This window comes from Tamandua tetradactyla, chromosome 14 (assembly GCF_023851605.1).
Source record: "Tamandua tetradactyla isolate mTamTet1 chromosome 14, mTamTet1.pri, whole genome shotgun sequence".
Lineage (NCBI taxonomy): Eukaryota > Metazoa > Chordata > Mammalia > Pilosa > Myrmecophagidae > Tamandua > Tamandua tetradactyla.
Genome location: NC_135340.1, coordinates 38,554,423 through 38,626,511, shown reverse-complemented (window position 1 = coordinate 38,626,511; position 72,089 = coordinate 38,554,423). Strand labels below are relative to the sequence as shown.

The window sequence follows — 72,089 nt, the reverse complement described above, 5'->3', positions numbered from 1 at the left end:
CCACCAGGGCTCGGAGTTGCTGCCCAGAGGAGTAGGGAGGCATGAGTACGCAGCAGCTGTGAGAAGCAGCTCACCTGATAAAACTCCTGCAGCCGGTTCTTCTGCAGGCTTGCGCATGGCCTGGTCCTCTGCTCCCCGGAGTCTCACAAGCAGGAATCGGGGCTGCAGAGCAGTTCGCCGGCCTCCAGCGCCAGCCGCACACGTCCCCTCTAAGGGCGTCTCTTCGCCGTGTCTCTATTTCTAATTTTTTGAGTGCTGTTACCATGAATGGATATTACATCTTGTTGAATGTTTGGCTTTTCCTATTGTTTTGATCTTTTGACTTGTATGGATAAGGCTCATGTAAGCAGTATGTGTAAAAATATTTCTTTGAGTGCCTGTATTCAAATATTCTGAGTTTAAACCCTGGCATGGAATTGCTGTATTAGGTGGTAATTCTCTGTTTAATTTTTTGAGGAACCGTAAAACTCTTCTCCACAGTGGCTGCACCATTTTATATTCCTACCAGCAATGTTTGAAGGTGCCAGTTTCTTCACATCCTTGACAGCGTTGTTATTTTCTATAGTTTTCAATTTCTCATTGGTAGCAGTCATAGTAGGTGAAAAGTAGTATTTCATCAAGATTTACATTTTCTTAATGACTGATGATGCGAAGCATATTTTCATGTGTTTTTGACCATCTATTGATCTTATTTGTAGAAATATTTATTCAAGTCCTTTGCACATTTTTAAATTGAGTTGTTTGGTTTCTGTGTTGAGTTATAGCAGTTCTTAATAGATTCAGGATACTATACTTTTGTCAGATACATGATTTGCAATGATTTTCTCCCATTCTAGGTATCACCTATTCACTTAACCAAGGACTAGAAAGGAACTCCCTCAATGTGGAATCAACTACAGCTGAAATTATCCTCCATAATGAAAGACTGATCTTCCCTCTAAAATGAGGACCCAGACAATGATATGTGCTTTTGCCACTGTAGTTCATTTATCACTGGGAATTACAGTCAGAGCAAATCAGTAAAAAATAAAATTAAAGGCATCCAAACTGGAAAGGAAGATGTAAAACTGTCCTTACTCAAAGATGACATAATGTTAAGTATAAAAAATTCTTATGAAGCACCCACAAAAAATCTGTTAGAGTTGATAAACGAATTTAGCAAAGTTACAGGACATAAGAACAATGTATAAAATCAGTTGCATTTTTTATCCAATAGCAATATGCAACCAAAAGGAAGTTAAGAAATTTCTATTTGCTCTAGCATCTACAAGAACAAAATGTTTAGGAATAAATTTAACCAACTGTATGAAAGATGAACACTGAAAAACACAACATATTGTCAAAGAAATTAAAGATCTGAATAAACAGAAAGGTATTTCATGCTCATAGATAATAAAATTATATTATTGAAAAGACAGTATTACCCTAGCAATCTATGGATTGCATGTAAATTGGACCAATTTTTGCTAAAATAGAAAAACCAATTCTCAAGAGTTAATTACTATAAAAAAGAACAACAGAATTGGAAGAGTAACTGCTTTTCATTTCAGAACTTACTATAAAACTACAGTTATCAAAAAAGCATAGGTTCAAATGGGTTTAACAAATGATGCTGGGAAAACTGGATATCCATCTGTAAAAGAATGGAGTTGGACCCCTATGCCACAGCATATCTAAAATAAACTCAAAATGGATCAAGCACCTAAACATAGGAGCTAAAGCCACAAAAGTCTTAGATGAGAGCATCAAGGTAAATTTCATAACCTTAGATTTGGCAATGAATTCTTAGATATGACAAAAACTACTTCTCACCTATACAATTGTTTCAATGAAAAATACAGAAAATAACAACGCTGTCAAGGATGTTGAGAAACTGGCAGCCTCCCCATTGCTGGTAGGAATGTAAAATGGTGCAACCACTGTGGAAAATAGTTTTACAGTTCCTCAAAAAGTTAAACAGAGAATTACCACCCAATACAGCAATTCTGCACACCTGGGTTTATACCCAGAGTATTTGAATACAGGCACTCAAAGAAATATTTTTACACATACTGTTCTCATAAGCTTTATCCATAGTAGTCAAAAGAGCAAAGCAATTAGAAAGGCCAAACATTCAAGAAAATTTAATGTCTGTCCATGATAACAACACTCAAAAAATTAGAAATAGAGGGTAACTTTCTCAGACTCTAAGGTGTCTGCAGCAATCCATAACTATTATCATACTTAATAGTGAAGACCTGAATGCTGTAACCCTAAGATCAGGAGCACAGTATAGTTGACTGATAATAAAGAGCATAGATTCATGAATGGAAAATTAAAAAAAGAAAAAAGTGTCTCTATTTGCAGTTTTATAATTGCTTATGTAGAAAATCCACCCATGTCTACAAAAATCCCTCCTAGATCTTTAGAGTTAACGAAGGTCACAGAATACAAAATGAACATACAAAAATCAATTGTGTTTCTATTTACTTGCAAGGTGAATACTGATATTAAAACACAATTTATTAATAATTGCTCAAAAATGAAACAGTTGCATATAAATCTAACAATTCATGTACAGGATTTGTGTGCTGTTAACTTCAAAAGCCTAATAAATGAAATAAAAGAAGATAAATAGAGAGACATTCCATGTCCATGGATTGGAAGCACCAACATAGTAATTTTGTTAAATATCAACAAATAGTAGTCAATTCTTATCAAAATGAGAAGTATATTAATGTAAACCTCATCCAAATAACAACAGCACTTTTGTATATACAGCAAAGATAATTCATATTTTTTGTGGAAACTAATACCTGGAATATATAAAGAATCTCAAAACTAAAGAGAAAAAATAAAAATCCAATTGCAAAATAGGCAAAAAAGATGAAAGACATTTCATCAAGGAGCATACAATAATCAGAGGAAAAATAAGTGTTTGACAGCACTACCCATTAGAGAAATGCAAATTAAACCCAAATACATTTTTACTACATATGTTTCAGAATGACTAAAATTAAAAGTAATGTCAACAAATTAAGTAGCTCTGTGTTAAGGGTTTGGTTTTGGACTTCAAAGATTCATTGTAAGAGGCAAAGGTGATTCTTTCAATGTAGGGCAGGGCTAGGAAGAGCAATTCATGAATAACACTACTTCCTAATATATGTTTTATAAAGTTACAAATTCCTTAAAAAATGAGACCTGTCATAATTTCCCAGCAAATGAAAGTAGTTTTGTGTCTTTAATTACAATTATGTACAAATACAATGGTCATTAAAGGGCTAATAAAAAATCTAGTATCAATCAATACAGAATCATCAAAGAAGTTCAGCCTTTCTTGTATTCCAATTTGATTTTTTCTTGTTTCTCACCATTTTTTAACAAAATTTTTAATACATCTTTTTCAACTTCTAAGATAAGAAATATCTAGCTTCTTTCACTGAGCATAATGTGTTCAAGATTCATCCATATTTAACATGTATCAGTATGCCATTCTCTTTTATGGTTGAAAAATATTCCATTTATGTGGCTATACAAAATTTTGTTTATCCATTCTTCCATTCAAGGGACATTTGTTTAATTTCCTCCTTTTTGTCATTGCAAATAGTACTGCTACAAATGTACATGTACACATTTTTGACAAATGGCCACATACTGTGTAATGCCATCTATGGGAAATATCCAGGAAAGGTAAACCCATAGAGATAGAAATTTTTGTTTCAGAAATTGGTTGTTTCCAGGAGTTTGGGGAAGGGTTACAGACAGCAACTGAGGAATGGATAAAGGATTTTATTTTGGGGTGTTGAAAACATTCTGGAAGTAGAGGTGCTGGATGCACAACACTGGGAATATACTAAATGACACCGATGGTAAATTTTGTGTTGTATGCAGTTGACTACAATAAGAAAATAAATGAAAAAATGTCCAGATACATATAAAGAAGAAAATTAATCACCTCACCCTCCTCTGTTCACACATCCATGGTAAAACCAAAGCTTTACAGTCTTGTTTGTTACCTCTCATGTTTTATATAGAATGATTTATCATACAACTTTACATAATTAAGAACATATAATATGCAGTGTTTTTTCAATTAGCTTTTCATTTGATGATACATTATGGATGAATTTTTCATTAGTCTAGTCAGATAAAACTAATGTTTTTTGTGACAGTTGCATTTTTTTTACTATTATTATTACTTTTATTTCTTTCCTCTATATTAACAGTTGCATATTTTTTATGGCATGGATGTTGGATACCTTTTTAAGTGTGCTCTACTGTGGAAAAAATTACCAGCAATATAATTCACCAATTTTAAGTATATAACTGAATTAGTTTTGATAAATGCATACAGTAGTGTAACTGTCACCACAATCATGATCTACAATATTTCCATCATCCCAAAACGTTTCTTTGTACTCCTGTTCCATACATCCCCTCACATCCAACTCTGAACCCTGGAAACTATCATCTGATTTCTGTTAGTAGACTTTTCTCCTTTTCAGGAATACACACAACTTGATTCATACAGTATGTAATCTTTTGTGTCTGGTCACTTTCATTTACCCTGATAGTTCTCAATCTAGGGTTATTTTGCACCCATGGAACCCTTGGCAATGCTTGGAGACATTTTTGATTTTCATGACTCAAGCAATGAGGGTTGGCTTGTAGTGGGTAGAGGCCAAGGACACTGCACAACATTCACAATGTGCAAGAAAACCCTACAACAAACCCTACAACCCTACAAAAATCTGGTGCAAAATATCAATAATGCTGAGAATGAGAAACCTTACTTAGCATGAAGCTTTGAGATTCAATTTTGTTATTTAAATATCAGTACATAGCTCCTTGTAATAGCTGATTAGTAATTCATTACATGGATATGCAACAATTTATTAATTCACCAGTGTATGGAAATATGTTTTTGTTTTTATTTTCTTTACTTTTTAAGTATCATGAGTAAGGCTGCCATGAACTTTCATGCATAGTCCTTTGTATGGACCTATGCTTTCATTTACTTTAGATAAATACCTAAGAATATTAATATTGGACTGTATAATGATCATATATTTCACTTTGTATGAAATTGCCAAGCTGCTATCCAAAATACGTTCCCACCAGCCAAGTACAAGATTTCTTGTTGAAGTCTGTTGTATTCTAGATACAAATATTTTCTTCTAGTCAATGGTGCACATTTTCTTTTAATTAGTTTTGGTAAATGAAAACTGTCAGTATTCTTTCAAACAGCAGAAATTTTAATTTTTTATTTGTTTCAAGTTATCAACTTTTTTGTTTTTTCTTTGCTTATCTTTTCTTAGAAAATGTTGCCTAACTCTAGGTTTTAAAGACTTTCTCCTCTGTTTTAGGCTATGACTTCAATAGTTTTGGCTATATATTTAAGTTTACATGAATTTGAAATTAATTTTTGTATAAGGTGTAAGGCAAGAATTAAGGTTATTTTTATCCATATGTCTATGTATGTAAATATGTATGTATTACTATGTGTTTATATATTAGTATGTATCTATGTATGTATGTATCTAATTTATCTATTTCTATGCAGGGATGGCATATGTATACTCAACTGTTCCTACACCATTTATATAAAAGTCTATTCTTTTCCATTGAACCATTTTAGCAGCTTTATTGAAAAGCAGTTACTATTTTTATGTGGACCTTCCATTCATTACAATAATTCATTTTTCTACCCTTAGACAAACACAACACTATACTGATTACTAGAGTTTCATACTAAGTGTTGAAAACAAATAGTATGAGGCTTATAAATTTGTTCTTCTTTAATCAAATTGTTTTAACAATTTTAGGTCATTTGCAAGTCCATGCAGATTTTATATTAATTTATTTCTAAAAGAAATGTCTAATGGTATATCAATTACCATGATGTTCAGTGTATAGACAGTTAAGAGATAAATGACAGCCAACAATATTGTGTTTTCCTAGCACGGTCTCTCTCTCTCTCTCTCTCTCTCTCTCTCTCTCTCTCTCTCTCTCTCTCTCTCTCTCTCTCTCTCTCTCTCTCTTTCTCTCTCTCACTCTCTCTCTCTCTTTACTTTACTCATCCTGGGACCCAGGCAGATGGAAAAGTTCAATGGTGGAATCACATTACATTGACCAAAGCAAGTCACATATTTGTGGTTATGGTAAATAAACTGGGAGTTATACTCCTCCCACAGCAGGAGAGGATCCCTGAAGTTTGGGTCAGGTCGAAAAAGGCAGCAACTTTTCACCAAAGAAAAGCAGTCTAACACTCAGACTTCTACTGGACAATAATGTTATTATTCAATAAATACAAGGATTTGTAAAGATAGTTACTTAGAATCCCAGTTTTATTGCTCACAACCACATTCAAATTGCTAGAATTTTATTCAAGATCGTCTTTTTACACCTATTTTATTTAATAATACCTTGCTATAATTTCCTTCCTCAAACCATTTGGATATATCCTTTACAAATATTGCTGTCAAATTGCCATCACCCTATCTAGGGTCTTACAAAGGTTCCATGTCGTCTTTTACATTGAATTAAATATTTTAAAATGACAGTCCTGCTCTTCCAAACTGATAGCTGAATATATTCACTTCAAATAAGTTGATTTTTGGTAATCTGCAAAGTAGCACTTACATTCATTCAACAATATTTCTTAAGCCTCACCCCCTATATTTTTGCTGCTCTGCTGCTATACCACCCCACTCCCATGTATTTAGTTTTTCCCTATAGATCAAAATTTTAGTTTTCTTTCTAGGTGAGGTTCATGACTTATCTCCTGTGAGAAAACATCCTTGATTAACCTCAGTACATTATAGGTCTTCCTTTCTCTAAATCCATTCACTCATGATCACTGAAAATTGGCTAAGCAGTAGTATTTCTCACCAATTATTTATTAATGGATGTCTAATATCTCCAAAGAAACAATAAAGTTTTTGAAGTGCAACCACACAGCATGTTTATTGATTTTATTACCCACTGTACCTTGTACAGAATTCCATAATCAAGAAGGCTTAAAAATTTGTTGACTTGCTATTTCCAGCTGCTTATTGAAATGATTGCATTCTCAACTTCCATTCCCTCGATCTCTCAAGTCTAGGTGAAAATAATCATTTTAAATTCCCATCAGACTCTCAGTGAACTCAATAATACCATCTTTGATGTTCATCAAATCCCATTGCAAGATTATTTCTTGGTCTGTTCCCAAGTCCCGACGTCTATTTTATGCAAAGGTACTAAACAGCTAATGATGCAACTAAGTCACATATTTGTATTTAAGATAATTGCTTATATGTCCTGGCAGAAACCTATTCCACACTTTTAATTCTCTCAAGTCCTGATTCTGCTATAGACGGGGTAAGAGATGTCTTTTTCCAATGATTTTCACAGAAATGAATTTAAATGTCCTTCACACTCCCCTCCAACTTCTATTCCATGGAGGTGTGATCCATATGACTGTTTGCTTATATTGGTGTATATGAAGGGAGAATTCAAACAGGGGTGGAAACAAGAGATTGATCTTTGAGCTTAGTGCCTCTTTCCAATAAAACTGATGACATATATTCTTTAGGAGATTCTAAAATTGTAAGTATTTATAGGAAAATATTTATAGGAAGAACAGCCTTATATATAAAATATAAAAAAATTGAGATTAAAGGAAGTTAAATGCTTCTCCCCAAACTTAGTTCATAGTCAACTTTGATAGTAAGTCAGTCTTCTTCCACTGAGTAAGTGTCAGAAAACTGAATTTACCATGTATTTCTGATAGGTTTCAATCAGAGAACTTTTTATATGTACATAAATATCCAGTTCTGAAAATTTACAAAAGTTCTACCACTGCTCATTGACACCTCACTATTATGTTGCTTAAAAGCCCATGCTACTTACATGTAGTATAATTTATATATGAGGCCATTCTAGTTTGCTAGCTGCCAGAATGCAATATTCTAGAAACTGAATGGCTTTAAAAAGGGGGATTTCAGTTTCAAATTTACAGTTCTAAGGCCAAGAAAATGTCCCAATTAAAGGAAGTCTATATAAATGTCCAATCTAAGGCATCAAGGCAAAGATACCTTAGCTCAAGAAGGCCAATGAAGTTCACGGTTTCTTTCTCAAATGACAAGGCACATGGCAAACACAGTCAGGGTTTCTCTGCCATCTGGAAAGGCACATGGCAAGCACAGCATCATCTGCCAGCTTTCCTCTTTCATGACGCTCCCTGGGAAGTGTTTCCTTTTTCATCTCCAAAGGTCGCTGGTTGGTGGACGCTCTGCTTCTCATGGCTATGTCTTTCTTCTCTGCTCTCTCTGAATCGCTCACATTCTCCAAAATGTTTCCTCTTTCATAGGATTCCAGTAAACTAATCAAGATCCACCTGAATGGGTCGAAGCATCTTGACTTAATTCAGTTTAACAACCACTCTTGATTAAGTCACATCTCCAGGGAGATGATCCAATTACAGTTTCAAACATACAGTACTGAATAAGGATTAGAAGAAATGGCTGCCCTTACAAAATGGAATTAAGATTAAAACATGACTTTTCTAGGGTGCATACAACCTTTCAAACTGGAGCAGAGGCTTATTTGCTCTTTCAGTAAGGATATCCTTATGAGTACATTCTAAATGATTATACAGACACACACACTCACGGAAACACACACACATAGTCTTAATTGCATTATCCACACAAAGCCTTACTAAATGTTAGCCATTATCAACAGGGTCATATAGACAAATGAATGGAAAATTAGAAGGACATATAGATAGATCTGTTCTGGATGTTATAATCCAATCTGGTTGTCTTTTAGTACTATAGAGGGAGAGTATTTTCATATCTATTACTTACATGGTCTTTCCCTACAATCTCTAATATATAATTCCCTTCAAACAAATCATACCAAATGAGAAGGATGAAAAGAATAGGAAAGAAAAATTTGTATATAGGAAATTAAATCTACGAATGCATGTTGCTAGAGCACCTCAACAAGAAGTAAAATGTCGTGTGCGAGTAGATCTTATGGTAGTTGCCTGGGTTGTGGGAGTTACACATTCAATGAGTCAGGTCAAATTTGCCCTCACATTACTGTTCTGTGGTCCCAATGTCATAGATCATTTTTTCTGTGACATTCCTGTGGTGTTCCAGTTGGCTTGCGGGAATCCTTACATGTGGTCCTCTTTATGATTTCAATGAATGGCATAATTGCTTTGACCTGCTTTATTCTTTTATTCAATTCTTATGTTATTGTCCTGTTTACTATCAAACATTTTTCTTCGAAGGGCTCATCTAAGGCACTATCTATGTGCACTGCTCATTTCATTGTTGTCTTCATGTTCTTTGGGCCATGCATCTTCATCTACATGTGGCCACTCATGCAACTTTCTGGAAGACAAGATCTTGCCTGTGTTTTACACCATATCAACTCCCATTCTGACCACAACAATCTATAGTTTGAGGAAACAGAAAGTAAAAACAGCTATAAGGAAGCTGAAGGTTATTTTTTTTTATATTATAACAAGGTTTCCACTTCTCATTTTTTGAGTTTTAACATCAAACTATAGTGACCTTCTGGCTTTAATTTCCTAGTCATTAAATGCCACAGGTTTTCTTTACAAAGCAATGGTCATAATGCTGTGCTAAGTTCTTATTTTTGGACTTACCATATTTTAATTGCCAAGTATTTGTGATGTCAAAAGCTAAGTGCATTTAAAATAATTGTCATCTGTATTTTAAATATACTTTTTAAATTCCAGAAGATCAAGTTGATAGAAACAATTTCTTCCAGAAGCAAAGTATAGCTATAACAATGCCAGGAGTAACAATTACAGTTGGAAGATTCAATATTAATATCCTATTAATTAGAAAAAAGGAAAAATGAATTAGAAGAGGAAGTATAAATATCAGGAGAACTAAGAGGGAGCCACATTTACATAAACCTAGCAACTTAATGACTCAGAGCGTGACCCCTAAGTCATGACAAGTAAGTCACATTTCTACAGCCTTAGAGGCTCCAACCTGTTGCAAGAGGTCAGTCTCTGACAGGCAATGATTTTTCTACATGCATCCTTCAGCCACTCTTGCTGACCTTTAAACCTATTTGTGATCTCTTTTATTAAAGAAAGCCCTAGATTATGTTTCATTACAATTTTGATGGGGTCCAAAGAAATGATGCAAATGGAGGAGTCTCGGTAACCAACTCTTATCTAATAAGCAGAGCAATTCAGCCACATTAAATCCCAATAATGCAGAATGTGTATAGAGACTAGAGAATTCTGCAAATCAGGAAACATTATGAAATGAGGTGTAAATCAGCACCTTTTGTTTGGATGTGCACAATGGCAACTTACTGCTTGGGAAATTAAAACTAGAATTAATTCAGAAATATGTGGAGGCTCAACAACATACTCTTAAACAACAAGTGTGTCAAAGAAGAAATTGCAAGTAAATTAGTAAATACCTTGAGGCGAATGAAAATGAAAACACAACATATCAAAACTTATGGGACGCAACAAAGGCAGTGCTAAGAGGGAAATTTATTGCCCTAAATGCCTATATCAGAAAAGAAGAAAAGGCAAAAATGCAGGAATTAACTGTCCACTTGGAAGAACTGGAGAAAGAACAGCAAACTAATCCCAAAGCAAGCAAAAGGAAAGAAATAACAAAGATTAGAGCAGAAATAAATGAAATTGAAAACATGAAAACAATAGAGAAAATCAATAAGACCAGAAGTTGGTTCTATGAGAAAATCAATAAGATTGATGGGCCCTTACAAAGATTGACAAAAAGAAGAAGAGAGGGATGCAAATAAATAAGATCAGAAGTGGAAGAGGAGACATAACCACTGATCTCACAGAAATAAAGGAGGTAATAACAGGATATGATGAACAACTTTATGCTAATAAATACAACAATTTAGATGAAATGGACGGGTTCCTGGAAAGACATGAACAACCAACTTTGACTCAAGAAGAAATAGATGACCTCAACAAACCAATCACAAGTAAAGAAATTGAATTAGTCATTCCAAAGCTTCCTAAAAAGAAAAGTCCAGGACCAGACGGCTTCAAATGTGAATTCTAACAAACATTCCAGAAAGAATTAGTACCAACTCTCCTCAAACTCTTCAAAAAAATCGAAGTGGAGGGAAAACTACCTAATTCATTCTATGAAGCCAACATCACCCTCATACCAAAATCAGGCAAAGATATTACAAAAAAAAAAACCTACAGACCAATCTCTCTAATAAATATAGACACAAAAATCCTCAATAAAATTCTAGCAAATCGTATCCAACAACACATTAAAAGAATTATACATCATGACCAGGTAGGATTCATCCCAGGTATGCAAGGATGGTTCAACATAAGAAAATCAATTAATGTAATACACCATATCAACAAATCAAAGCAGAAAAATCACATGATCATCCCAATTGATGCAGAGAAGGCATTTGACAAGATTCAACATCCTTTCCTGTTGAAAACACTTCAAAAGATAGGAATACAAGGGAACTTCCTTAAAATGATAGAGGGAATATATGAAAAACCCACAGCTAATATCCTCAATGGGGAAAAATTGACAACTTTCCCCCTAAGATCAGGAACAAGACAAGGATGTCCACTATTACCACTATTATTCAACATTGTGTTGGAGGTTCTAGCCAAAGCAATTAGACAAGAAAAAGAAATACAAGGCATCAAAATTGGAAAGGAAAAAGTAAAACTATCACTGTTTGCAGATGATATGATACTATACATCAAAAACCTGGAAAATCCACAACAAAACTACTAGAGCTAATAAATGAGTACAGCAAAGTAGCAGGTTACAAGATCAATATTCAAAAATCTGTAGCATTTCTATACACTAGTAATGGACAAGCTGAGGGGGAAATCAAGAAACGAATCCCATTTACAATTGCACCTAAAAGAATAAAATACCTAGGAATAAATTTAACTAAAGAGACAAAAAACCTATATAAAGAAAACTACAAAAAACTGCTAAAAGAAATCACAGACGACCTAAATAGATGGAAGGGCATACCGTGTTCATGGATTGGAAGACTAAATATAGTTAAGATGTCAATCCTACCTAAATTGATCTACAGATTCAATGCAACACCAATCAAAATCCCAACAACTTATTTTTCAGAAATAGAAAAACCAATAAGCAAATTTACCTGGAAGGGCAGAGTGCCCCCAATTGCAAAAAACACTCTGAGGAAAAAAAAACGAAGCTGGACGTCTCGCGCTGCCAGACTTTAAAGCATATTATGAAGCCACAGTGGTCAAAACAGCATGGTATTGGCATAAAGATAGATATATCGACCAAGGGAATCGAATAGAGTGGTCAGATATAGACCCTCTCATCTATGGACATTCGATCTTTGATAAGGCAGTCAAGCCAACTCACCTGGGACAGAACAGTCTCTTCAATAAATGGTGCCTAGAGAACTGGACATTCATATGCAAAGGAATGAAAGAAGACCCATATCTCACACCTTATACAAAAGCTAATTCAAAATGGATCAAAGATCTAAACATTAGGTCTAAGACCATAAAACAGTTAGAGGAAAATGTTGGGAGATATCTTATGAAACTTACAATTGGAGGCAGTTTTATGGACCTTAAACCTAAAGCAAGAGCACTGAAGAAGGAAATAAATAAATGGGAACTCCTCAAAATTAAACACTTTTGTGCATCAAAGAACTTCATCAAGAAAGTAGAAAGACAGCCTACACAATGGGAGATAATATTTGGAAATGACCTATCAGATAAACGTCTAGTATCCAGAATTTATAAAGAGATTGTTCAACTCAACAACAAAAAGACAGCCAACCCAATTACAAAATGGGAAAAAGACTTGAACAGACACCTACCAGAAGAGGAAATAAAAATGGCCAAAAGGCGCATGAAGGGATGCTCAATGTCCCTGGCCATTAGAGAAATGCAAATCAAAACCACAATGAGATATCATCTCACACCCACCAGAATGGCCATTATCAACAAAACAGAAAATGACAAGTGCTGGAGAGGATGCGGAGAAAGAGGCACACTTATCCACTGTTGGTGGGAATGTCAAAGGGTGCAACCACTGTGGAAGGCAGTTTGGCGGTTCCTCAAAAAGCTGAATATAGAATTGCCATACGACCCAGCAATACCATTGCTAGGTATCTACTCAAAGGACTTAAGGGCAAAGACACAAACGGACATTTGCACACCAATGTTTATAGCAGCATTATTTACAATTGCAAAGAGATGGAAACAGCCAAAATGTCCATCAACAGACGAGTGGCTAAACAAACTGTGGTATATACATACGATGAAATATTATGCAGCTTTAAGACAGGATAAACTTATGAAGCCTGTAATAACATGGATGGACCTAGAGAACATTATGTTGAGTGAGTCCAGCCAAAAACTGAACTACAAATACTGTATGGCCCCACTGATATGAATGGACATTCGAGAATAAACTTGGAATATGTCGTTGGTAACAGAGTCCAGCAGGAGTTAGAAACAGGGTAAGATAATGGGTAATTGGAGCTGAAGGAATACAGACTGTGCAACAGGACTAGATACAAAAACTCAAAAATGGACAGGACAATAATACCTAATTGTAAAGTAATCATGTTAAAACACTGAATGAAGCTGCATCTGAGCTATAGGTTTTTTTGTTGTTGTTGTTTTGTTTGTTTTTTTTTACTATTATTATTACTTTTATTTCTTTTCTCTATATTAACATTCTATATCTTTTTCTGTTGTTTCTAGTTCTTCTAAACTGATGCAAATGTTCTAAGAAACGATGATCATGCATCTATGTGATGATGTTAAGAATTACTGATTGTATATGTAGAATGGTATGATTTCTAAATGTTGGGTTAATTTCTTTTTTCCGTTAATTAATAAAAAATAAAAAAAAAATTTAAAAAAAACTAGAATTAAATTAAAAGGGACCATTCATCATTTATAATATATTAATTTGTGGAGAACCAATGCTTTCTTTTTAAAGCATTATATTGCTTTAGATTTGGTAAAATTCATTTTGCTTTTAATATATAGATGAAAAAATTAAAAAGTGTACTTAATAAAACAATGTCAATTTAATGAGCATGTTTATGTATAGAAATATATATTTTTTGCTGTTTTAAAAACTTTTAGGTTTAATGTTACATTTGAAGTAGGCAATGTATTACTACTACCTGCTGGTATGTACTGGAAATACAAGAATTGTATGTCACGTTAAATAATTCTCTAGGGCACCATGTTTTTAAGTGAATCATCTTCCTTAAATGATGGAAAACATTAAGATTTAAGTGTTGCTTGCAATTTCCTAAATGATGCTTAAGAAATATGGTGCCTAGTACATGATAACAGCTTGTAATAACAAGAAAGACCTGTTGCAACCATGGTTTCAAATACCAAGACGTAGTCTTTTCTGTCATTGTGGAATCATATTACTTGATTAGATATGCTGTAAGTAATTATCATTAATGAGAGACAAATTAAGGAAAGGAAAATGCTGACTTTTATTTTAATCCGAATGAGAAAAAAATGTGTTTTTTTCTTCCAATATTTAAAAAATTTGTTAATGTATTCAACAAATAAGGGAACAATTTTATACCTTAGAAGTGTTGGGTGTTGTGTATGAAACCTTGGCAGGTTTGAAATTGCTAAATAACAGTGTTTACAGTATTAACATGAGAATGAAATATGTTTATATCAGCTAAATAACAGCACAACTGTATTTGATGAGCAGATACAAATTAACCAATTTAGGTTGTGTGTGTGAACTTTCTTTTATCCTGTCGCAGTTAAATATGCAAATACATACAGAATCAAGGATCTCATTTAAGTAGGAAATATTTTAACTGGTTTTAGAAATATCCAAAATAATTCTTTCTAATAGCATATTTAGTTGGCCAAGAAATAATATTTAAAAATCAACTTCTTTTCTGTATAAAAATGCAGTATTTTTAAAAAAGAATAGCATCAATTGTCAAAGACTTTCTGTAGAATTTGAAAACCCAATTTAATTTCCACCAAAAACTGAAAGTATAATTGATCTGCATGGATTCTGTAAGACAAGTCAATACTGAGATCAGTTAGTTGGATTGCTAACAAACTTTTGCATCTGAAGTTGAGAAGGATTGTGGACAGCCTCTGGAGGGATTCCATATATAAATGGAGCCACCAACTACCTTCTCTGGGGACTCAGTGTGAGTACTCATTGTCTGAGACATCTCTACATATTATAAAAACACTCAAATCTTAATTGGGCATTATTGATGGGTGGTGCTACCTCCATGTCCCCTCAACATGCTGCTGATGACCTTAGAACAAGGGCAAGTGGAGTGGCAGAGTCACTGGTTTAACCAGTGCCACATATGGTGCCACTCACTGCTACAGCATCCAAAGGCAGAAATGATGTTTTGCAAATGATCTGCCACTATTGCTAGTCAAATAGAAACCAGTTAATATAGATAAATACACCAGGTCAAAGATAGCTTTAAATAGTGTATAACCATTTCCAGCAACAAAAGCAAACATGTGTCGAGATGTGAAGAATTTGCAAGATCAGAGGGACAAGTATCTGAATCTTCCTCTAATTATTTGAGGAGTCATGAAGCTCAGCATTTCTACATTTATGAGCTTCTTAAAAGTGTACAAAGCATGGAGACTGAATTTTCTTGAAAAATTAAGCAAAACAATTGAATGCAGGTTAAATTAAAATCACGTCTAGATGAAAACATAAAATATACAATGTATTATGTGAAGGAATTGGGTATATGGAATGCATAGTAAACTTTAAATCAATAATGCTTCAGAAATATCAAGGAAAATTTTGGAATGATATATGGTATAATGATAGTGAATTTACCATGAAGCTAGTGAAATTTAAGTTTCAGAACCCCCCTCTATACAGATGTCTTCTAAAGCCCTGGAGTGGGTCTTAACGTTATTTTATCACAATTTCTACTAAATTGTCTTTAAAATGTCCTCACAGATTACAAGTGCTTTAGGCCTTACAGAATCCAGATGCAGCCTTGAATGTAGGGGTAAAGGTCATGGACTGTAGTATTTGATGACAGTTTCTTAGTAATGTAAACTCAGGCAATATACTTGATATTTCTTAGCCTCAGTTTGCACATCTGTGAAAGGAGATAATAAAGGTACCTACAACGTAGATGTGTTTGAGATATAAAGGAGGTAATTCTTATAAAGCATATAGTAATTGTTTAATAAAGATTCATCATTATAATATCATCCTGAGTGATCAATTCTGGATATCTTTGTTTAAGGGACTTGGTACTTTTCTTGATCTCACAATTTGAATAACAATTTCATAAATTTTAAATATTCATATTTGTATATGGGTGCATAAATTTAACATATATCAGGATTAATTTAGAAAATTGAATGAGATTTCTAACAGAAAATTACATTGGATCTCATGGTAACTGAAGATTCTGGAAACTTTTTTCTGAGGCAATAACTCTGTTCACAATTTTTGTGAATCAAAAGAAATTTCAAACTGCTATTTCACCAGGATGTGATTGTTTCTCTACAAGTAGTTATAATTAAATTGATTTTTTTATTTGAAGGTGGATTTTCACTACAATTTTGATCAGTATAAGAATTATGATATTTAACCCTCTATATTAAAAGGTGAGTATACAGCTAGATGGATAGATTGGTAGATATTTAGATAGATATGTAAAGGTTTGTGTTCTGTGAACTCTGTTATGTGAGGTATTTTTTATAATGATATGTGCTGGTATAATGTGATCACAGGACTCTGTTACCAAATAGAAGAAGCTCTTGGCAAATACTATCACTTGAGAATATTTGGACTCTGTAAAGAAGTGTTTCCAAGCAAACAAACAGAAATATCAGTGAATCCTACATTTCAAATGAGCTGTTAGACAAAACAGTTCATACAAAGTTTCTTCAGATTAAAACAAGGAGCTGGAGTAATTCTCTTTTGTATCTGCTTGTTTTTAAAAATCCTTGGTTGCTTAGCATTTTGCCAGATAAAAGAAAAGCATTAAATAACAGATTCAATTTCACTAAATTTGTTTTTAAAAGGATTAAAGATGAATCTTCATTCAAATATTTTTAAAATTAAATACTCAGGTTTGACATATTCAAATATGTAGGCATATCTGTCATCTGGACAAAATTATCAATTATTCAACCCTTTGCCAATACTGGCAGTTCCCATTGTAGGTAATGCTTTCACAAAAAAATAGCAAATATTTAACATGATGCTACTTTGTATGATGATATTTGGATGCAGGTATCCAGTTGGAAAAACGAGAGAAAAATGGACATAAAAAATATAATTCTTATGAATTCCCTGCAAGTACTCTTACACTTCAGTGGAATCCACTAAGAAATTTGACAATCTTTCAGTGTATAAGCTTCTCTCAAGATTGATTTTATAAAGATCATGCTACTTTTTTGTTGTGAATTATTTATATCACTATTGCTTATATCTGTGATTCAAATGTGCACAAATTATGTTGGTGTTAGGACTAGTACTGAAAGAAGATTGAAACTGTGACCACAGATTGATATCTTCTGTCTGTGTGGTTATCCCTATAACTCAGCTGATATTTTACCTTTTCACTCTTTCTGTTAAATAAGTAGAAAAATCTCAAGGCCTAGTATGTACTAAATATTACGTTTGTATTTTTATTTTTTTCACTCCAGTAATTTACAATGCCCATGAGGAGAGAACATGTACACCAATTTACAATTGCAACTGTCTTTTAAACTTTGCTCTTCTAAGGTGCAGGGCCCATCCTGTTCTAGTATGAAATTCTTTTGACTTTCCTAATTCCATTGCAAACATGTCTTTTGGGAGGACACATTCCAATTGCTAAGGATCCTAATGTAAAATCCTTTGTATATATTGTTGAATTGGGTTTACCAAATTTGTGGTGAATTTTCTGTCTATATTCATGATGGATATTGGACTATAGTTTTGTCTTGTTAGTGTTCTAGCATCAGGGAAATACTGCCTTCACATAAAAAATTTGGAGTAGTTCTATTTTTTCTATTTTCTGGATGAGTTTTTTAACAACTGATGTTTATTTTTCAAATGTTTTGTAGGATTTATCAGTGAAACTATCTGCCCTGGATTTATATTTGTAGGAAAAATTTTAATTACAAATACAATTTCTTTGCTTGTTGAAAGTCTATTTAAAGTTTCTATTTCTTTAGACTCTAATGTCTGCCTTTCATATATATATATATACATAAATTATTTCATAAAAATTGTCTCTTTGGTTGGCATAAAGTTCTTCATAGTATTATGATCATTGTATTTTATTCAGTGCTTGTATTGATTTTTTATTCTTGATTTTTATAATACATGTCTCCTCTTTTATTAGTCTAAGTAAAGGCTTATCAATTTTCTTGAACTTTTAAAATAACCAACCTTTGGTTTCATTCATTTTCTTTACTGTTTTTTTCTGTTCCATTTCACTGTTTTGCATTATAATATTTATTATATTTTTGTATTGTATTAGTTTTAGTTTGTTCTTCTGTTTTTGAGTTTTACATGGACAGGCATTGGGAATTGAAAGTGGGTCTCTGGCATGGCAGGTAAAACTCTGCCTGCTGAGCCACAGTGGCCTGCCCTGCCTTTGAGTTTTTTATATTGAAAGATACGATGACTATTTTTGAGAAATTTTTTATTTTTAATACAGGTATTTAGAGCTCTAGTATTTCCATTTAAGTTCTGATTTACCTGAATCCCAAGATTTTAATATGCTGTGTTTTCATTCAGTTAAAAATAATTTTCTAATCTTCCTTGTAAATTCTCCTTTCATATATGTTACTTAGAAGAGTGTTGCTTGGTTTTCTAAATTTCTTTCTGATGTTGAGCAACACTTTGCAGGGTTTCAGTGTTTTTAAATGTAGTAAGTTTTGCTTTATAGCCTGGAAATAGTCTATCCTTGAGAACTGTCTAATGTCTTAAGAAAAATGCATGTTTTGGGGAAGTGGTGTGCAATGTTTCAAGTTGTCAATTAGTCATATTGTTTGATAGTGTTGTTAAAGTCTCTTATACCCTTGCTGATTTCCTTTCTAATTGTTGTATCAGTTATTGAGAGTGGAGTATTGAAGTATCCAGATAATTGGCAAATTGTCTGGTTTTTATTTCAATTCTGTCAGTTCTCCTTTCTGGGCGTTTTCTGCTCATTGTATGTATGTCTACATTTTTACATACTCTTGGTCAATTCACTTATTTCAAAATGACTCTCTTAGTCTTTACTAACATTTTTAAGTGCATTTTCTCTGATAATACCATAGTTACTCTAATTCTTTTAAGGTCACTCTTAGCAAGGTGTCCCTTTGCCATTCTTTTACCCTCCTTTTACTATTTCTGTCTTTGAATCTAAAGTGTATGTTTTGTAGACAGCATATTGGTGAATATTTTATTTTTAACCAGTCTAATAATCTTTTTTTGTAGTGTTTTATTTATTTGCATGTGTTGTAATCATTAGTGTGGTTTTATTTACATCTACATGATTGCCATTTAATTCCCACATTTCTCATAATTTTTTGTTCCTTTGTGTCTCCTACATTATCTTTTTATTCTGTTAAGTGGATACTTCCTAGTGTATTATTCTAATTACTTTTTTGAGTTTTTAAATATATTTTTAGAATTGCTTTCTTTGTAATTGATCTAGGGAGTATAGCATGTATAGTAAACATACTTCAGGGTAATGTTAGCCCAATTTCAGTAAAATGTATAAACTTTTACTCTAGCATATTTCCATTTCCTCCCACTTCATTTGTGCTATTGCTGCCATGTTATCTTACATTTTCATATTTCTTTGTGTTAAATAAAGTCACTTTCCAGCATCTTTCTTCCAGCCTGAAGGACTTCCTGTAGTATTTCTTGTAGAGCAGAACTGCCAAAAATAAATTATCTGACTACATTTTATATCTGAGAAATCTTTATTTAACCCATATTTTTACAGAATACAGGCATGTTTTGTTTTCTTGCACTTCTCTTTATTGTGCTTTGGAGATAATTGTGTTTTTACAAATTGAAAGTTTATTGCAACCATAATTGAGGACATCTATTTTTGACATTTTTCCAACAGTGTGTGCTCATTTCATGTCTCCATGGCACATTTTGTAATTCTCACAACATTTCAAGCTTTTTCATTATTATTATATCTGTAAGTAGATCTTTGCTCTGTGAATTTTGATGGCACCATTGTGATTGTTTGGGAGCCACACAAACAATGCCTGTGATGGTAAGTCTGTTATCAACCTGACTAGTTCCATCTCTCTACCCCATATTATTGACAGCCCCTTCCAACATAAAATGTTAGAATGACCATAGCCCCAATACCACTAAAGAGTGGGATAGCAAGATCAGAGGTGACCGTGGAGTTCTACAGAGGACAGAGAAGCCAGGGTTTAACAAATGAATATGATTGCTAAATCATTAAATTGACCTTTTCTTTTAGCTTTCAGTATCTTAGAGCAGCTAGAAGTAATAACCTAAAATTTTGAAACTGTAACTCATACCAAACTCTGAAATCTATTCTATGACTAACTGTGGTGCTATGTTTTGAAATTTGGTGCTTTTTTGTATGTGTTATTTTTCAAAAAAAAATTAACTGCAATGATAAAATAATGTTTATTCCTTCTAGCTTCCTATGTTCTGGAGCAGTAAGAAGGAAAAATCTGAGATTATGGTATAATAGCCAATTGACAAATTCTGGGATCTGTCCTGTAACTATTTGTTGAATATTGCTTTGAAACTATTGCTTTCTTTCTTTCTTTGCTTTGTATATATGATATATTATGCAATAAAAAAATAAAATAAAGAATAGTAAAAAAGTCTAATTAAAGTTTCTATTTCTTCTGATTCATATTTGGTGTGTGTTCCCTTCAGGCATTTTTTTAATTTCATAAAAATTGTCTCATTTGTTGACATAAAGTTGCTCATGATATTACATTCAATTTATTTTATGCAGTGTCTATATTGATCCTTTTAACATTCTTAAATTTTGTAATATACATTTCTTTTCATCAGTCTAGTAGCTTTTCAATTTTTCAAATAACCAGATTTTGATTTCATTCATTTTCTCTATTGTTTTTCTGTTTTCCATTAGACACGCTGAATGTATAATCCAATGTGTAGTAACTGTTACATAGTTGCACATCAGACACACTGAATATATATTCCAGTGTGGTAACTGCTACATATGTTAGGCCTGGAGGACAGGACTCCTTCGTCATGATGGTCATTGGAAATTGGACTGTCCTGACAGATATTCTAAGCCCCCAGTGGGACTGTGCCTAGTAGTAACAATAGTGGTCACTGGAAGTCAAACTGTCCTGAAAACCGTGTTTGTAGGAAAGTTAGTCCAGCACACCCCACAGACCCAGAATCAGGATCTTCGTTTCTGGACCTCTGTAGAAGCCAAGAGCTTAAAGCAAGACCTACAGAATTTGTTGCAAGCTGCTGGCCTCAGGATGGCGGTGGTAAACTGTGGAGATTGTTATGTAGAGCAGTCTATATACAAATATGTATTAGAGATTCATATATACTTGTTAAAGTTCATATGCATATAAGAAATCAAACTTCTAATTGTGAAAATTATTCTCTATTCACTTGTCCCCAAGCATTTATATTGCAGGAAAATGAGACGATTATAGCAGCAAGGAGAAGAGGTGTTTGGCTGCTGGTGCAGATGTCAAGATCTTTGCAATCCTCTCCAGAAACACATATACTGATCCTTTTGGCAAAAAAATATCTAAAAAGGACTAATAGACTAATTGGATTCATTATTGCATCTGTCATTGGAATCATTGGAAGCATCACAGTGGCTGCAGTCACTGGAACAGCATTGCAACGAACTATAGAGATGCAGCATTGCTAGAAAAACACCAGTGAATTGTGGCATAGACAATCTCATTGATGAGTAAACTAATAAGAGACTAAATGATATAGAAATGATATTGGTTCATATTGGAGATCAAATGTATAATTTAAATTTTTTACAAAGTTTAAAGTGTAAAAGGAATGAGAGCAGTTTTTGTATTACCCTCTTTTAACATATGGCCTGTCTGAAATAGAATGGGAAAAGGGAAAAGGCATCTTTTAAGGCTTTCAGATAGTTTAAGTCCTGATATCTTAGAATTACAAAAAAAGGGGTATTAGAATGTAAATTAGAATAATCTACATGTAGCCTATGGAGGTAATGTTACACAATCACTTACCCAAGAGCTAAAAAATCTTAGGTTTGGGGCTGTTTATACTTTGCTTCCTCCTCAGCTGTGTTTAACAACAAATAAAAAGGTGATTCTTGCAAAAACTCTTGGCTCCCCCCTGAATCAAAGTCAGAGAGCTTGACTGGCAGCCAATGACTGGTAAGACCCTTCAGAGCCTAAGGGCAACCTAAGACAGGCGTGGTCACCTCTGCTTATAACAATGTGATTCTTGTGAATCAAAATCAGAGAGCTTGACTGGTATCCAATGAAGGGTAAGACCCTTCAGAGCCTAAGGGCAACCTAAGACAGGCACGGTCACCTCTGCTTATAGTCAACCTAAAAAGGTGATTCTTGTTTTCCTTGGCTAATCAAATAAAAAGGGGAAATGTAGAAGCCAAGAGCTTAAAGCAAGACCTACAGAATTTGTTGCAAGCTGCTGGCCTCAGGGCAGTGGTAATCTGTGGAGATTGTTATGTAGAGCAGTCTGGGAGGAAGAGAATGTTTACCCCAAACAGTTATGTTAAGTATGAAGAACGCTGTGAGATAAGAATCTTGCTCCCTCAGGAAATGCCTGCATATCTACTGACATCCTGTGGTATATAACTAAGATCTGGCTAAGAATAAAATTGTCTGAAGTCTGTCTGAAGTAAACTCAAGCTTCAGATCCCCTGAGCCCATCTGTGTCTTTCTTTCTTTCTTTCTTCCTTTCTTTTTTCTCATCATTTCTTAATATCCTTCGAGCTCTGTTTCAACAGGAAGCAACAGACCTCTTTGGATTGACAACAAAACTCTGATGGGTCCCTGGTTTGAAACAGTCCCACATCTCCATCAGTAAGCCTGAACCAAGGGTCATTATCAAGGTTGGAGGTAAGTTGATATCCTTTTTAATTAATATGGGAACCACATATTCAGTTCTCCTTGAGCATTCAAGACCTTTATAGACTTCCTCAATCTCTATTGTACAGGTTGACAGCACCCTCTCTTTCTCTTCAATTACTGAACCAATCATATGCTCAATAGAGGGTCTCACATTCTCCCAACAATTCCCTATAATCCTTACCTGACCCTCCCCACTCCTACACCATGACATTTTATCCAAACTACACTCTTCTGTTTCCTCATTTAAATCATGTCCCTACTTCCTCACCTTCCAGAGCCCTTAAAACAATTCCTAATATTCCTGCTAAACAAGTTCCTTGAAGGAACTATCCAGGGCATTCAGGGGCAGCAAATCCAGTCCTTATCTCTGCCTCTACCTAAACCATGAAACTAATCCCCTGTTATTCCTGCCAACTCTTCCTCTTACTATCTCACTCTTCCTCATGTTAAATGCCCTAAAAAACCTTTACCATCCTCTTAGAGAAACCACCCAGACTTATAAATGAACTGAACTGTTTGTTCTGGGAACCCAGTCAAGTTATTATTGTTTCTTCTCTTACCCTCATTACTCTCCTCTATGTATTAATTTAGTGTATGACAGAACCCATGCGTTTAACTCCTCTACCCATCTGCATTTATATTTTATCTCCTCTGGACCCTCAACAGCCCTGATGTTCACAGGTATTCATTTTTATTTCCTATGTAGGACCTCTGCATACTTAGTACTTCCTAAATATGTTCAGGAAACTTACCATAGTATCCATCATTCCTAACACACTACCTTAAAACCTCAAAGAAATGGCCTCTGCCTGGCAAATACCTAATCGAGGTTCCTTACTTAAAACCACACTCCAACCTCAAAAATTGGAAAAAAGCATTTCTTAAAAGTTCCAGAATCTGGATTTCATTTTCATGACAATCTTATTCTAGAAAAACCTGGCATAGGACACACCATCTTTCATAGCCTGTTTTGGTTTGTAGGAATTCTGCTATAAAATGGTCAATTTTAAATATCTTCTTCACATTACAATTATCTTGGAATGCAACTGTATGAGCTGTTAATAATCAACAACAAGAGACAGATAATCTAGCTTCAGTTCTATGAAACAGGAGAGCATTAGATGTTCTCACTGAGATCACAGGAGTTACATGTGCAATCATAAATAAGACCTGTTGTTTCTATGTAAATAAAACTAGGCAGATAGAAGAAAAATTTTAAATTTTAAAAGAAAACACAGAAATCATTTAAAAAGCCTGGGATGTTAATTATGGGACCGAATCATGGATATCCTCATTTCTCTCCTATTTCACTTCTCTGCTAAAATAATTTCTTGATCCCTAATAAAAATTTATAAAAAATTGTTTTTAGTTCTTCTCTTTGGCCCTTCTCTCTTATAGCTCCTCTCCCAATTCATACACTGAGTTGTCCAGTCAATAACTCAAGAATACACTAATGATGTCTCTCAATACCAGAAGGAGCAAAAACAGCATCTCCCGTCCTATGGCTTCTCCTCAAGAATACATGAACGATACCTCCCAATACAAAAGAGACAGAAAAAACTTTTTCTCCTCTCTCATGGCACCTCTGGTCACCTACCAGATTTTCACCTTTAGGACAACTGCACGCATTTTCAGCCAGATGCAGTTACAGCAAGGAGCACTGCACAATTCCCCCTATTACCAAAAAGAGTGGAATACTAGACCTGGGGGACAGGACCCCTTCCTCCATTATATCACCTACCCCTGGGAAAAATTTCAAGCCTCTCCCACTCCAGTCTACATACCAGCCTGCATCTCCTTCATCCTCCAGCAGTTGCTCTATTCAGATAACCTTGCATTACTCAACTTCCAGCCTCTGGTTGTGCATTTTTGCAGTAAACTCCCCTTACTTGAGCACCACCTTCTGACAATTGCAGCCCTGCTGTATTAGTTAGGGTTCGCTAGAGAAACAGAATCAACAGGGAACACTTGCAAATATAAAATTTATGAAAGTGCCTCACGTGACTGTAGGAACACAGAGTCCAAAATCCACAGGGCAGGCTGCGAAGCCGATGACTCCAATGGATGGCCTGGACGAACTCCACAGGAAAGGCTCACCAGCAAAAGCAGGAATGGAAACTGTCTCCTCTGAGTCCTCCTTAAAAGGCTTCCCATGATTGCATTTAGCATCACTAATTGCAGAAGACACTCCCCTTTGGCTGATTACAAATGGAATCAGCTGTGGATGCAACTGACGTGATCATGACCTAATCCTATGAAATGTCCTCATTGCAACAGGCAGGGCAGCGCTTGTCCAATCAGATGAACAGGTACCACAACTTGGCCAAGTTGACACCTGTCCCTAACCATGACAGTCCACCCCTTGTCAACTTGGCATATATATATATATATATCACCTTAGACCCATACTTAATTTCCAAATGAAAACAAATAAGCACACATTTTTTCTTTTACCTGACAATACTCAACTGTCCTGCATATAACTGGAAACACATTAAATCTCTCCAGAATAGCGTGCAAATCCTTGGGCAACATTCATTCTTAAACTTGATATCTTACAACTTAAATAGTATCACACGAACAAAACAGCATTACAGTCCTCGTTTCTGTAACTGATCATGTGGTCGAAGTTCATATTTATCACTACCTTCTTCCACTACCCATTCCATGTTCCCTTTCCCCTCAGCAAGCACTTCAGCTGGCCGTGGTTCTTTGCCTGGTGTGGTGACCCAAACCTTCATTCCTGAAGTCTCAGAGCCATTAGTGGTCCTGCCTGGAATGTGTTGTTGCAGTTTTCCATTGATTTTAATCATAGGGCATGGTAGTACTAATAGACACCCCAGGGGATCTCCTATATTCCAAGAAAACTCTTCTTTACCTCTATTATGTAGTTGCAGTCCTACTTCCTTCTGATAGTCAGGGTCAATTACCCCAGACAATAATGTAATCCCCTTCTTGGTGTGTTGATCCAGAGGCATAATTGCCCAAAGTGACCAGGTGGCAATCTTAACTTCCAGTTCAGTGGTATCACTGTTGTTTCTCCTGGAGAAAGCACACCCCGTTTTGGAACTAAAACCTGTAGGCCAACAGAACTCAGGGTAGCACGGACAGGAAGCAAAAATTTTCCTGGTGGATCACTAGGAGTAATAGTGAGCGGCACCACACCCATTTCAACCCCTTGGTTCCTGGACCCATGGATCTTGGCTATGGGAGAAACAGCACCATACAGCGGACGCTGATTCAGAGCATACACAGCTTCCTGGAGAACATTACCCCAGCCTTTCAAGTTTTTGCCACCTAGTTGGCACTGTCATTGAGTTTTCAAAAGGCCATTCCACTGTTCTATCAATCCAGTTGCTTCTGGATAATGGGGAACATGGCAAGACCAGGGAATTCCATGAGCATGTACCCATTCCCGCACTTCATTTGCTGTGAAGTGTGTTCCTTGATCCGAAGCAATGCTATGTGGAATACCATGACGATGGATAAGGCATTCTGTAAGCCCATGGATAGTAGTTTTGACAGAAGCATTGTGTGCAGGGAAAGCAAACCCATATCCAGAGTATGTGTCTATTTCAGTTAGAACAAATCACTGCCCCTTCCATGAAGGGAGGGGTCCAATGTAATCAACCTGCCACCATGTAGCTGGCTGGTCACCTCGAGGAATGGTGCCATATCGGGGGCTGAGTGTGGGTCTTGCTGCTGCCAGATTGGGCACTCAGCAGTGGCTGTAGCCAGGTCAGCCTTGGTGAGTGGAAGTCAATGTTGCTGAGCCCATGCATAACCTCCATTCCTACCACCATGACCACTTTGTTCATGAGCCCATTGGGCAATAACAGGAGTTGCTAGGGAAAGAGGCTGACTGGTATCCATAGAATGGTCATTTTATCCACTTGATTATTAAAATCTTCCTCTGCTGAAGTCACCCTCTGATGTGCATTCACATGGGACACAAATATCTTCATGTTTATAGCCCACTCAGAAAGGTCTATCCACATACTTCTTCCCCAGACCTCTTTGTCACCAATTTTCCAATTATGGTCTTTCCAAGTCCCTGGCCATCCAGCCAAACCATTAGCAACAGCCCATGAGTCAGTATACAAATGCACCTCTGGCCAGTTTTCCTTCCAAGCAAAATGAACAACCAGGTGCACTGCTCGAAGTTCTGCCCACTGGGAGGATTTCCCCTCACCACTGTCCTTCAAGGACACCCCAGAAAGGGGTTGTAATGCTGCAGCTGCCCACTGTCGGGTGGTACCTGCATATCGTGCTGAACCATCTGTAAACCAGGCCCGAGTTTTCTTTTCCTCAGTCAATTCACTGTAACGAACTCCCCAAGAGGCCATAGGTCTGGTCTGGGAAAGAGAAGGTAATGTGGCAGCAGGAGTGGAAACCATGGGCATTTGTGCCACTTCTTCATGCAACTTACTTGTGCCTTCAGGACCAGCTCTGGCTCTATCTTGTATATACCATTTCCACTTTACAATAGAGTGCTGCTGTGCACGCCCAACTTTATGGCTTGGTGGGTCAGACAACACCCAACTCATGATAGGCAACTCAGGTCTCATGGTAACTTGGTGGCCCATGGTTAAGCGTTCAGTCTCTACTAAGGCCCAGTAGCAGGCCAAAAGCTGTTTCTCAAAAGGAGAGTAGTTATCTGCAGCAGATGGTAAGGCTTTGCTGCAAAATGCTAAGGGTCTGCCTTGTGATTTTCCTATAGCGGCCTGCCAAGGGCTCCAGACAGCATCTCTATTTGCCACTGACACTTCCAACACCATTGGATCTACTGGATCATACGGCCCAAGTAGCAGAGCAGCTTGCACAGCAGCCTGGACCTGTCACAGAGCCTCCTCTTGTTCAGGTCCCCACTCTAAATTAGGAGGTTTTCTGGTCACTTGATAAATGGGCCGGAGTAGCACACCCAAATGAGGAATATGTTGTCACCAAAATCCAAAAAGACCAACTAGGCATTGTGTCTCTTTTTTGGTTGTGGGAGGGGCCAGATGCAGCAATTTATCCTTCACCTTAGAAGGGATATCTCGACATGGCCCACACCACTGGACACCTAGAAATTTTACTGAGGTGGAAGGCCCCTGTATTTTTGTGGATTTATCTCCCATCCTCTGATATGCAAATGCCTTACCAGTAAATCTAGAGTAGTTGCTGCTTCTTGCTCACTAGGTCCAATCAATATGATATCATCAATATAATGGGCCAGTGTGATGTCTTGTGGGAGGGAGAAACGATCAAGGCCTCTGCGAACAAGATTATGACATAGGGCTGGAGAGTTGATATATCCCTGAGGTAGGACAGTGAAAGTATATTGCTGACCTTGCCAGCTGAAAGCAAACTGTTTCTGGTGGTTCCTACTAATAGCTATTGAGAAAAAAGCATTTTCCAGATCAATAGCTGCATACCAGGTACCAGGGGATGTATTGATTTGCTCAAGCAATGATGCTACATCTGGAACAGCAGCTGCAATTGGAGTTACCACCTGGTTGAGTTTACGATAATCCACTGTCATTCTCCAAGACCCATCTGTTTTCCGCACAGGCCAAATAGGAGAGTTGAACGGGGATGTGGTGGGAATCACCACCCCTGCATCTTTCAAGTCCTTAAGAGTGACAGTAATCTCTGCATTCCCTCCAGGAATATGGTATTGCTTTTGATTTACTATTTTGCTTGGTAGGGGCAGTTCTAGTGGCTTCCACTTGGCCTTTCCCACCATAATAGCCCTCACTGTATGAGTTAGATAACCAATGTGGAGATTCCCGCCAGTTGCTCAGTATGTCTATGCCAATTATACATTCCGGAACTGGGGAAATAATTACAGGATGGGTCCGGGGGCCCACTGGACCCACTGTGAGACAGACCTGAGCTAAAACTCCATTGATCACCTGGCCTCCATAAGCCCCCACTCTGACTGGTGGTCCAGAGTGACGTTTTGGGTCCCCTGGAATTAATGTCACTTCTGAACCAGTGTCTAATAATCCCCAAAATATCTGATCATTTCCTTTTCCCCAATGCACAGTTACCTTGGTAAAAGGCCATCGGTCTCCTTGGGGAAGATAGAGGAAGGTTAACAGTATTAATTTGTGGAAGTGTAACAGATTTCTCCCCCATAGGGACCTGGTCTCCCCTTCATTCAAGGGCCTCAGGGTCTATAAACTGTTTCAAGTCTGGAAATTGATTAAGGGGCCGTGACTCTGTGTTTTTGTAATTCAGGTTAGACTTCTGTTCCCTTGACCTAGAACTCTTTTGTTTATACAGCTCCAACAAGAATTTAGTAGACTGCCCTTCTCTTGTACTTCTAGGCACCCCATGATTTACTAGCCAATGCCACAAATCTCTGCATGTCATATAATTTTGATGCCTCCTTTGAGTTTGTTGTCTATTATAATACCCACGTCTACCCTGTCTTTGGTGATTAAGTGCTGCCACCTGGCTTCTGCCAACTCGGGATCCTGTCATCCCCATTGTGTTTAAGGATTCCAGCTCAGTGACAGCAGTTCCTACAGTAATATCTGACCTACAGAGAAGTGCAACCACAGAGCTCTTGAGGGATGATTGTGCTAGTCTCACAAACTTATTTCTCACTGTTCTGGTAAAAAGTGCATCATCTGGACATTCCTGTGGTGTAAGAGCAGGCTTTGCATGATAAATCCACTCTAACATCCCAACCTTTCTAAGCCTTTGGATCCCCTCATCTACATTATACCAGGGCAGTTCTGGCATTTCAACCTCAGGTAATGTTGGCCACCTTTTGATCCATGTTTCAACCAACCACCCAAACAAGCTGTTAATACCTTTTCTAACTGCTTGAGCGATAACATTGAATGCAGAATCTCTGCTTAGTGGGCCCATATCAATAAGTTCAGCCTGATCCAGCCTTATATTCTTCCCACTATTATCCCACACCCTCAAAATCCATTGCCACACATATTCCCCTGATTTCTGTCTATATAAATTGGAAAACTCACACAGTTCTTTTGGAGTATAACCTACCTCCTCATGTGTGATACTTTGTACCTCACCTTTAGGGGCCTGTTGGGACTTTAGTCTAGTTATAGGTCTAGAAGAAAAGAGGGGTGGTGGGGGTGGGTCATGAAAAGAATTAGAAATATCTTCCAAGCCATTTACTTCAGGGCTTTCATTTGCAGTTTCATCTGGTGAAACAGGATTAATAACTCTAGGGCTAATCCCTTCAGGAGGAGGTTGGGTGGCCAATTCCTCAAGGCAGGCAGGAGGTGGGATGGCTATGTCCTCAGGGCAGACTATTGCAGGGTTATCTAAAGAAAGCTCAGCATGGTCTAGGGTTTCAACCTCACCCCCAACATCATTATCAATCCATATGCCACCATCCCATTTTTCAGGGTCCCACTCTTTTCCAATCAATGCCCTCACTTTAACGGCAGACACCATGCAAGACTGAGATTTCAGTTTATGTTGTAAAGTTCCTACTCTAACAATAAGATTCTGAGTCTGATTTTCAGAGATCTCAAGTCTACGGCTACAGGAAATAAGATTTTCCTTCAGGATACTCATAGAAACCTCTACATCTTTCAGACGGTGCTTAAGCTTCTCGTTTGAAGCCTTAAGCTCATCCCTTTCAACCTTTAATGTTGACAGTGTTTCTAACAACAACCAACCAACATCTCTATAACTCTTATTCCTACAAAACTCTGTAAAGGTGTCAAAAACATTATTCCCCAGAGTCTGGCTTTGTACAAGCAAAGCATTAGAAGAATCGAATGATGATATTTTGACTATCTCCTTTGCCAACTCAGTCCATGGATTAGGAGTGTCATTCTGATTATAGGAATCAGAGCCCTTAGTGACTCTGAGTCCAGTCAGAGTAGAAAACCATTCATAAAAACCCAATTTTAAGATTCTGTTCCTTAAGAACCACTCCTGGTACCAAGATGTATTATTTAGGGTTCTCTAGAGAAACAGAATCAACAGGGAACACTTGCAAATATAAAATTTATGAAAGTGTCTCACATGACCGTAGGAATGCAGAGTCCAAAATCCACGGGGCATGCTGCGAAGCCGATGACTCCAATGGATGGCCTGGATGAACTCCACAGGAGAGGCTCACCAGCCAAAGCAGGAATGGAACCTGTCTCCTCTGAGTCCTCCTTAAAAGGCTTCCCATGATTGCATTTAGCGTCACTAATTGCAGAAGACACTCCCCTTTGGCTGATTACAAATGGAATCAGCTGTGGATGTAGCTGACGTGATCATGACCTAATCCTATGAAATGTCCTCATTGCACAGACAGGGCAGTGCTTGCCCAATCAGATGAACCGGTACCACAACTTGGCCAAGTTGACACCTGTCCCTAACCATGACACCTGCGTACCTAAATAAGCATTTATTTAGATTTTGAACTCCACCAATGGAAAGGTGTCAATTCCCAAAAATCCACCAATGAAAATCCGCCTGACTCCTACCCCCAATTCTCTAACCCCAAGCCATAAAAACCTTATCCCCTGCCACTTCCAGGCAGTCATTTCTCTCTCTCTTGAAATGCTGCCCAGGCAGCTCAGTTTCTCCCTGAAATAAAATTTTACCTGAACTTCTTCATCTCATTTTTGGTGAATTTGCTGAGTTTGCCTTTCAACATAGTTATTGGTTTTGGTAAAACCTTAATTACTGGACTAGGAATCTGATACTGATGATTTGGAACCTCATTATTCAGAGTTTGAAGCACAGCTCATGTGTGAAAGGGAAGAATGCAGTCAAGAACCTTTAGAAAATGAAGAAGATCTGCAAGATCAGACTTCTTTCCCTCCCTTCCATTTCCAATCAAGGATCTAGAACTACTGTCTCCAGCTGGGTGATAACTCATTAGGTGCTCTGCTTCCAACCACCCACTCACCAGCCAATCCTTGATTTTAATTTATAGCTTTCTATCTAATAGTCAGACATTGAGATGGATGCTGAGTCTCATCTTCCAGGTAGAACATTTACTGAGGCATGACCCAGAATAGGAGCTGGTGATTCTGAGAAAATAGCTCTTGAAGGACCCCAGCTCTTGGCAGTGAGCTCTGGGTTCTCTCCGCTCGTCAGGTTCTAGGTGCAGGGGTCCACTCTGCCTGGTTCTGGATGAAAATTTTCTCTTTCATCATCATGGGATGCATGCAAGCAGTGACAGTGTGGTTGCTGCAGCCCTAGTGGTTTCCACAGGAGCCTAAGCGGTCGGCACCCCTGAAGGGAGCCCCGACCAGGTGGTGCATCCCAAAGAGAGTGGCACCCACTTCCCGTGATGGCGCATCCTGTAGCACAAAGCTCAAGCTGTTACTCAGGTTTCACACTGCAAATATACTTATCTATTTCATAAGTTATGCCTTAAATATTTTCTGAAATGTCATGACTACTAATAAGCACAAATTTTATGAATATTAAATCATGATCTGCTTTCTGTCAGATGGAAAACAGATAAGTCAGGGCTTGGAGAGATGGGGTTGAAATTATGCATAGTGGGATAGCATCAGGAAACTTCTGAGGTGCTGGAACTGGTCTCTCTGGAATGGTGATTATGGATAAATGTCTCTATGCATTTCTCACAATCCATAGAAATGCTTGAATTTTTTGCTCTGTGGAAAAAATCAGATTACAGGGTAAATTAATACAATTATTTATCATTTACATGTATTTACTATTCTTAGTATTTTCTGTGAGTTCTTCTGTTAAGTTCTCAGTTAAATTAGGAAGACAAAATATGAGTATTTTGAAATTTCTTGGCATAGTTTGCTAATTTGCTGTTCAGAATGTTTTGCTTGTTACATACCAGATTTTTACACCAAATAGACAATTTTAATCTGCTCATTTAATGATTAAATAAATATTTCTCACTGTTATATTTTGATTTTCCTTAATTTCTAATTAATTTTTTTTGTCAGTTGCCCTAACAATACATGCCCATTAAACATTTGGTATTGTTTTATCAGCTTGTTTCACTTTTGCTAGGCTAAGAGAGCAAAACCTTTCTGAAATTATCTGTGATTTTTAAAAAGCAAACTAAGACTAAAATTCACTTCTTGTTGTGTACATTTACTTGGGTTTTGAAAATACTTAGTCATATGCCAGCCATGACAGAGGTCCAAACTGAGTTCTATCCCCCAGAAAGTTTCCTGACACTATCCCTATACAGACAAATTCTTCCCCTTCCCACAATCCTGGGCAACCACTCATGTTTTCCCTTCTGCAGTTTTGCCTTTTCCAAACTATCACATAAATGGAATCATGCTTCTTTCACATAGCTAACTGCATTTAAAATTCATCCATGCTGTTGTATGATCCAGTGTTTCATTTCTTTTATTGATGAATAATGTTCCATTGTATTGGGATACCACAGTTTATTTGTCCATTCCTGTGTTGATAGACATTTAAATTGTGAGCACATTTTGGCTGTTATAAATACAGCTGCTACAAATATTTGTGTACAAGTCTTTGTTGCCTTCTTATCTTTTTAGTCAAAAAAAGGAAGGACCAGATCACATAATAGGTGTTTGTTTTAACTTTTTAGAAAACTGTTAAACTGTTTTCTGAAGCACTTTTATCATTTTACCTTCCCTCATTCCCATGAGAATTCCAGTTCCTCCACATCTTCACTGAAACTCAATTATGATTTGGCTTTAATTTTAGCCTTTCTATTTGGTGTGAGGTCGTGTCTCATAGTTTTAATTAGTGTTCCCCTAATCACTAATTTTGTTGAATGTCTTCTATGAGACTTCATTTTTTTGAAATCTGTATATATCTTTGGTCAAATGTCTCTTGAAATTTTTTGTTCATCTGTTTTATTGGATTTCTTTCTTTCTTATTATTGAGTTTTCATAATTCTTTATATATTCTGGATACAAGTCCTTTCTCATATATTCTTTTATGCGTAAGGAGTAGAGCACTTACTTTCCAAGAAATTACATATATCGATGTGTTCCTTGTCTAACTAATGCTCACAAAACTTTGCTCTTTTATTTTCTTCTGGAAGGCTTATACATTTGTTTACTGTTAAATTCATTATGCATTTTGAATTATTTTTGTATATGATGTTAGGTATCAAATAATTTCTTGAGTTTTTCCTCTTTTCATTTTTTTCTTGTTGAATATAAAATTGTTTCATTATCATTTATAGAAACTAATGTTCTTTCTCTCCTGACTCTCTTTTGCACCTCTCACTAAAATAAATTATCCAGATAGATTTCTATGGTTCCTGGAGTTTATTATGTTCCATTGAAATATTTATCAACTTTACACCAATATCATATAATTTCAGTAACTGTAGCTTGGTAGTAAGTAAGGAAATCAGATGGTATTGGCCCTCTAACTTCCTTCTCTATATCAAAGTTGTAGCCCCTCTATGTTCCTTATACTTCCATATGATTTTTAGAATCAGCTTTTCAAGTTCTAAGATAAAAAATTCTTACTTGGGTACAGATTGGTGTTGTGTTGAGACTATGAATCAATCTGGAATGAACTGACCTGTTAACAATAAAGCATGTTTCAAGGTAACCGAGAAATCAGGATTTAAGGAATGATTCTGATTACTGAATCATTATATAGACACTCCTTTTTGCTTCCTGATATTGAAGTAGACAAAGAGGAATACCTGAACGCCCTAAATCATAATTAAACTTCCCTGCTATCTGAATCCTCATGTAGGCCCAAGTGACTATGTATATCTAAAAAATCTTCAACCAAAATCTTTAAGCCCCTCCTGGACAGGACAATACCTAGTTTTATTCACCACACCAACTGCAGCTAAATTATTAGGGTTAATATTTTAGGTTCATCTCTCCAAGCTTAAGTTGACCCAACAACTAGCTGAAAACTGACCCCAACATGCTCACCAGCCAGATGAAGGACATTCACCAATAATATTCATGCATGCCTACTGGAGCACTTCAACTTAAGATCTCCAAGACCAGCCCCAGCAGAAGATAAATACTTTGGCCTGCCATATCTGTGGCCTGGCATTTTTATCTTTACACTTGCATTCCTTCTTCAGATAGTAATTTTGGCTCTCCTAGAAGAAATTGGCCCTAGCTATTTCCCAGAAACTAACCTTACCCTAATTTGGTGGTGGAACCATCCACAACAAAATAGCTCCTCTTCATATTCCCTGTGCTAGGGCATATTCAGTCCTATAGCCCTATGAATGATTTCCTTTCAGCTTTCACATTTTGCAAATAACCTCTAACAATCTAGCCTGGTCACCTCTCAAAGGCCCTCTCACTCTGCCTACCCTTTTAAAATTCATTACTGAGTTTTGGCTTCAGGGAGATATACAGGGTTACACCCCTGATCAAATCATGTTGTACTTCTTCATTCTCATCCTCCTAATAGCTCATCTCTTACAGGATTAACATCCTTCCACCATGTAACTTTTCCAGCTTACCACCTCCTCCTTACAATAACACAGCCATCTTCTCAACTTCAACACCCATTTGCTCCCGTTATCCAAAGTATTGCCACAGCCTTTAACAAAACAAACTGCTGGATGTGTCCAAAGTCTATACACTCTACTTCTCTCTCTATCTGAACCTTTCCAGTAAGCATAGAGAAGGTGCCTATAATCATTCCCCAGTATTATGGATTTAAATACTTCATACAGGTAGCCAAATCAATTTCAAATTACTTTATACAGATGAACAGCCCAAAGAAATAACTCCCCAAAATGTTGAATTTAATGCAGGTAGCCAACTCACTTTAATTTATTTTCTATTTTTTGCATGGTCAGGCACTGGGAATCAAACCTAGTCTCCACCATGGCAGGCAAGAACTCTGCCTGCTGAGCCACCAAAGCCCACCTCGCCAATTCACTTTAAACACTGGTAGTGAACCAAAATCCCAGAAGATTTATTAGGGAACTAAAGTCAGAGAAAAACCCCAACTGCGAGCTCCAGGACCGACTGAAGCAGTGCCCCAACTAATGGACAAACCTCATCTGTACTTTCCCCCCTACTCTTCCAATCCTGAAACTACCAATTTAGGACATCTTAATACTTCCTTTTGCAATTACACCCAAAATTTTAACTCAACTCTCCTCAAATGGGTACCCAACACCCTAAACAATTTCACCATACTAACTAACCAAACTAGCATTCTACTTTGTGGCAATGAATTAGGTTTATTTTACAGGCCAATACATTGATGATATAATCCCATTACCTAGTTCTATGAATAATACCCCATTATTTGGGCTATAAAGCTGCTCTGGCCAACTTTTCAATCAAACCAGTCATAATATCACTGGAAATAAAAGGATTACATAAAATCAGTCAAATATTTAAAGCCCCCTGCTAAAACCCTGCCAAGTCACAATAGTTTTTTTTAACTATTTTTTTTAGCTTTAGCTGTTCCAAAACCACTAAAAATAACATCTGTGACATAACAGAAGGTCACACCAACCCAATTACTATAGCCTCATTCACAAAAGTACCAAAAAGAAACAATTTACTCAAACTCCTCTTCAACAACACACTATGTCAAAGCCCAACTCATCAGACATCTCAGCCTTTTAAGCCCTTCTATTCTCCACTTTGTGAAGATGAACTTTTTACAGGCAGGAAAAACTTCAACCCTCAAGTTGCCTTCATCCTTATTAAATCCTGCCACATTCAGGTTAAAGGAAACTTTTTAGCTCTTTCTATGGTAGGCATGGGATATTATTTCCTGTGAGGAAACACAGCTTATCTATTACTTCTTAACAATTGGACAGAAACCTATACTATTGTTACATTAGCCCCTGAAGACCAAATCATAGTGAAATCCCTCTGAAATGGCTTTCTCAGGGCAAATTATCAACCTTGGATTCTTTCTTGAAAAACATCTCAACAAACCTTTAACATGAAACTATAGGGATCTGCATATCTGAGAACACTTAAACCCCATTCTAGAAAACCCAGGGCAAGTTCACACTATATATCAAGGTTTTTTCTGTTTTGTTGGCATCTCCCTACTACAAGCCTCTATCTTAAACATATCACAAATGATATAGCAATCGTGGAATGCTACAATCCAAGGTTTAAGAAGACAAGAACAATCTTTAAATGGCTAAGCTGAAGCAGTCCTACAAAATAGAAAAGTCCTGTATGTTTTAACCACAGCAGCAGAAGGGACCTGTGCAATTTTAAATGAAATTAGCTATTTTTACATCAGTAATACATGTCAGACAGAACACAATTTAAGAATACTTAAAAGAAAATGTGGACATAACAAAAATAACTAAGAAAAGGCAGGCACTGATTCATCTTGGCTGGAAAACTCTCTCAAATTTTCCTTCATTCTTCTCCACCCCTTTATTGTGCTTCCCCTCATTGGGCCCTTAATTATCCTCTTGTTAACATTCCCCCCAGCCCCCTGCATCCTGTGATGTCTGACTAAGTTTGTTCACAGGTTAATAGCACCCATGGCCAATGAGAAGAATTTGAAAACACACTCCTGTTACAACAGAAATTTGAAAATCTGCTCCTGTCACAACAGAAACATTACTATCAGCCCATCTCAACCAAGGATGCTCAGAAAACCAATTAGTGATGCCCCTGCTCCCCTTGAAGCAATCCTTCCCCCACCTCCCCAAGTATACCCTTTTGTCATAAGGAAGTAGCCAAAGAGAGAATATGATGACCCTGCTCCTTCTAAAAAATTGCTTCAAGCTGAGCTAAGGCATTAACCCACACCGCACCCCAGCTTTATTCAATTTTATTAAAAGAGAAAGGCAGAAATGTCAGGTCTCAGTAAAAGAACTTTAAATATAAAGGGACTTTTTGACTCAGAGGCCCCTCAGCACCATTTTCAGAACCAGGTGGGGCAGCAAGATTTCCAGACATGCTGGTGCCTTACCCACCTGAAGTCACCATACTCACCTGAAGGCACCAAACATATCAGAGGAAATAGACATATGGTCAAGGACTGTTCCTGCCTGATAACCCTCACCTCCAGGCGCAGATTTTCTTCTAAGTACCTGGCTCTCAGAAATGGAGCTGGATTCACTTTCTTTCCTTTTGCTGGTGGCTCCTACTTCCTTTCTCTCTGTTTAGTAAATCTGTTACTCTCTGGTTTATTGTCTTGCACAGATTCCTTAACAACTCCATGCCTAACAGTAGCCACTTCACAGAAAGAGCAATTCACTACTCTTCCCTGGATTCTGTGTAGTGTTCTTTTGGTCTCCAGTGTTTTCAAATGGTTTTCTCAGATGGTTCTTGCCTGTTTAATAGTTGTTCTGGTGGAAGGACTGAGTCCTGGGGTTCCAGATCCTGTTCTCTTTCCACAATCCTCTGATTGGTTGAATTGGTAGTCTACAGTGTAAACTGACTCTGTGTGGAGGTCTCCTTCCATGCTTAGTCCAGCTTTTACTGAGCCTGTAGATCAGTCCCAGTGAACAGAAGGATCTTCTCAGATCTTTCAGGGGATGTCTTGCCCTAGCAAGCACAGTATCTTTCAAAAATTCCCAAGTAAGAATGAATGCTCTTGGGTGTCCTCAACCCCACCATCCTCCTCACCAAAGAAACTCTCTTCCTAGCCTCTCCTTCCAGGCCCCAGGCATTGTGCTTTGTGTCAGCTGTGATATTTCAACCTAGCAGGCTAAACTTTTCTCTGTTCCATGTCACATGTTACTTCACACAGCTTCTATGACTCAAATGAGATCAGGATTAGGTGAAATAGGCAATTGCCTTGAGTCAGATTTTCAAGGAATGGATTGGGATCAATATATAACTGCACTAAGTGTGTGTTAAGTGTACTCTGTCTCCACCAGAGCCAGATACCAGACTACTAAATTCAACCAAATTCAACTTCACATAATAGGAGTGTGAAGTGCCTGGCTGGGAATACAGATGGTAGTAAATCCCACAGTAATGTACAAGCTGGGTAAGGTGAGGGGGCAGGACAAGTGAACATCATGCAACTTTCCTAGCATTTTATAGGTTGTTTCTTCATTAACTGGTTTGGTGTTGAGTATTTTCCAGAGCTTGTGGAATGTTGGTTGTGACTGTTTCTTTATTTCCAATGTTTCTGTGGAGGAAGGGGGTGCTTTTTTGAGCTTCTTATTCTACTATCTTAATGGTGATCCTATGTTATATAACATTCTTTAAATGAAATATAGAAATGCAAAGCAGTTTAATGGTTGCCAGGAGTTAAAGAGGCAATGGGAAAGAAACGAAGTTGGATTGGTTACTAAGGGACAACATAAAACACATTTGTGGTAATGAAAATGTTTCACATTTGACTGTATTAAAGTCAGTATCCTACTTATGTATTATGTTGTACTATAGATTATATTATATTATACTATGTTACTATACTATAGATTTGCAATAAATTGCCATTGGGGAAAACAAGACAAATAAGAAACAGTATTCTTTTGTTTTATTTCTTACAACTGCTCATAACTCTACAATTATCTCAGGAGTAAAAAGTTTAATTAAAAAAGAACAACAAATGGGACAAGCAGCTTTTAGAAATGACACTTCTAAAAGTGAAAATCTTAGTTATTAAAATGATAACTAAATAACATGGGCTAAAGAACTATTCAACATAATTTAAGACAAAAATCAGTGGTCTGAAAATAGATCTGACATATTTCTATAGAAAGCATCACTGATAAGTAAAAGGAAGAAAATTAGCGAAGAGAAATTTAAGATATTGAGAATATGATGACATGCTCCAACTAAACTAAAGTTCAAAGAGGTGAGAATATACAAAAGGGGCAGAAGCAATACTCAAAAGATAAATAGCTGATAATTTTGCAAAATTTATATAAGTTATGAACTCAAGATCTATGAAACATAAGGAATCTTGAGTTGGATAAATTTAATAAATCCAGATCTCAATTCATTGTGATGACAGGGTATAACATTAAACACGAAAAGGATATCATGAAAACAGCCAGAGAGAATATCCAGTTTTAAACAAAGTAGTGACTAATAGTCAAACAATGATGTATCTACAGACACAATGATAACACAGTATTGTCATTTCTTAGGAGAAAATAGTAAGTAATCTGTGTTTCTATAACCAGTTATACAAACACTCAAGGTGAGTGAAATAATGCATTTTAATGCAAAGATGAAAAATTAACTACCTATGAAGTTATTACTACCAGTGAACAATTAATGAGTTGTGTAAACTTAAGCAATTTTATCCTTAGCATCTCTAACTTTCCTCATTTTTTCTTCATTTTGCTTTTGCATCTCTGTCTCAGTAGATTGGTTACATGACACAAACAAATGAATCAGTGGTGTCTGAGTTTGTATTGTTGAGACTCTCTAGTTCTTGTGAACTTTAGCTTTTTTTCTCTGCACTTTACTCTATGGTGTTTGTAAATGTCTACAAGAGTAGGTAGCACTTCCTTCAATGATAATTGTGAGGATTAGTTGAATTAATGCATGTAATGTTCTGAGGAGAGTGCCTGGTATACAGATGATGGCATAATCTATTACTACTTCTTATATACAAAGCATATTTTCTAATATTTGTTATGAAAGAAGGATGTAAAAGATATGTGAGTCTCTTAGGTGACAAATGCTATTACAAAATAAAAGTAAGGTTCCATTGTAGATTATTTGTCTAATGGTTTATAGTAATATATCTGCAAGCTCTGTAATAAATTCAATGTTTCATTCACTAGCCTTAGATATCTCCCAGCATTTAGTAGACTTAAACAATTGATTGGATACTAGGAGAGATCCCATATGATGTCAGAATTTGTCTTTTTAAATTTAAAATTTTAGCTCTTGAGGGCCCGTTTCTTAGTCTTCAAAGTGAACATCTCCTTCCTTTCCAAGGCTTTCTGGCCTCCTCCTCTCCTGGGTCCTTGTGAACACAGGCCAGCCTTGCACCAGATTTTCTGCCATGGGATGAATATGTGGGTGGGAAGCTCATAATCAGGTCAATTTTGCCCTCATTGATCCATTTATATACTTGAGTAGCTTACGTTTCTGAATTCTTCTTGAACTGATACCATAACTCAAATGCAAAGATGGTAGTCCCTGTAAGGGTAGGATTTAACACTAACAACCAGGTTAAATTACATAATGACAGTTTGAAATGAGGTTAAATATTTTTGTCTTTTTTATTAGTCAATTTTATGGTTACTTGTAAAATTTTTGCTTTTAAAAACATACCTATGTATTATTTTTGTTATATGTAAGGAACCAGGTTCTAGCAAACCACTAAAGAACTTTGGGTACACAACTTCAGCTAGGACAAGGACTAATAAATATCTATTGTATATTAGTGGGTATACAAAGCTAAAATCAAAAGTGTTTCCCTAAGAGGTGAGATTTTGTGGGATTTTATTCTGGTATCATGTAGCCAGCATAGCGTCCAGTGTGTTACACAAAATGTCAAAATGCATAAAGGACATTTACACACTGCTTTTATCTTTTGAGTATCTGGTACATATTCAAAATGTACCACATGCATTTTTTCATATATTTTCACAAGGACCATTCCATAAATCTGTAATAACTTTGTTAAATTCATGTATGCCAATTGTGTATAGGAAGAGACAAATGGCAGAGGAAGAGTATAAAGACTGAACTGTATGGAACTTTCATTCCTAATTAATTGATATTTATATGAGAAAAGGTAGATTTTGATAAGCTATATTAAAAGGCTGAAAAGGAATGTTCTTAACCTTCATAAAAACTTTCAGAGTATTGCCATTTTCTCTAGAATATATCCCCCACAATCCACCATATGGTAAAGGGCTTCTATCAAACAATAAAACAGTGCATGACATTCTATGGTTTTCACTTTGAAGGCATCAATCCATACCACTTAACTTTTCATTCCAGACTAATTACACCCTCAGATCCCTCCTGTATACCTTTCCCAAGTTACATTTTGTTGCTCCTTAGCCTCTACTCTCTGGACTCCAGCCACACCATTCAACTTATATTTGCCTATTTCTGATTTTGTATTATTTATCTTCAATATAAGTATCTTATCTTTATAATTATAATTGAAGCCATATCTAATGCTCTTTGTTTCAAACTTCTTCCACTTCCCATTGTAGTTTTAGGTGCTAAATATTCATCAGCTGGTGATCTATATTTCATTAAATTGACTCAACTGAGAACTTACCATGTATCTTTTGTACATGAACTTGATATATAAAATTTCCAAGTGTTGTATTTCCCTGATTTTCGTTTATTTATGTGACATTTGGGATGCATAGCTCACCCAAATGAATCAGTGGTGTCTGAGTTTGTGCTGCTGGGACTCTCTAGTTCTTGTGAACTTCAGCTTTTCTTCTTTGTTATCTTCTCTGTTGTGTATGTGGCATCTGTGCTGGACAACATCATGCTTATTGTTGTAATTTCCTCTGTCTCCCATTTGAACTCTCCCATATACGTCCTGCTCAGGAAACTTTCTTTCATTGATACCTGTCAGTCTAACTTTGTCACCCCTAAGATGCTTGCAGACAATTTTGTTAAACATAAGACAATCTCCTTTGGGTGTTGCATGGCCCAGATATTCCTTCTTCACAGTTTCGTTGGGAGTGAGATGATGTTGCTTGTAGCTATGGCCTGACAGATTTACAGCCATATGTAAACCCCTGCACTACAGCATCATTGTGAACCAGAGACTGTGATAATTTTTATGCCTAGTTCCTGGGTTGTGGGTATTCTTCATTCTGTGAGCCACTTGGCATTTACAATGGATCTGCCATTCTTTGGCTCCAATAAGGTAGGCAGCTTCTTTCATGACCTTCCACTGGTGATAGAGCTGGCTTGCATGGAACATAAGAAATGGATATCCTGACACTAACAGTGACCTCATTGAGCTGTTTCCTGGCTTTAATTATTTCTTATGTCATCATTTTAATCACCGTTTGGGACAAGTCCTTCAGTGGGTCATCCAAGGCATTTCCACATTAACTGCTCACATCATGGTGGTGATTCTTTTCTTTGGGTCCTGCATTTGTTTGTATTTGTGGCCTTTTAGCAGATTTTCTGTAGATAAGTTCCTTTCTTCATTCTACATTGTTTTCACACCCTTGTTGAACCCCATCATGAATTCTCTGAGGAATGATGATGTAAAGTCAACCATGAGTAATTTAAGAAACCATCATGTGGAGACCTTGAAAAACTAGGGGCCATCATGAAGGGGCACGATCCTACATGGAAATGAAAAGATTTCAGCAAAGCAGAGAATCATACCAACTGTCTCTACTAATGACATGGGTTATATGTTTTCAGAATTGTTATTTCACTATAAATATAAATTAATTTCTCTTGGTTCATTGTTTAAATATAATTTTGTACCAATTTTTACATTTCTAAAATACAAACTTTCTTGAAATTGCTTAATCATATTTTCAAATATTTTATACAGAAAATGAATTGTAACATGCATGAGCTACTGATATGGACTAAAATTGTAATTTCTTTAATAGAGTATGTAGAATCTTCAAACATGGCAATCAATATGAATGAGTTAATTAAGTTTCTGATGTCTTCAATCAACCTATTCACAGCATTATTCCACGTATAGATATAGTAGAAAAATCATATTTCACAATGTCTTTCTTTCACCTCACAGATGTAATTTTGTTAGCCCATCTTCTCATTAGTTTTGATTATTTTGGTTATTTATTTTTTCTTTACCCTATCATTAATGATACATAAATGTTTTTATAATATTTTTGTGGGGTTTTATTTGGATTATTTGGTTTGCATTTCTACACATTACAAGAGATTTTCTAGTTGGTGTCATCAGCAACATGTTTTTGAAATAGGATATATGGGTCACAGTGGATTCTGCAATATTCTCAGAAAATTCACAATATCTTTGAAATCATTTGCAAACATGGCAGGCTTTGAATATTTAAATGCAAAGGAAAATAATTCCATATGTATCTAAAAATGATGAATGCACACTGACAAAAATTATTGTGGTTGAGGACCAAATTTGAAATATATTATTCATATTTCTTGGAAACTGAAGGTAAAAATTCATGTCCATCAAATATAAAAATTATGTGTATTGAATATTGCTTCATTTCCTATCCATAATTTTTCCTATGTGTTATCCACCTGAGATTTTGCTATGAAAAATGCCTTTTGAATGGGTAGTTTTGTAGGCACGGAGGTGGAGGGAGTGAAGTTCAGGGAGTGAGCAATAGTAGACACTGGTTTTCACAAACTCATGTATATAAGTTAGTAGAGGGATGTTGACCTCAAGAAGACAAGGGAGGCAAGAGTATTGTGAGCTTTAAAGGGGGACAAATACAAAGTAAAATCTTTTTTGCATGATAGCTATTATAGTACTCACTTTCATAAATAAAATAATCTCCAAGATGGATGTTATTTTCATTAATAGAAGAAGCAGATAAGAAGAAGAAAAAGGAAGCAGCAGTGGTGGTGGAGGACATTGAGTACAGTGGTGGGATGGGGAAGCATCCAGAATCACCTTTGCCTTGGACCACAGCAAAAATGAGACAAATAGGATGTACTATGTGACTTGTGGGGCTGCATACATTGTATCTCAGTTCCTCTATTAATAAATTAGGGCAAGACCTATGCCTCTTTTGGAGAAAAAATCATGAATAATAGAGTCAATGAATGTTTGATGCTTTAGATTTTACCATACTGATTTGAATGAGCCAAGGGAAGAAAAGAGAAGTCAAAAATGAAATAATATCTGACTTTAAAATTTTGAGTATGTAAATGATATTAAGATCCTTTAATTAAAAGTTTTGAAAATTCAGAATAACAGTGAAGAAAATTTACATACAAGCCATATTAAAATATTTATCTATTAACAAGAATTTAAAAAATCAAAAGACATTAAAAATTAAAAAAAAATTTTAAAACAAAAAAATTCTATTAACAAGTTAAAATATTTAACTGTGCTCAGTTTGTACTAATAAGGTAAGAAGACATAATTTGAGGAAACAATACTATATGCAATTGGTGTGATATAAAGAACATGGAGTGCTGGGTTTGGAGGTCTGAGTTTACATTGCAGTGACAGACTTTACTTTCTGACCCTGAGTATGTTACTATATTATCACCTGGAGTCTTAATGAGAATTATAAAATATACTGAGATCTTCATGGTAAATATGAATAGGTAAATACACAAATGGTACACATGGTAAATACACAAATAGATGTGTATTTGTAAGCACCTAGGATAATATCTGACAATTAGCAGGTTTTCAATATATCCTGGTCCTTATTTTTACTTTTCTGTGGGAGTGATCTATCTTTTTCCACTTCATCTCTACTGAATGGTTTCCTGAAAGATTCAGGTTAATCTATGTCTGTTCTTCCTCTGAACAAAAGTTGGGACATTAGAATTGTCATCAATTACTTTCTAATTTTCTTACTTCTCTACTGGTCTGCACGTCTCCTTTTTCAGGAAATAACAAAATTTCCTGGTTACCACTTGGCTTGCCTTTACATTCTGATTTATCAACCAGAAAATCTAAAGGGAGATCTGTTATACATCCATAAATGCATTTAGACCTGTTTTCACTCTTGGACATTTTTATACATCTCATAGAGGTCTTCTTAAGACTGAGCTTAACAAAATCGAGTGTTTGTGATATTGTACTGTAGTATCATGGCAAAGCCTTTTTACTGGCATGCTTCTCAGAAAGAAATACAAAACCATATTGAAAGATATTTCTAAACATATTATCTGAAACTATATGGGAAATATTAACCAATGAGAATACCCAAGAGAATAATTTTAGAAGTATAAAACTTGGAAAGGAAAAGATAAAACCATGCATACTGATCACAAGTTTTATTGTATATTAGAACAACTAAAGAGATTTAATGGAAAAGCTGCTGCAAATAATAGAATGCATTTAAGTAATAATTTATAAAGTTGACATTTAAACTAATGTGGTAAAACCATTTCTCCTGTATCATATAGCAAAATCCTAAATGCTTTAAAACATACTCTAGATGATGCTGTGATGAGATGATGCTGGTAGGAATGTTAAAGGACACAGCCTATGGAGGGGCATTTAACAATATTTAAGGAAATGCACATGCATTTACTACTTGAGCCAATAATGACTTTTCTAAGAGTCAGCCGAGAAGATACAGAACAGACAGGGTGCAAATGTATTAAATGCAGCATTACTTTTAGTAGGAAAATGCTGGTAATCACTTATACATCAAATATTGTTTAATAAAATAAGATACACCCACTCTGGAGTACTATGAAGCTATGAAAATTAAAGTGGAATATCTGTATATATTACTATGGGTTTACTTAAATAAGTGTCCCTAAAAATGTGGCCCATACACCAACATTGTTCGTAGAACTGTTTGTTATCAACTGTAGCAAGATATATACAGATATTGAGAGAAAAATGTTAAACATTTTATGGAATTGTGAAATTTTCTCAATGTTCAAGCACACAATTTTCTATTTTCAGAAGTCACTGGTCCATGATGAATTAGAATAACCATCTTGATGATGCTTTGATTTGAATATTTTCCTGGCCTCACAAGCAAGAGCATATAAATTTCCATTGGCTTGAGCAGCCTATGAAACTTTAATAATGATGTTTGAACTGTGTTGTGTATGGGACTCATGTTATTTAACCAAATGGTGTAATTGAAAAATGTGTGTACTGGAACTGTGAAAAGTGAGGACTGCCTATGTGAAAGAATGTGTGTGTGATTGAGATAAGTCTAGCATATATATTATGCTACCTCTAAGGGTCTAGAGGGGGGAGATACTAGGATAGAGGATCATGGATAAAGTAAAAATATTTTGAATATATCTGTGCTGTTAGTTTTGATCTAGGAGCTACATCAGGTAGAGTTCAAATTGGAAAGCAGAACCATATGGATAATGGATTTATCATAGGAATTATACTTTGAACACTTTTGGGAGGATTTAGGGAAGAGAAATATGAATGATAAGTTACAGAATCAGAGGTAGCAAGAACCAGTAAATCTAAGAAACCAAGACCATTTAGCCAACAAAGTGGGAGTCATGGAGGGTAAAATTGTAAAAAAAAAAAAAAAAAAGTTCATTTGATGTTGTTATCTCTATACATCTGCAACCAAGCAACTGGTCATAGCCAAAGGCTACTGTTAGTTCTCAAATCCACCATCCATGAAAAAGAGTTGGATGCAAAGTGAGTGACAGAGCAAAACAAGCTGGAACCTGCTGCATTGTTGCATCCATATGTCATCTATTCACAATGATCTGATAAGAGTAATGACTGTCTCTACAATCCCCAATTTATTTTTAGATAACTCTAATCCAGAGCCATGCAAGAAAGGGAAATCTGGAATATGTAGTTCTAAGCTTAACTATATGGAAATAGAAAGAATGGGACCCTGCCTTGCACAGGAGACACGTATGCAGCTCCAGTCACCTGAGAGCTCAGCTGGTGCTGACAATACCAAGATGGTTTCCAGAACATATCTGAAATTGTTTTAATTTCCTATGCTGCTGAAAGCTATATGCCATCAAGTGGTTGGTCTTGAATGATAGGAATTTACTCCCTTTTGGTTAGAGTCTTGGGGTAATGCCCAAATCAAGGTATCACCAACATGATGCATTATTTCCAAGCACCAGCTGCTGGTGATCCTTGGTTCATCTGCCACATGGCATCATCTGCTGGTCTCTGCCTTCTCTTCCAGGTTTCCTTGCTTTCAGCTTCTTGCTTCTGTGGCTTTTTTTGTCTCTCAGTATTCATCCTGCTTACCAAGGACTCCAGTAAGAGGATTAAGACCCAACGTGGGCCACACCTTAACTGAAGTAACCTCTTCGAAAGGTCCTACTTATACTAGGTTTACACTCACAAGAATGGATTAGCTTTAAGAACATGATTTTCTAGGAGGCACACAGGTTCAAACCAGATTCAGCTGGAGTGTCTGCAATGTCTGGGGTCTAGTTGGGTTTCCTCTTTCTACATCGTTTCTCATCATTTAGTAGTCTAGTCTGACCTTTACACAGGGGTTGTTCCCCAGCAGGGTGGAAGTAAAAGCTGCTTGCCTGTTTAGGCCTCAGTTTTGGGATTCACATAGCAGTAGTTTTGTTTTGTTTTTTTTTGCATGGGCAGGCACCAAGAATCAAATCTAGGTCTCCAGCGTGGAGTCCAGAACTTTGCCTGCTGAGCCACTGTGGCCTGCCCACATTACAACACATTTGCCTCATTCTACTAGTCAAACAATTTACAGGTTAACCAAGAATAACAGTTGAGGAAAAACCCATCTCTTGTTTAAAGTGGATGTAAAATATTCTGTCTGTAATTTCGACCTAACATGGTCTACTTTCTGGGTACAATTTTGTACATTCTTCCCACGTGGAAAATATGCTCATTCAATTCAAAGAGTTTTAAAGTCTCATCCAATTACATTTGGGTAGAATTCCAGGACCTTTTATTATTATTTTTTATCCCTCAAGATACGTATCAGGCTCACTGGGTTTAGACCATTTTCTTAATGGATATGTCTGAATGAAAAGATGTTAAGTTCTCTTCCCCATATGCCCAGTATGTAATGGTGAGAAAAGGATCAGACAACTGCAATAGACATGAAAATTAAAAAAGAGGGGGAAAAAAGTACATGCCATCTCTGGATCATAGCTATTCTGGACATATTTCATTAGATTCCCTGAATCCAAGGGCAGAAATTGTTCCCTTCATAGAACTTCGTTCTACCTCCTGAGGTGGTTTCCTAATTCATTGATCTAGGCAGAACTTAGATCCACTCTATGAACCATTCTTAATTTTTCATAATAAATGGCATATATTTTCTGCTGAGTAACTCTGTTGAGTTATTTTAGTCTACTTCCAGTATACATACATTTCAAATCTTAAAGGTCTCTTTTTGTCTAAACTGATATCACACCTTTAAAATTATTGTGGACTTTCAATGTTTTTATATCCAAGATTATAAAGAGATGGAAACAATCTATTAGTAACTTGACTGTGGAAAGAATCAGAAACAAGAGGGAGAGGAAAATGAGCAAAAAAATAGCTCCTAGGTTAAGACCTGTCCATAAGTAATGCCCTGTTTAATGGTTTTGGTTTTAGTTTTAAGAACCCACCACAAGGGACACTGGTGATTTCTCAAAGGTCTTGTTAATATTTCCAGAAAATTTCAGTTACTTGCCCTGTGCTCTTTTTATTTTTATTTGTTTTAGTGGTTGCAACCCAAGATTTTAATGCCTAGTGGAAGAATGAAAATATATGCTTGAAGGGGTGAGCACAGAAATTCTTCAAAGGAGGAGAAGTCCTCTGAGGTTGGGATTCTTGCATTATACAGACTTGGGGGGACCCTTCCCCTTTTGGTTAAGATCATAAGGGATTGTAATTTGCATTGGTTTCTTTTGGTGCTGACCTGAGTGAGGTCTAGGTGTGTGAGGGCTTATGTATGCATGCACCAAAAGGAACTTCTTGTATGGGTCTTAAAGTCACTTTCCTCTTCCTCCTTCCATTGTAACTGCCTTATTCTCCTCTCAGAGAAATCCTTCCATTAATCTTAAGGGCTGCTAAAGTCAAGAGTTCTGTCTTCTGTAACTACTTTTTGCTGGGGGGGTGGCAGGCATTGTGCTTGCCTACAATGGGAGTGAATTCTATGGCTAGCATATCTAAGGATTCTTCTTAGAGGATACGGGATTTTTTGCATCTTTCTTGTTCTGGTGTGACCCCTTGGTCATCTGATGATGTCTTATAAGGGAATCCAATCTGTACTATAAATCAAGATGTTGCTCTTGAGGCACAGCATTCTAGGCAAAGAGAGAGAGAGAGAGAGAGAGAGAGAGAGAGAGAGAGAGAGAGAGAGAGAGAGAGAGAGAGAGAGAGAGAGACAAGAACCCAAAAGAGGAGAACACGGGTGGCTAGCCACATAAAACAGAAAAGAATGGAATGAAGGATGACACCTATCCTGGGTGACAGAAACTTGAATAAATTAAATGGGAGATCTTGGGACTGGGTGGACATCAAGAGGTCTGGTTTCTAAGGGGGTTAATATCCTGTGTTATCTTTGAGCTCTGATTAACATAACAACAACAAAACTCTCCCAGGAATGCACATGTTCACCCATGGGCTATTGAAAGGGAATCTAGGGCATCAAGGGCTTGTCAGTTTTGGAGGAAATGCAAGCTAATGAATTCACCTGAGATTGGAGAAGGGTTAAGGTGGAAGCTGTTCATTCAGTGCTGGTGAATATTTTGGAGAGATTATGGTGGACCCACTCTGCATGGGCAGTTCTTGCATTTCCTGTAGCTATAGCTTCACCAATCTCAGTGGTAGGTTTGGAGTGGGATTAGGAACGGGGCTGCTTTTCAATTCCAGTTTGGGATGACAGGTTGGGAAGCTGGGAGTGGAAAAAGTTCATTTCTAGCCTTTAACTTGACTGGGGCAATGTACACTAAATTGCATGTCCCTGACCACTTTGGGGGTGGGCTAAAATAGATTTTCTATACACAAGGGAAGAATACTCCCTGATTGGGGTGTAGAGACACAAATTTTAGGGCATCTACTGGTCTGAACAATGGAACACTGGTTGCTAATGTGGCCAGCTGTGTTCTATTTACTCATGAGTGATCTGTGCTCCACTGCATGCTGAAAATCAGGGTCATACAGAGTGTCATTGGAATCAAATGTGATGCTTCAATTTTTATTCCAGCCTATTCCTGGCATTCCTGCCAAGTGGTCATAGATTTTGATACAAGCATTTATACAACGTCTGAGGATAACACAGGAGATTTACATCTGTCCCTGGTTTATGCTGGTGGAATTGGGTAACACCCCCTTTGGAGTTAGTTACATTAATCCCAAGAATAGTGATCTTGTACTCTTTATCTTAATGTTTTGTTAATTTTTTTTAATTAATAAAAAAAAGTTAAAAAAAATGCAAGCATCCTATTCTTGTGAACCAACTGAGGGCCTGAAGTGACTTTTCAAGAAAATGGGATAAATCATCTCACCAATAGAGAAGGATGAATTTACTCCTATTTTTAGGTGTGTACTCTTTATCATATATCTTATTCCCACCTTTGTGACTGACTATATTATGGGTAGAGCAAATGTTAGTGGAGATATGAGTTTCTATGGCCCAAAATGTCTGTTTACAAAGTGTTGAGTCAAGGATTCTCAGATTGACTTGGTCATGAAGAATGGAATTGGAACATAAGCAAGAAGGTATAGTTTTAGCTAGAGGTGAGAGGTAGGTATTTGCGGGTAAGACACCTTTGACTGGGTGGCTGGTGATTCTATAGAAAAGTTGCACTTTTGGAAGAACTTATTGTGAATGTGGTCAAGGATACATGGAAATTTTGAAAGAAGATCTGTTAGCTTCATGCTGGTCAATCTTATGTGGGCTCTGGGTGTTCCAAACTAGTGGGTGAAAGCCCAGAGTCTAGTGTCAATGGGTCACACTTCAGGCTTCCTAGAATGAGGGCACATACCCATTAAGAGAATAAATTGAAGAGGTCAGCTACACACTGGACCTCTTTAAAGTAAAGGCCTGTGTATAGAGGAAGGGGGAAAAGAGGATGCACACCTAAAAATAGGAGTAAATTCATCCTTCTCTATTGGTGAGATGATTTATCCCATTTTCTTGAAAAGTCACTTCAGGCCCTCAGTTGGTTCACAAGAATAGGATGCTTGCATTTTTTTAAACTTTTTTTTATTAATTAAAAAAAAATTAACAAAACATTAAGATCTCATTCCATTCTACATATACAATCAGTGATTCTTAATATCATCACATAGTTGCATATTCATCATTTCTTAGAACATTTGCATCGATTTAGAAAAAGAAATAAAAAGACATCATAAAAAGAAATAAAACAATAATAGAGAAAAAAAAGATTATACATACCATACCCCTTACCCCTCGCTTTCATTTACCACTAGCATTTCAAACTAAATTTATTTTAACACTTGTTCCCCCTATTATTTATTTTTATTTCATATGTTCTACTCTTCTGTTGATATAGTAGCTAAAAGGAGCATCAGACATAAGGTTTTCACATTCACAGAGTCTCATTGTGAAAGCTATATCATTGTTCAATCATCATCAAGAAACATGGCTACTGGAACACAGCTCTACATTTTCAGGCAGTTCCCTCCAGCCTCTCCACTAAATCTTGAACAACAAGGTGATATCTACTTAATGCATAAGAATAACCTCCAGGATAACCTCTCGACCCTGTTCGGAATCTCTCAGCCATTGACACTTAGTCTCATTTCCCTCTTCTCCCTTTGGTGGAGAAGGTTCTCTCAATCCCTTGATGTTAATTCTCAGCTCATTCTAGGGTTTTTCTCAGTCCCTTGATGCTGAGTTTCAGCTCATTCCAGGATCTCTGTCCCACGTTGCCAGGAAGGTCCACCCCCCTGGGAGTCATGTCCCATGCAGAGAGGCAGAGGGTGGTGAGACTGCTCGTCATGTTGACTGGAGAGAGAGGCCATATCTGAGCAACAAAAGAGGCTCTCTTGGGGGTGAATCTTAGGCCTAAATTTTAAGTAGACTTGACCCATCCTTTGTGGAGTTAAGTTTCATCCCAGATTTTTTTTTATTAATTAATGGGAAAAAAAAATTAACCCAACACTTAGAAATCATACCATTCTACATATGCAATCAGTAATTCTTAACATCATCACATAGATGCATGATCATCATTTCTTAGTACATTTGCATCAGTTTAGAAGAACTAGCAACACAACCGAAAAAGATATAGAATGTTAATATAGAGAAAAAAAATAAAAGTAATAATAGTAAGAACAAAACAAAACAAAACAAAACAAAAACCTATAGCTCGGATGCAGCTTGATTCAGTGTTTTAACATGATTACTTTACAATTAGGTATTATTGTGCTGTCCATTTTTGAGTTTTTGTATCTAGTCCTGTTGCACAGTCTGTATCCCCTCAGCTCCAATTACCCATTATCTTACCCTGTTTCTAACTCCTGCTGAACTCTGTTACCAATGACATATTCCAAGTTTATTCTCGAATGTCGATTCACATCATTGGGACCATACAGTATTTGTCTTTTAGTTTTTGGCTAGACTCACTCAGCATAATGCTCTCTAGGTCTATCCATGTTATTACATGCTTCATAAGTTTATCCTGTCTTAAAGCTGCATAATATTCCATCGTATGTATATACCACAGTTTGTTTAGCCACTCGTCTGTTGATGGACATTTTGGCTGTTTCCATCTCTTTGAAATTGTAAATAACGCTGCTATAAACATTGGTGTGCAAATGTCCGTTTGAGATTTTGCCCTTAATTCCTTTGAGTAGATTCCCAGCAATGGTATTGCTGGGTCATATGACAATTCTATATTCAGCTTTATGAGGAATGGCCAAACTGCCTTCCACAGTGGTTGCACCATTTGACATTCCCACCAACAGTGGATAAGTGTGCCTCTTTCTCCGCATCCTCTCCAGCACTTGTCATTTTCTGTTTTGTTGATAATGGCCATTCTGGAGGGTGTGAGATGATATCTCATTGTGGTTTTGATTTGCATTTCTCTAATGGCCAGGGACATTGAGCATCCCTTCATGTGCCTTATGACCATTTGTATTTCCTCCTCTGAGAGGTGTCTATTCAAGTCTTTTTCCCATTTTGTAATTGGGTTGGCTGTCTTTTTGTTGTTGAGTTGAACAATCTCTTTATAAATTCTGGATACTAGACCTTTATCTGATATGTCGTTTCCAAATATTGATTCCCATTGTGTAGGCTGTCTTTCTACTTTCTTGATGAAGTTCTTTGATGCACAAAAGTGTTTAATTTTGAGAAGTTCCCATTTATTTATTTCCTTCCTCAGTGCTCTTGCTTTAGGTTTAAGGTCCATAAAACTGCCTCCAATTGTAAGATTCATAAGATATCTCCCTACATTTTCCTCTAACTATTTTATGGCCTTAGACCTAATGTTTAGATCTTTGATCCATTTTGAGTTAACTTTTGTGTAGGGTGTGAGATATGGGTCTTCTTTCATTTTTTTGCATATGGATATCCAGTTCTCTAGGCACCATTTATTGAAGAGATTGTTCTGTCCCAGCTGAGTTGGCTTGACTGCCTTATCAAAGATTGAATGTCCATAGATGAGAGGGTCTATATCTGAGCACTCTATTCGATTCCATTGGTTGATATATCTATCTTTATGCCAATACCATGCTGTTTTGACCACTGTGGCTTCATAGTATGCCTTAAAGTCAGGCAGTGCAAGACCTCCAGCTTCGTTTTTTTTCCTCAAGATGTTTTTAGCAATTCGGGGCACCCTGCCTTTCCAGATAAATTTGCTTATTGGTTTTTCTATTTCTGAAAAATAAGTTGTTGGGATTTTGATTGGTATTGCATTGAATCTGTAAATCAATTTAGGTAGGATTGACATCTTAACTATATTTAGTCTTCCAATCCATGAACACGGTATGCCCTTCCATCTATTTAGGTCGTCTGTGATTTCTTTTAGCAGTTTTTTGTAGTTTTCTTTATATAGGTTTTTTTTCTCTTTAGTTAAATTTATTCCTAGGTATTTTATTCTTTTAGTTGCAATTGTAAATGGAATTCGTTTCTTGATTTCCCCCTCCGCTTGTTCATTGCTAGTGTATAGAAATGCTACAGATTTTTGAATGTTGATCTTGTAACCTGCTACTTTGCTGTACTCATTTATTAGCTCTAGTAGTTTTGTTGTGGATTTTTCCGGGTTTTTGACATATAGTATCATATCATCTGCAAACAGTGATAGTTTTACTTCTTCCTTTCCAATTTTGATGTCATGTATTTCTTTTTCTTGTCTAATTGCTCTGGCTAGAACCTCCACTATTATTCAACACAATGTTGAATAATAGTGGTGATAGTGGACATCCTTGTCTTGTTCCTGATCTTAGGGGGAAAGTTTTCAGTTTTTCCCCATTGAGGATGATATTAGCTGAGGGTTTTCCATATATTCCCTCTATCATTTTAAGGAAGTTCCCTTGTATTCCTATCCTTTGAAGTGTTTTCAACAGGAAAGGATGTTGAATCTTGTCAAATGCCTTCTCTGCATCAATTGAGATGATCATGTGATTTTTCTGCTTTGATTTGTTGTTATGGTGTATTACATTAATTGATTTTCTTATGTTGAACCATCCTTGCATACCTGGGATGAATCCTACTTGGTCATGATGTATAATTCTTTTAATGTGTTGTTGGATACGATTTGCTAGAATTTTATTGAGGATTTTTGCATCTATATTCATTAGAGAGATTGGCCTGTAGTTTTCTTTGATGCTTGCATTTTTGACAACTTTTCCAGTCTTTCTTTTTCTTTCATCTACAGGGACTTAAGACAGAGATATTTAATCCCAGAAATATGTACCCAGATAGTAACCACTTGTAGTTTGAATTGGTTAAGAGTACTGTATAAGGGTCCTTCCATATGGGCTGTAACTGCTTTGCCAGGAAATTTTCTTTCCAAGATTTAGCAAAACTTGGTCTTCTAGACGTACCCACAAAAGTAAATAAGTGTGATGGTGTGTACAGAGGACTCAATTCCCATATTCCTTATGAGCCTGCTGGACTTACTGTAGAATTGTGAGGTGTTTTATGGTTTCCTGTGTCTCAGTGTCAGAAGTACTGAGGAAAGGAAGGTCTCACATAAGTTGTAATGACTTAGCTGCATGGTGCTTTTTGGGACTGCCTTTCCCTGAGAAGAGTGATAGGTAAGATTTTTATCCAAATCTCAGCTGTCTCTTGCCACAGCTTAGCTATAGTTCTCTTAACATAGTGTTTTGGCTTTTCTACTTTACCAGAGTATTGGGGCCTCCAGGAGGCATGTGTGGGAAAAGAAATTCCAAGAGTCACACAGAGTTGCTCAACTACTTGAAGAAAATGGGGGCCACTGTCACATTGAGTGGATGTAGGGAGTGTAAAACATGGTATGAGTTCTTTCCACAAGCCCTTTGAGACTTCTTGGGTCTTTTCTGTCCTAGTCAGTAAGGGTTTGATCCATCCTGTATAAGATATCAATGAACACTAAAAGACATTTAAATCCCTGGGACACGGGAATCTGGGAGAAATCTAACTACCAGTCTTCTCTATGGTACATGCCTCTATGATTGACTGCTTGTATTATTGGGGGAGGTCTTAGTTTCCTCCAGTTTTGTTTAAGGCACAGATGGTGCATAAATGATTGACTTCCTTTATATTCATAGTGAGGCATAGACCCTCAAAGAGATGACTTAGCAAAGGTCATCATGGCCTCTTTTCCATGAAAGAGTCATGGAGAACCTTGATTGCTTTCCATGAAGTGTGCCTAGGTAGAAATAACTTTGATCCCTACTTGTAGAAACTCTCAGGGTCATTCTATATCTATTTTGTTGGACTTTTCAGATCTCATCCAATATGTACTCTGGTCTTATAGCTATCACATGAGCATATGGGATAAGATATACTTCTGACACTGGGGAGAGTGCTGCCTGTCGGACTGTTCAGTTAGCAAATCAACATTTACCAATTACAACATCTATCTCTCTTCTTGTGCCCCTTACAGTAGATTACAGCAACTTCCTTGGGCCTCTGGATAGCTTATAGGCAGTATTTTATGGGGAAACACTTAGTTGTTAATAATCCCCTTTCTTTCCATATATTAGCATGGGAATGAAGAGAAAGAAAGGCATATTTGGAGTCAATGTAGATGTTGATTTTTGTCCCTGACGTAATGTTAGAGCTCTGCTCAGTGCAAGGAGTTCAGCCTTCTGGAAAGACACACATGCTGGTAGGGGGTTTTGACTCTATAATTTGTTGAAGGTCTTCAGCTACATAGCCTTACCTTTGAATTCCTTCAATGATGAAACTATTCTCATTTGTGAACCAAACCTCGTTGGGATTCTTTAAGGATTCATCCTTCTGGTAGCAGCAACTAGAGTTCACCTGATAAATTGCCTCTACTCATAAGTGGGTTGAAGGGTCTCATTTTTCTGTAGGCATGAGATTGGCTGGGCTTAAAATATGATATCTTTTTAGTATGACTCATGGTATGTCAAGGAAGAGGACTTGACATTTAAGTTAAATGGCCTCCTCTCAACCATTGATGGCCTTTGGTCACTACAACTCTTTCAACCTGATTGGGGGTCTGAATTTTGAGTAGGTGGCTCATTGTAAGATTAGAGACATCCTCAATAAGGAGTGCCAATTGCAGCTATAACCCTCAGGCTTCCTGGTCATCATCATGCTACTGAATCTAAGCTGTTTGGAAAAGTAAGCTACTGGCCAAAGATACTTTCCCAGTTTCTGAGTTAAGACTCTGAAGGCCACTACTTACCTGTCTGCCCCATACAAGGTTAGTAATTTCTTCAGATTTGGCAGGGCCAAAGCTGGAGATGAGTTTAGTAGGAATTTAAGAGCTTGGAAGGCGTTTTGTTTTTCCTCTGCCCACTCAAGAGTTTCAGTGCAATTACCCCCAAATCCAGGGATCCAAATCCTGCAATGAACAGCCATATCTAAGGAAAACCTGAGTTATTTCTTGGTCCTTGGTGGAGCTAGGCTAGTTATACATCTATGTGGCTTGTACTGAGCACCCAAGCCCCCAGAGAGGGAATGAATCCCAGATATGTCACTGTCTGCTCAGAGATCTGGGCTTTGGAAGACAATATTAGATACCCTTGTGTTTTAGTCTACCAAAACTGCCAGAATGCAACACACCAGAGATGGGTTGACTCTAATAAAAGGGAATTTGTTTAGTTAAAAATGTATAGCTCTTCAGAAGAAAGGCAGCTAACTTTCATATGAGGCTCTTTGTTACATGGGAACGCACATGGCGATGTCTGCTGGCCTTTTCTCCTGTCTTCTGGGTTTCAATGACCTTCTCTGGGGTTACTCCCTTCTGCATTCTGAGCTGTGAGTGCTGAGATGAGGTATGCTTAGCAGCTTGGCCTGTGCTGCATTGAGTTCTCTTATGACCTCTCTCTTTTAAGCTTCCAGATAATTAAATTAAACACCACTAATTGTGGAAGGCCCTCCACTTAGACCCACTGCAGATGTAATCAGTCATAGATGAATTTCACATTACAATGATTCAAGTCCACAGCAACAGAATGAGAAACTCTCACCTGGCCATGTTGACACCTGAGGCTAATTAACTACCACACCTTGTTTCCTAGAAAATTTAAAACTTGAACAGAATTTCTATCGGAAGCTTCAACTGTGGGACTACAAATTAGTATGTCATCTACACACCGTAGTAGGGGTCTAGTTTCAAGGCTTAATTCCCCTAGTATTTTTCCAAGAGCATTCCCAAATATGTGTGACTTTTACAAAATGGCAGCATGAGTGCTGTCTTGGTATGCTATCATGTGTCTGTGGACCTAGGACGAGTACCCTAGGAAGCAAACAGTTGCAGGGAATCGAGGTGAAGTGGATTGCAAAAGAAAGCAGCTTTGAGGTTTATGACCATGAATCACTTAAAATCTCCTAGTGTTTGAGTGAGGATGCAGTAGAGATTTGGTACTACTGATGGCACTGAAGTCCTACACCATTCTGTAGTCTCCATTTGGTTTCAACACTGGAAAAATAGGAGTGTTGCAAGGAGTGTTTCTTTGCCTCCAGCTTAAGAGGAAGGTGTTCGGATCTTTGAGAGATTTTTATTGGCTGGGCACTGAAAACCCTCCCAAGAATTTCTTGTTCCAAAACCTAGGACTATACCTGGGACTGAATGTCTTTTGTTCTATTGTTTGTAATCTCTGCCAGTGAGAGGGAGAAAAAGAGGAAAGGTTAGAAAATGGTGAAGGGTACTGTGGTAGTTAGATTCAATTGTTAACTTGGCCAGGTAAATGTACCTAGTTCTGTTGCTGTGGACATGAGCCAATGGTACATGAACCTCCTCTGCTGCTCATTACATCTGCAGTCGGCTAGGAAGTGTGCCTGCTGTAATGAATGATGTTTGATTTAATTGGCTGATGCTTAAATGAGAGAGCTCAACATAGTACAGCCCAAGCAGCTCAGCATACCTCATCTCAGCACTCACAACTCAGCCCAGGGCTTTGGAGATGCAGATAAAAATCACCCTGGGGAAAGTTGTTGGAACCCAGAGGCCTGGAGAGAAGGCCAGAAGATATCACTCTGTGCTTTTCCACGTAAGAAAGAACCTCAGCTGAAAGTTGGCTGCCTTTCCTCTGAAGAACTAATGAAATAAACCCCCTTTTATTAAAAGCCAATCCATCTCTGGTGTGTTACATTCTGACAGCTAGCAAACCAGAACACATACTATAGGGAAATGGAAATCTTCATAGTAACCCCCAATTGAGCCTCTATGAGAAACTCAAGACTTGGGCCCCATCCAAAACCCAGCATCCAGCATCAGTTCAACCACCCAGGTGATGTGCTCTCTGTGCATCCCCAGAGACCCACCTTGCCTGGACATTCCTGGGGCTTGTAAGTAGGTGAGAACAGGAGAGGAAAGTCCTCAACATTGGCAGGAGAACTTGTCCCTGAAGGGAGTCTTTAAAGGCATTTTGGTAGCTCTCTAGAACACCATGGAGGGTCTGTGTCTTGCAAAGGACAGAAATCTGATGCCATATGAACGTAAATCATCAATTAGGTCCCTGACTGGTCTGGGGATCCCAATGGCAAAGAAAGAGGTGCCTAATGAAACATCCAGCTATTATGAGTGGGTCATCTAGCCTCGTCAAACGTGACATCCATGGCCTGGAGTAAAACATCTTTTCCTGGGATTGTCACCCAGATAGCAGAGCTCTGAATTGCCCCCTGGAATTATGAGAGAGAGTGGGGCCATGCAAAGTGGTGGAAGAATTTCCTCATACCTGATCTGAAGCAAAAGTATTTAAAGTTACAAAAATCTCATTTATATTTCTTACTAAAATCAACTGACTCCTTAAATGGGATATATTTGAAGCATCAATACATCCTTATCTTTATTATATTTTATGTAAATATCATCTATAGCAAGTATACTCTCAAATTATGCAATTGTTTAGTTAGATTATTTTTTTAAAAGGGATTTTGAGATTGTACTTATAATACTAGCTAATTTGAATCATTGAACTTGGATTACTTTTGGAAGAGCATACCTAAGTAGTATAAGCTGGTATTTGTTTGATTCAAAAAGTCATTATATAAATAGAAATAAGACTAGAGTTTGTCACTATAATTTTTGCAGTTGCATTTGTTATTCCTTCTACTGGAGTTTAAAATACGATTTTGTTTCATTTATCCCAAAATTATGAACAACCTCAAAAAGCATGTAATCTCCAGGCTCACTGGAGATTCTAAACCAACCTCATACTTCCCCAACCTTTCCACACTGAACCCTATCCCTTACAGCTGCTTTAGCTGGTTTATTCATATTCAGGCAAAGTTTAAGAGGCCCTGAGGTCAAGGATAGATGAGAAAGAAAGAATTAGTCCTGGTCTGTCGAACATGGATTTAAAATTTTTAGAAGAGGGTGGTAGGATTTGAGAGTTTCTATGCCCTTCTTTTAATTGTTTCCAATTATTAGATCTGTTTTGCCTAAAACTGTGACTCCCACAACTGGAAAAGGGCTTTTCCTTTTGCTGAGGCAGCTTTTTGACAGCTCCCTAATGCCTTAGTGAAAGTCCAGGGATGGTTTCTTTCTAATGTCTAGATTTATTTACAGTAATTTCAAAAACTAAGGCTTTAACCCTCCTGCCTAGCATTTTTTTTCTTGTTTTTACTCTGACACTTCAGGAGTACTAATTTACTGTGAAATGCAGAAGGCAGTAAAGAGAGGCTAGGACATAGCACATGGACAGTCTAAGGAATTCCTGCAGGACTTGGAGGGCTCCTGCAGTCAAGGCCCAAAGAATAGAGTTAACCTTTACTCATTTAACCCTTGGATCTACAGGGTGTGAGGAGCTCATCCTCCACCACCCTCCAGTGGAAGGAGACCCATGATCAAATGAGCTAACTAAATTTATGTTCTATGGCTGGAGAAGAGAGAAGGACAAAGACAGGAAGCAAAACTCTTATATGTAGGGTGTGTTGTCTTTTCATGGTTACCAAACTTGATGTTGGACAGTCCTGGGAGTTCTCAAGAATTCAACCAGGAGCCATCACAATGAGGGTTCCTGTCTCTGTGGCAGGAAAGAATCCAAGGACTAGTCAGTGTGTGGGAGCCCAAAACTTTAATGCATAGTGAAATGTTCAAAGGAGGTGAGCATAGGCATTCTCCACATGAAGAAAAGCTGGCTCTTTGTATTTGATATTCCCTCTTCCTGGAATTCTCTTCCCTTTAACATCTGCATAGCTTACTTTTTAAACTCAGTCAGATATTTTCTTAAAGTCGTATCAGAGAAGACTTCTCTATTTAGCACTGCATTTTCAATAATCCTTATTCCTGTCCTCTTTACTCTATTTTGTTCTGTAGCATCTATTACCACTCAACATGCTATATAACATACTTATTTACTTACTTTTTATTTTCTGCCTCTTCCAGTTCCCCAACAAATAATCTCTGAGGGTAAGGGTTTGTTTTTTTTCATTTACTCAATGAACTAAGCTGAGAAATTTGACTAATACTTGATAGACATGAAATGAATATTGTTGAATGAATACTGAATGAATAAGTTTTGACTAGTATGGAAATGAAGGATGATAAGATTATGCAACTGTTATCCCTGGTTTCTTATTCAGCTCTGAAAGAGTCAACAGACAACTGAGAGTACCTTGTTTCTTAACTAACTCCAAAGGAACTAATACAGCCACAAACTTCAGCCCCTCAATCTCCCCAAACCATTGCACACTCCCCAAATCATGAGAGCTTGTAAAATTCTGGACCCAAGGCAAACTATTAGGTAATAATAGGAAGCAGAGAGTCGTAAAGATTGTTAACCATTTGCCCAAAGACAAATTTTTTGGTATGTGACAACAAACACAAATACTGCTAACTATCTTTTCCTAGAACAAAGAATAAAACTAGCATTCAAAGGTTGCTCTGGAAACCTGTGACAAACAAAACCTTTCCTATAAAATAAGCTGGCCCAATCCACTCAGTGTGGGTCGCTCCTTTGGGGATATCTGCCTTAGTATCTCTAACATGTACTGTCTCTTTTAATGAACTTCTCTTTTAATGAACTTTCCCTTTATGCCTACTGGCCCTCTCATCTCTAAATTCTTTTAGTTTTGAGACTATCAAACCTGGATTGGGGCTCAGCTGGCACCATTGCCAGCAGGGCACTGGAAACATGAAGAAACAAAAACTACCTCTATATTAACATATTGAAAGTAAAAGCCTGTCATTCCAAATTCATTATGTATGCCTCAATCAATTATTTCCAAACCCACAGAAAGTTTCCATCCAAACATGCTCCTCCATACAGTGATAACTAAGCAGTGATTAATGAATACTTGTGGAGTTTTTGGAGTATTTCTAGTGATAGGGGCATTCCTTTCTTGATTCTGCTTCTGGTTGAATAAATCATTCTACTATGATGGAAAGTGCTGGGAGAACTAGTTTCATTCAGGAGAACTAGTTTCTACTTAAAATTGCTCCAAATTTTTTAAATCTTGAGGAATTTACTCAACATCCCTGAATTCCAGCTTTTCATATACAGAAGAATAGGAGTGACATAAATCAGTTATTTCTCAAACAAAATGAACTTAAGCATTGGAACACTTTTTAAAATATGAAATTGCCTGAGCTTACTATATGAACAAATACATGGAAAACTGCCCTGATGACAGCCAATTGAAGGTGTGTGGAGATTTGGAACCCCATTTTCCCTTTAGGAACCTGCACAACACTTCAATGGTTTCATGGATCAAGGTTTGAAACTTTCTGGATTAGAAAATCACTCTATTCCTTCCCATGTCCTTTACTAACCACTACATATATGTATTTTTTTTTTTTGCATGGGCAGGTACTGGGAATTGAGGTCTCCAGCATTGCAGGCAAGAATTCTTCTGCTGAGCCACCATTGCTCCCCCTCCCATGTTCTTTATACTTGGATTTTCTTGACATTTCTTAGCTATTGCTTGCAATCAGCTGTTTGAATTTCCTATTATTTAATTGTTTATCACTTTTATCCCTTCTTTTCCTGTGTCCTTCTCAGGACTTTAGAAGGCATACAAGAAACATCTGCAGTGACCTTCAATTGCATCTGCTCACCTGTAACCTTTTCCCCCTCCAGTCAATTCCACAAACACCATCAGATAGGTGTTACTATAGCATATTCTACTGCACTGAAACTGTGAATAGCATTCCTTATTACAACAGATTAAGTACAGAATTCCAATGCCTGTAATTGAGACCTTCCAAAATAAGTCCAATAAGACTCTCTGGCATATGTTATCTGTAGTGAGGCTGGAGCAATTATTCTTGGATCAATTCCAGTTTTCCTCACTTCTACATTTATTTATTTTGATTTGTATTGCACTGTTATCTTTCTCACTCACTCTCTCTGCCTGTCAAAATTTACTGTCTCAGTTAATACTAAATTTTTGTCCTCTTCACAAATGCTATATTTTACCCTTTTTTTCACCTTTATGCTGTCCTCCTTCTTCACCCTCCTCCTCCTTCTTTATTGTTCTTCCATCTTTTCTGATCTTTCTATCAAAAGGTTATCTTACCTAGTGTTGAATACCTGCATCTTATTGTTTGCACTCCTCTTATAATATGCAAATGACTCAATTTTTCACTGTTTCCATTTCTTTAATTCACCTTCTAAATTAAAAACTATTTGAAGATAAGCTGTTGTCTTACTTATTTTTGATTGATAGCCTATGGTTTTGCATGTATTACATACTGAATTAAAAAAAATTCCTGAATTAAATTTAATTTGGGGAATGTAGAAAAAATAAAATGTATTTTGGTTTGCCAAGTGATTTATAACTTGGTATATTGTAATATTTTACTACAGCTGTCATTACAATATTTAGAATGTGGCATGAAACAATATTTTTTTCACAGGTAATGTTAATCATAGCAATTGGGACTGAATTGATCCTGAAGAGAAGATAAAAGTTGCTTCAAGAGAATTTGAGAAACTGCTCAGAAATCTAACCCAGGAATAAATTTTCATGAAAATGAATCCCCTTTTAGTTGCAAGAGGTTGTTAAAAATAACAAATATATAGATTAACTGGAAGCGTGGATTTTAGAAGTATTTATCCCCATGTAGAAACAAGATTTCCTAGGTTATGATTTAAAGGGCTTGTTAACAATGGCCCCCTGGGACAAAATTACCCATCAATGAGAAATACATCTTTAACTCTACCTCCTGTTATATAAAGTGTGTATGGTAAAGGAGAAGAATATTACAAGCAATATGAGAAGAATGCATTTTAGGTAGCATCCCAACACCTCAGGTTATTCATGTGGAATTCCTGAAATTAAAAGAGTGGACAAATTCCACCTCTCTTAAGTCAGTCTATATGGCATCTCAGAAATGACTCATGTAAGTTTTAACACTTTTGCTACTTCAATTAGTTTTCTGTATAAACTACATTGATAAAATTTTCATATTATTCCAATTATGTTAATGAGATAGAATTAATCTCACTGTTAATGGACTCACATTTAATGTTCTGAAATGATATTTTGTTTTCCATATGTCATGAAAATTTATGCCTGTTAAATGCATTTCTCTTCTGCAGACTTAGCAACTCTGATCTCTGAGATTAAATTCCAGTTACATAGCATAACTGTGGCACTATATTCAATGTCTAATATAATTGCTTGAACTAAATTTCTTCTTTTGACTCATAGTCACACATATTTTTTAGTTGTTGCATTGATCTTCATCACATATTATGCCAACATAGTGTTATAGACTCTTAACATATAGCTTCTAATATAAAGATTAAATTTTGTCATTCTTGGCCATGTGACTTGGGCCAATTATATAATTTCATATTGATACTGTAATATAAGGATAAAGCTGTAAGGTTTACCATGAGCATTCTCAGTCACACACACACACACTCAAACTCATGCATCAATTCTAACTAACTAAATGAAACTAAAGGAGGTTTCCCAAGTGAGAAATTGGTGAATGAAAAAATGATCCTATTAAGCTATTTTAGTTGTTTTAATGACCTATTTGTTTATTTAAATGTTTTTCACATGGATAACTTATCAACATTTATGGCCCACTGTTCTATTCTAAGTTTATAATGAATTTCAGATGCTATCTCAAGTTCCATACTTTCAGAGACTGTGTGGGCTTCACAAATACATAGCTTCAGCTACTTGGTGGGGGACAGTCTTATAATTTAGAGCCCATAAAGAGACACATGCATAAAAAATTTTAACCTACTCTTTCACCTGCATGAGTATAAGTTTGAAAGTCCATCTTCTCTTTTGCATGTGTATATCAGATTGCCTTCAGAGAAATCTTTCCCCTTCCTCTTTTAGTTATTTACTTTTGATCCTTTTACCTTTATTTGCTGTATAATGACTTTGGGACAGAAGAAAATACCTATTTGATTTTTTATGAATTCTATTAAGTTTTGGGTGTAAAGTTTATAGAATTACTCAGAATTAAATGGTCAACAGTAGAGATTTGGTTTAAAATTCCGTTTCTGATGTCTAATTTTATTTCTTGACTTTTGTGTCTCCCTTATTAATTAGAGGTCTGAATGATCCCTCCATTTTTTATGTTAAAATATTTTCTCTTGCACATTTTTACTAAAAGTTCATGCAAATTAATGACATGCAATAGCTTTGTGGTTTTCAGAGCTATTCATTTAAAACAACTTAAGGTTCTCATTTTCAGCATCTGCCTTCTGATTTTTAATACATATTTTTACATTTAAATTTACATTAAAAATTACATTTTATTTATCAGATACAAAGCAGAAGAATATATTGAAGAATTTTAAGATGAAAGAATGAATGGGAGTTTTATGTTAGAGTTTGAAGGACTTTACTGAGCAGAATTTTGAAGAAGTGATATAATCAGTCTGAAGAGGATAATTTGAGAAAATGAAAGGAAGCATTAATGTATGTGTAATTACAAGGGACATGCAAGAGATGTTAGCCTATTTACAGGATTCCTTATCATGGCGTTAGGCTAAAGGAGCAACTAGAAGGAACAGAAATGTAGGGCGTGATCTTAGGGGTCGAGGCATGCTGAAAACCCTCCTCCTCACTCTCCTTCAGCACTTAGGCGTGATTGTAATTTCTGTGAAAGAATCTCATCTTGTTTGGCATATAAATTTATTATTGATGAAATTTTATCTTCACAATCACCACCTCTGCAACACTGGCACCCCTCCCCTCTGTCCAATACAGGTGGCATTCGGAGAAGAAAATGCTCAAACTTTCACTCCTACAAATTCACTTAATATATGGTTTTCATAGACACCATTGCTTAAAAGTTTTGTCTAAGAACTGAATTTATTAATTAATAACCCTTCCACTACACTTCATGAAATAATAAAAACATGTGGGTACTGCAAAGACTTTTTAAGTAGGACAACAAAAGCAGAAAATATTTGGGAAAATTATAAATCTGAATTTCCCAAAATATTTCAAACTATTTTATAGACAATATACATAAAATTAATAGGAAAACAGCAAACCAAAATATTTTATTAATATTTGTAAAAAAGGATAATACCTTAATATATAAACTGTTCTTATGGAGAATAATAAAAAGAAGGTCAGCCCAGTAGAAAACTGGGCAAGGGGTGTGGATAGGCAATTGAAGAAGAAACACTACAAATGACTAATTCATGTATGAATAAATGGTCAACCCCATTGATTAATATAAAATGTATGGAACATCAATAAGATGCAATTTCATGTAACAAATAAGCAAAGAAAAATATGACATATATCTTGTCAAGCAAGTTGAGATGTAGAATGCACATTTTTATAAATCATTTCAGAGACATATATAATGAATTAAAATGTTCTGAAGTGTATAATTTTAATAACGTATACTAAATAAATAATTATTCATGCAAATAAAATTTTAGCTAAAGTTAAATTTGTCTCTTGTGAGCAGCATATAACTAGATTATATTTTTAATCTATTCTGCAAAACTCTCTGGTGAGTTTAGTTTTTTTAACTAAGTTATTATTGTAAAGCTATTTCTGGAATCCACAAGCTTATTCTTTGGATTTTATTTGTCACATCTATATGTTATTTTCCTTCTTTTTCTTTTTATAATTTAGGTTACCCTTACCGGTAATCTTCAATTCTGTGCCTTCCTCCAGACTTCCCTCTGCTGATTTTTTTTAGTGTTTATTAATAAAACCAATCAACATACATAGGCGAACATTCTTAATGTATGAATATCCCATACTTGGTGTGCAATCCATTGCTCACAGTATCATCACATAGTTGCATATTCATCACCATGATCATTTCTCAGAATATTTACATCACTCCAGAAAAAGAAATAAAAAGAAAAAAGAAAAAGCTCATAAATACCATAATCCTTACCCCTCCCTCTCATTGAACACTAGTATTTCCCTCTGCCTAATTTATTTTAACATTTATTCTCCCTATTGTTTATTTTTAATCCATATTTTTTACTCATCTATGCTGACTGTTTGTCAGCTGACAAATTTTCTCAGCATTAGTTTGACTGTGAAATTTTAATCTCTCCTTCACTTTTGAAGGACAGTTTGGCTGGATACTGAATTTTTCACTGGGAGTCTTTCTCTTTCAGGGTCTTCAATATATCATAGCACTGCCTTCTCATCTCCACAGTGCCTGCTCAGTAGTTGGAACTCAGTCAGTCTTACGTGACTTTGCTCGTATGTAGCAAATCACTTTTCTCTTGCCACCTTCAGGATTTTTCTGCTTCTCTTCAACATTTGACAGACCGATTAGTCCTGGAGTAGAATTAAATTTATTATAGAACTGCTAATAATGGGGAAAACTTAAAACATCCCTAGGATTAAAATATAACAATATTTCTGATGCATTGGTGAGTAGTAAAGTTATAAACAATACTCACTTTTTGTGCACTGATGTATACACTATAACATCATGCTCAAGTAGGATAAGTACACAGTTTGATATTGTAAATCATGGTAATTTGTATATGTCCATATTTTCATGGTAAAAGGAACAAAGGCATAGAGCCCAACATAATGAAAACCAAATGTGGTTGAAGAAATTCTTGAAGTATTTCACTTTTTATCATTCTTCTAGCCTTACAACAAACTTGTGAAGCATATGACTTTATTTCCCCCAATTTAGTGATGCAAAAACTGACACATAGGGAGTTTAATTTTCCTAAGATCACAGCCCTAGGAATTATAAGAGGAAGACTTCAAAATCTGTCAATTTACTCTAGAGATTCACTGTCCAATTTATTCTATTTTGTACAAATTTTAAATTGGTGGATATGAGGGGTACAACTCTATTTTCAGAATATTGTAGCTGTGCTGCGATACAGACAAGAAATACAAAGATGTACAATAACTGCAAATGATTGCCTCTAATGTTTTTCTGTGCTTAAGAGGATCTAAAGGAGATAAGAATATTGAGTAGAGGGCAGGCCACGGTGGCTCAGCAGGCAAGAATGCAAGAATGCTTGTCTGCCATGCCAGAGGACCCAAGTTTGTTTCCTGGTGCTTGCCCATGTTAAAAATATATATATATATATACACATATTGAGTAGAATTGGATGAATGGCTTATCTTTTCTCATGTATTCTCGCAGCCTCTGTTCTTATTTCCATTTCCATTTTAACTTATAGGAAAGTTTCTACACCAAGATCAGAAATTGGAAATCATGGAACAAGGAAATAACTCAGGGGTGACTGAATTTGAATTGTATAGTCTTTCAGGTCCTCGAGAGCTTCAACTTTTCTATTTTGCTTTTCTCACACTTTTCTATTTATCCATTGGACTGGGGAACCTCCTCTTTGTGCTAACAATCATCTCTGACCTTGTGCGACACACACCCATGTACTTCCTCCTCAGTAACCTCTCCCTCATTGACATGTGTCTGTCCACGTTTGCCACCCCCAAAATGATTGCTGACTTCATCATGGAGCACAAGGCCATCTCTTTTGAGGACTGCATGGCCCAGATATTCTTTCTGTATATCTTTGCTGGTGGAGAAATGATGCTGCTGGTGGCCATGGCATATGATAGATATGTAGCCATATGTCGACCCTGCACTATGTGGCCATCATGAGTGTGCACAAGTGCACAGGCCTCGTGGTGGGCTCCTGGGTCATTGGGGTTCTGCACTCAAGAAGTTAGCTGGTCTTCCTAGTAAACCTCCCATTCTGTGGCCCCAATAAAGTGGACAACTTTTTCTGTGACCTTCTCCTAGTTATCAAACTTGCCTGCACTGACACATATGTCCTCCGGATTCTGTTGCCTTCATACAGTATTGTATGTACAGTAATACTTCATACAGTATTGTATTGGCCTCATGGCTCATTTGTGATCTTGCTGATCTCCTACTCGGTCATCCTGGTCACTGTGGGATGTCATTCTTCTGCTGGCATGGTCAAGGTAGGGAGCACCCTGACTGCCCATGTCACAGTGGTGATCCTCTTCTTTGGGCCCTCCATTTTCATTTACTCCTGGCCTTCTGATAATTTCCCAGCAGATAAAGTGCTCTCAATATTCTATACTGTTTTCACCCCTCTCTTAAACCCCTTGATTTATGCTTTAAGAAATAAGGAAGTAATATCAGCAATGCAAAAACTAAGGAGTCGACTGGTCAGTTCTTGACACTCTGCCAGCTTACCCTCATGTTAAATAACAGCTCATAATAAAAGCCAGGTTATGAATCCTCCTTCATGAACTATTGTTATGTTTGAAATGATATAGGACACATCGTCTTTGTTTTTGTAAATGAAACAAACTGTCTTACATATCAGGAGTATGGTACTCCTCACCTTTTGCTTTTGAAGTAGTTTTTATTTGATTCAGACTAAAATTAATAAGTCTTCTTTTTCTTGTAAAAATTAACATTCCTATCAAGTTCATTCTTCTCCTGGTCACCTTTAAAATATGAATATGTACCGAATTCTAATGTACTATATTTAAATGATATTTTTAAAGTTTCAGGGGGTGCAAGGGTAGTTCAGTGATAGAATTGTCACCTGCCATGCAGGAGATAAAGGTTCCATTCCTGACCCATGCACTTCTCAAACAAATAAACAAAGAAATCAACACAAACAAGTAAACAATTCAACAAATGGTGCTGAAATAACAGGCTACTCATGTGGAAAACCATGAAATGTGACCCTGCCATACAGCATACAAAAAAAAGTAAAAAGTAAAACAAAAGTTTCAGAGCAGTATTTAATTTATAGATATTTCTAGTCATCTAATTTGATATCACAAATAAGTGGCAGGCATTATCCTAAATTTCACAGACAATCATATTTTTGCACCATTCTCACCACATTTAGCTAAATAAATCTGATTTCAGATTCAAAGTTCCCATTCTTCCTCTTTGTTTATTTACAAACTTTCCTACTTATAATCCTTGTTATTCAAATTATTTCTCTCTGAACCAAGGAACTAAAAGCATTTTTTGTTTGTTTATAGGAATAGAATTTCTTGAATCTAAATCTTGACTACAAACTATACACATTTAGGAATCAAATAATGAATCGATTTGTTTGTTACTCTCATTATCTGAACTCAGAAGAAAAATGGATTTGTATGTTCCATTAACTATGCTATATATAACAACTCTGGGTCCATAATTAATGTTCTTTTGTCTGTGTAATTAAATAGAAGTTCATATTCCCACTCAAATTCAACCATTCATTTACTATAATAATAGATATCTCTCCAAACTGAAATAGAAATTTTCACCGATACTGCTAACTATATGCCTTTGATTAACATATTCCCATGCCTATCTGAAGACCATGGCCTCTAATCTTCACCAAACTCTAAAATATAGCTGAGAGTACACATTTGTCAATGCTCTCAAAAAGTATGAGAATATACCTTTGGATTTTCAAAAGGAGAAGTCTATATTTTCACACTTTAATTTAAAAGTTAAAAAATATTGTTAGTCTAATTCCTGTTTTATCAATTAGGACACTGAGTTATGCACATGAAGTGAGTTGACTACATTCACAATCAACAAGTCAAAAATATAAGCAAGTATCTTCATCTGACTTCTAGTGTTTGAAGAGAATGCTCTACCACAAATCTTAGGTATCCACTTGAAATAGTGTGGAAGAAATGGTAGTATGGAGTAGGGTTTAATATGAATTATGTTTTCTCCTTTATAATGTCATCATTCTGCAATGTCTGTTGATCCTCTCTGAAATATGGAATAAAAAAAACCCAATATAGGGCTGTCATATGATGATCACAATGCTGATAATAAAGTCAAACTTATATTCAATGATCACCATGGAGTTTAAACATAGTGTCTTCATATAATATTTCATTTGTTCTGCACATAATACCTGTGGATTAGGAAAAAACAGTTCTATTTCTGAAAAATATTGAGATTACAGTAATCTGAAACTCTTTAAACACATATATACACATTTTATGCCTTCTTTAAAATAAACAAATGACTTCATCGGATGCTTTGGGAGAAGAAAGGTATTGGAAGTGATTTCAGGTAATGAAAATAATGGGCAATGGAAGGTCATTGGGGGAAACTTTTTCTGTGCAATAGTGTGGAGTAGAATTAGATCCTTTATTCCAGGAACCCACAAAGCCTATTTCACAGCAAAAGTGCAGACTAGACGGGTGTCTTCAGGAACACAAAGAAAAGACCAGAAATTATTTCCCCACAGGCCTAAGTATTGGTTCAAAAAATTATTTTCTCATGGATGTTATAATGATGAGATTGATCATGTAAAAGTTTGGATTTACATTCTATTCTCTGCATATTCAGAAGAATTTTAACCTGAAAAATCAATATGAATTTTGATCCATACTGGGGATCGAAGAAACTCTTGAAGCCTTGGCAAAGGAAAGATAAAAACTCTCTGGAAGGGTTGCCTGGTTAACATTGGCCACAAAAGATTCCTTTTGCACTTGAGTTCCCTATCAAGTCACAACACCAAGATGAGCTTATCTATAATGTACTAGAGTCATATCACCAAACAGGCAGATAGAAGG

The 72,089-nt window shown here is 36.5% G+C and overlaps 2 pseudogenes; both read left to right on the top strand.

The window, feature by feature from the left end:
* The first annotated feature begins 24,560 nt into the window (after positions 1 to 24,560).
* Positions 24,561 to 43,208, top strand: LOC143655331 (olfactory receptor 4K1-like; annotated as a pseudogene).
* Positions 43,209 to 68,760: 25,552 nt separating this feature from the next.
* Positions 68,761 to 69,716, top strand: LOC143654956 (olfactory receptor 4K15-like; annotated as a pseudogene).
* Positions 69,717 to 72,089: the final 2,373 nt, after the last annotated feature.